Below are 64,068 nucleotides of genomic sequence, written 5' to 3' on the forward strand. Positions count from 1 at the left end.
ATTGTAATGCTGTCACTTTGGGCACTGATATCTCAAAACCTACCGTAAAGATTCGCTCAATTTTTTAACCTTAGCTCGGGGGGAGTGCATATCGACCGCTGATAAACATGAGGAGCCTGTTGGTCACTATAATGGTCGAAAAATACTGTAAAAATTTTTCACGCCATATGGCGAGAAATATGAGTCGCATGATCAGATTATGTTAGTTTCAGTCCAAGTTTAATATATTGCTAATAGCAGACGCGCTCTCTCGTAGTAAAATTGTTAATTTCAATTCGCCATAATGTCTAATGCCTAAGGAGATTTATCTATGAACTAGGCCTACTAGCAATTCATTTTAAACACACCATTTTCATCTTGCGCCACTCATTCAAAAGGTGATTTTTGTAAGAACAAGTCTCGAAAGCTAGTCAGTAGGTTGAAAAAGTGGGGAAAATCCGAGAAATTCCCGAAGAAATTTCAATTTTTTGTCATTGCTACTAGATTCATTTGTAAAATAGATAATGATCTTACAAGAAGCACAATAAACCAGAATGTGCTGTCAGGCAGTAAATGACACACAGTTCTGTAAGGTAGGTTGTAGGGCACCGTCTAGTAAACAGATGTGGTATGAAACTCTCATCAATTGGTCTGACCGGCTCATCTCATTGACGTAATAAACATTCCCATCACAGTCATTCAAAGATAATCTTCCAACGAGATGCATGCTAAGTTGCTTCAGCGCTGCCGTGCGCTTATCGGTGTTGTCAGCAAAGCTATTGACATACTTAGAAGTACCATAATCATCAAAGAAGCACCACTTTATTATGCTAAGCGCTGCTTTGTAAAACTGACGTTGGTAAAAACCTTTCATTGATTGTTGACATTGGCAAGGTCTTTGCACATGCATAATTATTTTATGCAGTTTCACAATGTTTTGACAAAGGTTTGCTAAAAACAGGAAAGTCAGTTCTATGCTCTTTTGCTTATGTCATCAAATGTCACTTGTCATCACATGTCACTCTTTACAAGGCGAGGGTGGTTTGTAAATATTGAATGTGGTGGCACAAAGTGCCATAGCTTTGGAACCAGGCAAAGTCAGTGGTCAAAATGGAGTGCAGTTCCTTAACCTAAATCAATGTCAGAAATTATCGTACACCCATTTGATGACAAATATTGTTATACGTCCTCCTTGGCAAGGATACTTATAGGAAATTCTGGTAAGCAGCTAAACCATAAAAAAACCGGTTAAACTATGATTTACATAATCCTGCCATAAACTATGCCCAGAATATCGGTAATTATCCTTTCATACATGAAAAACTTAGTGTTCTATTCTGTGACACCAACGTGCTACATCTACCATTGTGTGTTTCAGTTTATAAACTTTTTGTTACTACAACCTTTAATTCACTATTCCGACTCTTCCACAATACTATTAGATTTCCAAATGTTAAAACAATTTTGTTCAACTCGCTCAATAACTTCTGATTATTGTCTTCTCACCTTTTTTGTATGTAACGAAAAAACATAATTTTGTTGTTGATTACCAGTGCCAATAGAAAGTTAAACCTTGACTTACGATTACCTCTGCATACAAGTTTTCTATGCAAAGTGTGGTATGGTGTGCTGTATTTCCTTAAAGGTTGACTTGCAACAAAATTCACATTACAGTTATTTGATATCAAAAGATTCACCATGTCTTACTCTGTTGTGTTGTAGGTGCAAAATATGTGGGAATGTGATCACAAGCTCTTAAAAGCTAAAAAACAAACAGTTAATCGCAGCCACACGAGACCGCCATAGTTTGAAATCTCTTTCCAAAACGGCTCAAATGGACGTAGTTGTTACAGGATGGTTTCTGTTTACAATTTCATGCAACCTCATTCGTCGAAATATTTTCATAAATAATTATACTTCATGCATTCAATAAAACCATGTCTATTGTTCTTACGCGTCTGTTTTATCGTCATTGTAATGCTGTCACTTTTAGCAGTGATATCTTATAACTTACCGTAAAAACTCATTTAATTTTTTAACCTTATCTCGAAGGAGTGCATATCATTGTCTGATAATCATGACGAGCCTGTTGGTCACCTGTGATAATAAAAAAGTGCTGCAAAAATTATTTTCGAAGTATTGGGTCACATGATAAGATTACGACTTGACTATTAGTTGAAGCGGAAACAAAACTGTAAAGTAGCGAGCATCTATATTTGATACAGGGTTTTCGGTAAAACCCGAAGTGTTTGTCATAAACTAGTGCTACGATAAGTTTATATTGAGCTTTTTATTGGCTTTTCAATTCACGTGAGAACATCACGTGACAAGACAATAACCAAACTGTCTTGACTACGTCAGAGAAATAAACGGATTCCAATCTACGGCGGCTTTTCGTTTTTGAGCTTTTAAGAGCTTGTAATCACATTTCCACATATTTGGCACCTACAACACAACAGAGTAAGACATGGTGAATCTTTTGATACCAAATAACTGTAATGTGAATTTTGTTGCAAGTCAACCTTTAATTAATAAAAATATAAAATATAACGTTAAGCATAAGATGAATATAGTTAAAATATTGATTAAATGTAAAATTACATAAATGAAGGCTTAACTCTTACATATTATATGTAGTGTGAAGATGCCAACATGAGCAGTAGCGCTGCAGTTAGTCAGGCGCTCGGTCCAAAGAAGTTGGCATAACTCAGCAATGAAGACAATATTCACCATTTCATCAGAATTTAAATAGTAGGTCAGTTTTGGTTCATTTAGGCTTAACAAGTGGCTCTTTCAAAGATACTACATGTAAGTGTTGAAATTTTTTGTAAATTTATTGGAAAATTGTTCCATTGTGATGGAGCTCTATAATCAATTATTTTTCAATTGTAAGCAGTATAAAAAATTAGAGCAAACTTGTAAAATGTGTGCAATGTTTGCTCAACGTGCGAAGTAATTTAGAACAATGTCCAAAAGTTCGCAAAACATTGGGGCTTTGTAAACAAAAACTAAAAAGTGGTAGAAATTAAAACATAATAAATAAAATTAATAAAGAAGTATGTACATGTAGGCTATAAAACTATAAAGACTTTATCTACTCTAAGCTGAGTAAGTCATTCCATCTAATTCTCTCACCAAACTTATGCAAAAAAGATCCTATACTTTCATTCATGTACCGTGTCAAACACTTACTGTAAAACCTCTATTTGAACGTCACCTTTATTTAAACATCACCTCTAATAGAAAGCCACTATAGAAGAAGGGTTGAAAAATCCTCTTTAATTGAATGCCACCTTTATTTGCCCACCACTTTGACATTTTTTGACCTTTACGAACCTATAATATCAACTGATCAGTAGAGAAGTGTTCACAAAATACTACTAATAATGACTTGGTTACATCAATAAGAATTTTTTTTCTTTGTTGCTGTAGTGATTGCTATAATTTTAGTGGCGGTATAACTATGAGTATAACTACGGTGTACCTGAAAAGATCGCTCGGCACAATCATCAGACCTACAATCTGATTCGAAGCCAATAAAGTCTAAATAATATTCATTGTTTTTAGACTCGTCTATAATGTAGTTCACAATCTGACCTGAAGACTTTAAAGCGTTTTGATAAACGATGAGAATACTTTTCAGGAAAATCAATTGAGATAATATCAGCCATTATTATAGCGTATTCTAACTGTAAAATGTTAAAAATGTTTTTAAAAAGGAACAATGTTATGTCCATTTTCTAATACCAAGCAATTACAGTTTTTTGTTTAAAACTTAGAAAGTGACACTATCAAAACAATAACAACAACCACACTAATATTTTATAATCAAGGTGCAATGTACATGTAGTTCCTTGTTTGAATCAGTCTGATACTTCAGCAAATACTGCAACCTCCTTCGGGACGGTGTACTCTCCTGCAGAAGAATGCAAAATATAGGCGTCATTAGCATCGCTTCACCCGCAAAAGGATTAAACTTATCGTCTTAAAATTCTGGCAGGCTAGTCGAAAAATACAGCGCTATCCTTTATTTGAACGCCACCTTTAATTAAACGCCTTAGTAGAAAGATTGTAAAATAGAGCGCCATGTCGTTCAAATAGAGGTTTTACAATATGCCTATATATGAATATCGGCTCTCTGTCAAAAAACATATAACAAATACTTTGAACCCAAAATGCTCCATAAAGCAAATAAAAAAATTCAAACCGTAATAAATTGTATTATCTAATCCTAGTCAAGTTGTGCAGCAATGCCTGAGATAAGCATTGTGCATCATTTTCTTTTTGCTCAGCTGTCAGTTGTTATGGCTTCTTGGAGTTGTGTTCACATGTAGTTTGCTTTTGTCAGCTCTGAGGTTTGTTGATGTAACCCACAACTTACATATATTATTGCTTTATTATTATTATTATTATTACATAACTAAAGAAATAAAACCAGTGGTTTGCTAAAGATACAAAAAGGAAAGCTTTTTTTAAAATATTCACCTGACAAGTTCAATTTTTAAAATTTCAGTTAATTTGTAATTTATGCTAAAAAGAATAAATTGTTAAGTAGACGGTAAAGATGAACATAATGATTTTATAAAAAGTAGCAATAAAGGCTGGTTAACACCTTATCACCACCGTAAATCGATGTTAACCACATTACTTCGGTGATCGTCTGTGATAACAATGCTAACACTATCACAAAGTCATCCGTATTTATATCAGCGAATGGTCCGTGGTATAGTGTAGTCATTATACAATACAGTCCCTGAGACGATGAAATACTAGACCTACATCAACTATCGTGAAAGAAAATGTAGAAGCCATCCGCGATGGCTAATTGACATGGTCGTAGTGATGCACACTGCACAGGCTGTGGTGAATGCTCGCCGAACTGTCTCGAAAGTTTGACAGCCGCCATGTTTCCCAATGTATCCTCGATGCCTCGATGATGCCATCCGTTTATGGTGCACATAGTTGATGATTATGCGGCGATAAGACATACTGAAATATGGTCCTATAGAGTGAACCAGCTTTAAAGATGAATTTATACAACATTTTTAGTAGATTTTGTCAAAAGTATCGGATTTTCCAATCATTTGCGATTATTGTTGATGTCTGAGGTGATCTTATTGCAAGGATGCTTCATGATTAAAATCTACAAAACTTGATCGCTGTTAAAATGGTAAGAAGCAAAATATGTATAAAATGATGTCACTAATTGCTATCATTGCTATAGTTGATGTGGGCTAGTGAGTTCAAGTTGCAGTGTTACAAGTCTCCAATCTGTCAGCCTTTTTCTAACTATAAACGTCATAATAGCACTTTCGCTTAACCTGATCGTTGTAACTGCGATCAAGTTTTGTCGATCTTAATCGATAAACGTCCTGACAATCAGATCAGCTCAAACATCAAAAAGAATCAGAAATGATAGAAGAATACTTTCTGATAAAATCTACTAACATTTTGCATATATTCATCATTAAGGAAAAATTGTTTGACATGAAGTTTTAGTTATAAAATGAGGCAGCATTTTAAGTAGCAGCCGCTATTCTCATGAAGGGAATACGTAGGCAGCAATGCTTGCTTTCCGGCACAAAAAGCAGGATACATCTAAAGTATATCCTACTAGAAGCGTACTAGTAAAAGCAGGATACATCTAAAGTATATCCTACTAGAAGCGTACTAGTAAAAGCAGGATACATCTAAAGTACATCCTACTAGATGCGTACTAGTAAAAGCAGGATACATCTAAAGTACATCCTACTAGATGCGTACTAGTAAAAGCAGGATACATCTAAAGTACATCCTACTAGATGCGTACTAGTAAAAGCAGGATACATCTAAAGTACATCCTACTAGATGCGTACTAGTAAAACAAGCAGATTTCAATTTAAAGAACTGATTACATCGCTGAATAAAATTCACTTTTTTTTCTTGGAAAATTTTTGAAATTTTTTATTTTTTTGTTTGCTAACAACAGAGTTTCATTATAAGGTTTGATGTTGAACTAACAAAGTTAACCCCTTGTTTGCTACGCCCTTTCATTTGGCAGCATGCCTTAGATCCTGTGCTGTACTAAAGCCATTTTGACCTATATTTTCAACCTAGTCAGATGATGCTGCGCTGGTTTTCCAGTAAATGACAGCTCAATTTTTACAGCTATTTTACAGAATTTCAACATATATACAAATAATAGCACATATCTTTCTATAAAGTGCAAGCAATAAGATGAACATGTCGACATTTAAAAAAATAAAAATCAGTAAATGGGTATTTTAAACATGACTATTTTTCTCTACTTTTTCAAACAGAAAAAGCTTGAAATAACTTCAACATATATGTGATCTTTTTGAATTTATGCGAGCCAAGGTAGAGAAATCTAAATTTATGCAAATGGCTGGTGTTGGCAGTCATTTAGTTAACATTATTTTAAAATTATTTAAATTACATTGCAATTACATTTAAATAATGGTAGACTAAATTTTGCTATATATGAAATATATATATATGAAATTAGTTTACTTTAAAAGTTAAAGGAGTTGAGTGTCTTGTATATTTATTATGAGTAAGCTTCCTTGTTAACGTATGTGCAGCAAGTCCATTGGCTGATTATTGTACAGGTAACCAATACTAGCCCTCAGCAGTGCTTTGACGCAAACATAATTTTCCAGCAGTTAGTCAAAGGTTCAATTAGTCAACAAACATTTACACTGGAACGAACATTTACATGCTAACTGGAACATCCACACAAACATTCCGAGAATGTAAGAGCTCGTGAAATAAATGATGGTTGATCTGGAAAAACTAACTGAAATTGACAGCCTCGAGAAAAAAAACAAACAAATTTGAGCTTACATAATACCAGATGCTTATGTAAACGCTGCTGAAAGTTGATCTGTACCTTATTAGGCCAAACTCACCTGCTGGACTTCTGCTGTCTGTTTTTCGGTACATGCTGAATCATTTTGTCAACAAATCAAGATGGCAGCTCCCTGCAGTTATTTTGTGTTTATTTTGTCTGTTTGTCTTTGTTTATTTATTGGCAGACCAGTTTATTTGTTCAAGTTTATGTTGGCTAATGGAGTTTCAAATTTTTTCTAGAGTGCATTTGACATAATGTCAAAAAGTAACTGTCACGGAATGGGATAGAAAATAAGCATTTGTTAATTCCAAAAGCTCAATATTATCATCAACGTGTTGCTTTTAGCAATACTTGGTGACACAGTAACTATTTTACCCATGAACAAAAGCAATATAACGTCTGTAATAAAACAAATGCGTAATTATCATGGCCTAAAAACATTAAAATATTTATAAAGCTCTTAAGGTACAGCTTTTGCCGATACATTGCCATACTTGTCTTTATCCGCTATCAACAAGCCCTAATCGACTTTTTTCTTATGTACCCCCTGCACTTCAATCAAGGCAAAACCTACTATGTCTGTTTTAAGAATGTGAAGAGCTTGCATTTAAAAATTGAGTACCAAATTGTGTACCACCTACGCGTAGGGGGTACAAAGGCGCCCAACATTCTTGCATCCCATGTTGCATCATAAAAAGAATCACGCGATGACCTGCTAACCTCTGAAACAAACTACCAAGCTCAAATAATAGCCAATCATAACAAATGGTTGTTGGTATCACAGTCCAAGTGTAACGAACGTTCAGCTTAATTTCAGTAGATTTCATTCCGATACCAATAATATTAGTATCGGAATGAAATCTGCTGAAATTAGGCTCAATGGCATGAAATATATTATATTTCATCCAGTTGTATTCATCCAGGTCACCAAATATTTTGTCTGTATGTTTTATAAGCTTGCGAGCCTAAGTTTCTGGGTCTTTCGGATCTAGACCATAACTTGGAGGCTCTGTGAACAACACTGACATCGTGGGCACGTTAAAGATCCACCTCTGTTCTTCGCACATCAGGCAAGTGAAATGGCTACCTGGCTCCGTTAAACTGGATGCGTTGCACTGGCATCCCTTCAGGTTAATCTGACAGATCCGGAAGTGGTAGATACTGAGAACTGGGTCACCTCTACTCTACCAAACTGCTCAACCCAAGCATGCATCGCTAAGATGCAAGTCATTGTTTATTTCCGACAGACAGCAAGCCACATGTTTAATATGGAAAATATATAATCAAAAGTGGACCACAATGAATATATAAGCTATTTATTCATAGAACACTGGTTATATGCTCATAGAGCCTAGGCCATAGTAGAATTTAATAGATTGTTTAGTAGAAATGCAATATGGAAATTGTGTGCATTTGAGATAGAGAAAGAGCGTTTGCATGCATACATTGAGTAAATACTATTTAATAGGGCTGACAACTTCTCATTCAAACATCTTCTATAAATGAAATGTTCACAGACACTCTAACCAAGTGTCATAAGCATTGTTATAGTGCTGCAAGTAGTAATAGAATGGTGCACAAGCTAACCTGCTCCTTCAATAATATATACGCTACATCATAAAAGAGTGTGTGGTCAAACTAAGGGTGATGCTCCCATCAAACTCTTTTTTATCTAGCACATGATCTGAAAGTTGTCTCACCCTATATCTCCGTATGTCGGTGCTAATCACACAATAATTTGGTGATCACAATGTTTGTCACAAAGTTTGTAATAACAATGTTTGCACTATCACAAACCCATCTGCATTCACATCAGCATGGCCTTCTCAATCACCGTTTCCATGATTCGGAGAGAGCGCAACTCCGAAGTACTGCGCATCATGGAAACATAGTGATTATGCGATGTGGCCACTGCAATAATAAAATACTAGTCTGAAGACAATGTAGAAGCAATGCATCACGGCTAATCACCATTGATGTAGTTGTGCACTTGGCACAGGCTACTGTGGATGTTCGATGAACCATCATGAAAGTTTGACAGCTGCAACCTTTTCTCACGTATCCGCATTGCCTCAATGATGCCATCCCTGTATGGTGCACATCATCAACCAATAATCCTCGATAGGACACTGCCAACATACCACAATATAGTGTGAACCAGCCCTAAGGCTACATTCCCCTATGTTATTATAATCCATAGCCTTAGTTGCAGATAGACATTTGGAATACTTCTTTTTAATTATTAGCGCCTTCTTACGATTCGTTATGTTTTAGAAAATAACAAAATTAGTGCATTTTAAGATTGTTTTGAGAAAATAACAAAATACACTATACTGTGTTGTATTTTGTGCAGACCTTTTGAAGGCTGGGACATAAAAACCCCAACAGTTTCAACCAGATAAAGCTTTATGTAATCTGTTTTATGTCAAAACTAAATTTAGAGATGCCCGCAACAATACTTTCAAATGCTGCCAGCTACACACCTTTTCCACTGCTACTCAAAATCTCATTTCTGGTAGAATAATTGAGCAGTGATAAACTTTGCTGCCTTTCAAAATGCTGTAATAGGTATATAATATGGCTTGTGGTAATAGGCGGCTGATCATAGCAGACTAGGTTTCTAGCAATACAAAACAAATAAAATTAGGTTGGAAAAGAAACCACCCTCAATCATATCATTGGTAGGACTGGTTTTCTTTTTTAATATAAGATTGTCTGGAACAAACTTTTGCACAACCTTCGATATAAAGCAACGCTGCCATAATAACACTTCTAACTAGCTGAGTGTGATAGTCTCCTACATGTGGCAATAACAAAAATAATCTATCATTAATGTTATTATTCTACTCAAAATACACCTTGTATGTTTTTCACACCGTTAGCCAGGGTTTTTCTTGGCGTGCTTTTGAAATCCATGCTGTAGTTCAAGGAATAAAAAACGCTTAAAAAAATCTATTGTTGACTAGGGGTATATGCTATGCATTGGTTTAGGGAAAAGCATATCTATAAACGTGCCAACTTCAGCGATATGCCATTGTCATGGTAATTACGCTGCAGATTAACAGATGACTTGCGATTGAATCAAACAAAAAAATTTCACTATGCATTCAACTTGTGTGCCATACAGCAAGCAGTCAATTATCCTAATCTAAAAGTATTAACTATTTATAACAATTTTGAAAAATGGTATTTACTCATCAGGGTTTCACAAAGAGCTATGTTTCACTTTCTGTCACTGTTTTGCTAAAGTTTATATATAAAAAGAGAATTAATATCACGGACTAAGAAAATTTTTTAATATAATGAATGTGACACTGCTTAGGAAAATCTGCAAACTCTTTGATCACTTTGTGTGAATGACGGAGAGCTATACTTGTCACTAAGGTGCCATATTGCTAGTCAATACAACTTTTATCACATTGCCATCAATTTAACATTGTTATTATTACTACGAGTTCAAGTCCTGAATGATGCAATCTTTTTTCCAACTACCAACTATGGTTTCGGCCATACAGATGGACGAACAAACAGACAAACAGACAGACAAACAGATGCGGCTCTTATTATAGTACAGATTAGTTTGTCTACTAAAGTTCTAGTATTTCGATTGTTATTACGAACCAATATGGTTGATGTCAGCAATTAAACTTCCTTCAAAACAAAAGAGCAATGGCTCACACTTTTCCTTCTCTCAAAACGCGGGTAGAAGCAGTAGAGGTACTACTATGCTGATGCATGCGCTTCAAAAACATTTTATAGAAATTTTATTTTCATATGGCATCATAGAGCAGGCCATCATGTAACAGCAGTGTAAGCCCTCCAGTCACTCAATTAGACTACCAGGGAGACAATATCTCATGAGTAGTAGTGCAAGTTCAGTTATAGTCTATGGAAAACAATAAAGGAAACACTGTATAAGAATAACATTTAGAGTCATAACACATGGTTGCTACGGTTACCACTTCCTGTACCACTTAAGAAGTAAAGACTTTCTCGTGGCATTTCTCAGCTCACGTATCTGCAGTTTACATAATTACATAAATATAATTCATGTGGTTGAATCTCTCTTCCAGCACAGGTATTCTTTCATTTCACTCATGTTATTAATACTGGTATCCCATAAGAGGCCATCAGGTGTGCAATGAAAGCATAGCTATCTCCACAGATATTCTAAAAAGATAAGGGGTGGTCAATTGGTGCAAGTGTTAGAATATTGGACTATGATGCTAATAGGCATGAGTTTGAGTTCCGCACAATATAATCCTTTTTTCGCTGCCTAACCGAGCTGATTTGGGATGGATCGCCATGGGCAGTCTTACCATGGACAAATACACAGACAAATGCATATAGTATTATTAAGTATACATTGTATATAATTATTTTGGTAGTTAATATACTGTATTATACAGTATATTATATTATAGGGAATCATGCGATTGCATACACAGAGTACCATAGTAAATCATCGATCTTTTAAGTTTTTCGACTAATCTCACTGAGCGAGCTATAGTACATGAAGCATGTTTTGACCTATTGGCTCATTTCCATACGGCAATGAGCCAGAGGTCCAGTGTACTGTCTGGCCTCGTAATAACTTTGTGATGACAGGATTTTTCGAGTCAAAAAGACAACATGCAAATTCTAAGAATTTTCTAAAAAAAAAGGCTTCCTTTGATCAAGCTGAAATATTGCCAGGAATATCCATTGTTAAGTCAAGTTTGTCAGTTATTAAAGGAAATAAATGTCTGCAATGCAATATAGCATTTACTTAGTTCTTGGCAACGCTTTCCTAATGTTACTGTAAGCCAATAGCAACAATATCAGGTGATTGTCAAGAGCCTACAATTCTAGGTGTTTCATAAGGCTCAAGTCGCTGGGATGCGTAAAGAAAGCACCAAACTTAAAGTTGAGCTTGGGCTTTTCTCTAACTTGGTACATCTATGTTCAAAGCTGTTTGATGCTTGGTACATCTATGTTCTATGCTCTAACTTGGTACATCTATGTTCTATGCTCTAACTTGGTACATCTATGTTCTATGCTCTAACTTGGTACATCTATGTTCAAAGCTGTTTGATGCTTGCAAGTAGCATAACAAATGAAAATAGATAATCAAGATATATTTGCAGATAATTTTTTATGCCTGAAGTTTTGTAAAATACTGCAAATTTTTTAACAACAGTCAAACCTACGATCACCTCAACATGTGAATTTTTAATACTTGTTTCAAAAGTTAAGAAAATATTTGATTGTACACCTTAAGAGACTTGTAGCATACAATGTTCAAATTTTTTTGAAACAGAAGAACAGATTGAGAGCTACACTACTAACCTGCGATACGTGGTAGGAAATTTCAAATAGTGTGAGGCCACGAATATATATTGTATATAGGTATACAATATATATAATATATAAATTAGTAAAGAATTAGATAGAGTACTTATCTTGGTTAGCTACTGTCAGTTTTCATACTTGGCCAGTCATCAGGCTGTAGAGCTCAAACTCAACTCCGGGGGGGGGGGGGCTGTGTGGGGAAATGTGTGGGCTGTATATCATTGGTTTAATAAAGTATTCTTCTGGCAGTTTAATAAAACTGACCTGCCATTTTACTCTCATACACATGCACTTTCAATTACCAGTCTACATGTATCTTAGCGGTTTAGGTTTGATTACAAACAATCACACTATCAGTCTATTCTGAAAAAAATTATTTTATAGCCTTATAGGCCCTCAACAAGTAATAATCTCATTCTCCAGTTACATAAGAAGTGACAGAAGACACACTCAGAGTAATGAAATTGCTGCATCGTTGTGCACCCCCATTGTTATAATCATTTTTACGTTGCATTGTAGAACGACAGGAATTGTTTCACTTGGTTAGTTTATTAGAAACTATTAGTTATGAATGCACGGTCAATTTTATTTGGAGTTATCACGTATTGGTAATAGGATAAGTTAGGATCTCAAACTCGATAGCTGTGTTTCGTCCAATAGCGTTCACATTTGTTCGCTTTATTATAACTTGTGCGCTGTTTTCGCTTCACAACAATAGATCTTAAGCAGTCAACGGAAAGTTATAGAATACAATACATTGCCATACGATTTAGTTAACTGATATCAGCTGTATTTCATGTTTGAACATGAATGGTCGATTGCTTGTGCAATGTGACTGGGATCAAAGCTATCGGTAAGCTGGTGATTTTGCGATGGGATACTTCTTGCTAAGAGATCACCTTCTGCTCACGATACTTTGTAACATATGTTAGTGAAAGCTCAAGAGACATGTTTATGTTTTATGCAACGATATCATTTATTTTTAGTATTATTACTATTTTTATTGTGGCTTAACTCAATAATAAAGTTACTTTATTAAACAGTAAATTAATTAAAAGGTCTACTTTTAAGATGCATCGTTAGCTGTTGAATGCTGAAATGAAAAGTCGTTTCATCATCGAGGTATGAAGTACTGTTGACATCATTTCATTGACAATTTATTTTAAGAGTCATGAAGTACATAGTTTCACAATTTTTGTATCTCACGTAGAGATGTTCATCTCACCTGGAGGTGCTGCAGACTTGCGAGGTGACAGTTCATAAAATTCTAGTCGCATAGATTAAACATTAATTCTAATACATAACTTGCATAATTCACTGTTTTTGTAACGCTATCTATTGATTAAAAATCGAATATCCTCATTTTCTGAATTATCTGCATGTTTTAGAGCTAATAACTAGTATTGGGTAAAGCAGTTACTGTCGTTGTTTCTTGACTTGCTCCGTTGAGGTAAGATAAAGCGTGAATTTTTTGGCTACTTTTGCTGTTTTTGTTTCGGTTGTCAACTGAATAAATCTATAGTTTTTTATGGTTTTAATCATGGTTATGGATATCAGCTTTATATGCGCATAAAGCTCTACTTCGAATCTATTTGGCATAAACATTTCCAAAGGTTTTTTTTCATTAATATTTAACAACTAATCAATGAATTAATAAAGTACTAAGTCATAACAAACTTGAGCCTAACTTCCATCTTAGGCAATATTCTTCATTTCATTTTGTACATTTAATTATCTAAAAGTTTAATACGAGACATTTTTACTTCGATAAATAAATGTCATTGCAAGATATTTATTATAATAAAATTTAAACAGTGTGGTTAGCTTGTACTCCTGTATTTTAATAAGAAGTAGTTATGAATTTAAAAAAGAAAAAAATCTAAAGTTAGCGCCAAAGTTTTTGCATATGTTTCACAATAAGTTTGTAGCAAGCAATACTTGAATGTATCATTTGCTAAACAGATACACAAAGGAAGATTATACATAGTTTGCTCACAAACAAAAAAATTATGAACCACGATTATGTGTTGGTAATTCAGCTCCATTTTCAAAGCACATTTTGATAATGTACGAAGGAAGCTATATGTAGACTAGAACAGCATGCAATATTCCTCGATTCGATAATTGTCTATTCAGAAAAAAGAGCAACAGGTCTAATTTATTGAGCTTTGTGATGCTGCATACCTTGTGATGCTGTCTAAAGAATGTAAAAATAAATCCATATTTCCTATCGTAAGACCAACGTCTGTTCATTTTCTAAAGCCAGAGTAGAGGTTAGGACAAAGGATTGACTTTATAAGACTTTATAAGACTCTAATTCGAGACAGTCAGATTTGTAGAACAACACTCTAACACCTGCAACTGTGAAATGGTTGCATTTGTGTTTATACATATGCCGTAAAACCTCTATTTGATCGCCGTGACGCTCTACTTTTCAACCCTTTTTCTATATTGGCATTTAATTAGGGGGGCATTGAAATAAAGGGTGGCACTGTATTTTTTGACTAACTCGGCAGAATTTTGTGAAGGTTAATTTAACCCTTTCACGGAAAAAGCGATGTTGCCTATATTTTACACTCTCCTTTAGGCAAATCGACATTAATACCATCGGCCTTAGCATTTTTGCTAAACTGTTTTTCATACCGATCGAAGTATCAGATCGAGTTAAATAAGGAACTACCTTGATTATAAAATGTCAGTGTGGTGCTGTTATTAAAGATATGATTGCATCAAGTTTTAGTTGATTTTAGCTAAAAGTGTCAATTTTTTTCTATCAGTTAAGACGTTGTTTTAGGTGATCTCATTGTCAAGATATTTGAAGGTTAAAATCAACCAAAATTAATCGCGATAATAACGCTCAGAAAAAAAGATGTGCATAAACTTGCCCAAAATGATGTATATAGCGAAACAATCTGTTTCTATCGCTCGTATTCACATGGGCTACTGCGATAAAAGTCTAGTCCTACGCGGCTCTATTGGCATATATTTTATTTTGTATTTGCTCATGATCTCTAGAATAAAATTTTTAATCTAGTTACAGATACATTATTATAAATTTCTCCAACGCCTCAAATAAGAGAAATTAAAAATTTATCGAATTATTTTCCTTCAAGTGCTGTGTAAACATCTGAGTACCGACTACGATTCTGCCAATCTGCGGTAGTTAGGTTGTCAAGTTAACATTTTTCATTGCGGCCTTTGTATCAGTGAAGTTCTCAGTAGCTACTCACACCGGAAACTAGTTACCAAATAAAATAAGCAAGCCGCATCCTTGAAAAGAATATGTTCGAATGTATGGCGGAACCATCCGCATCCGTAAAAAAGTCATGTATAGTCAACATTATTTAGTCATCAGAATCAATTTGTAAAAAAGTTTTCTGGTCATGTTTTATTAGTTGATTCAAGTACAAAACAAATGGTTTTATGAGTTGACCGAAATAGTGAACGCAAAACAATGTCAATTTCTTTTAAGTCAATTAGCCCACTGATTCCAGCAAAGGGTTAATAAAGCCATTCTTGCACCTGGTTGGCTTTTTGTGGACTCACCTATTTTTACTAAGTAACGTAGCGCATAAAACTTTTTGAGCTTTTAACACAAGTGCCTATCAATACAGCTCTGATTACGCTTCATAAATCAATCTATCAGCCAAGATTTCAGCACAGGTGGCAACAGGGCTATGATGTATTCAATATGTTCTGCAAATCATGTTTTGCATTATCTTCAACAATATTATTTTATTATATAATTTTTACAAACCAAAATTTTTTTATCTTAGTATAAAGTTTTTATTAAAAACATCCATCCAAGTTGTGGTCACTCACATAGTTTCAGCTCATTAAATAGGACAAATCACTCTACTGCAGTAAACTCAAGCAAAACATGTATTGGTTTGTGCAGCACACATTCATGCCTCTTTTTTCATGTGTGACAGTTTCCACACTGACACAACTACTCTGCTAGTGACGCCACATAAACATCCTGTAATTAATAAAACAAATGAAATGAATATATGTCATTCATAAATATGTCATTCTAACGCATATCTACTTAACGTTTTTAATTTGGGAGTTAGATTGAGGGTGTAAAATTACAAAATGAACAAATGTTTAACAAAAGCATAAGTACGCCAAGCCAACAGTTCGAAGCTTTGTTTCTGGAAGTTAAAAAATGTGAGCATTGATCAATCTATTTTTCTCACTTTCTACGATAAGAAGTGAACATAAATTCTAATCATAAATCTAATTTATTAGCTTAAACTGCCAAAGGAATTTGAAGCAAATCTTATAGCTAGATGAAATGATGGAAAAGGTATGAAACGATGATTCGTGATAGCAAAAGGTTATGTAAATGTGTTCATGAGTACTAAAATTATTTCCTTTAGTTTAGTATATATATATATATACATATATATATATATATATATATACTAAACTATGGTTAGAGCTGACAGGTGTCAGCAGTGTTATGCTGCAGAGAAACATAGGAGAATGAAGGTAAATTCATCTTCAACTTTGAGTCTCTAAGTTGAAGATATTCTTTGATAACTATATATATATATATATATATATATATATATATATATCGGAGACTCAAAGTTGAAGATGAATTTACCTTCATTCTCCTATCTTGCTCTGCAGCATAACACTGCTGACACCTGTCAGCTCTAACCATAAGCTATTTGCCCAAACTTTAAACCACTTGATGCTCAGAAAGCTCTTGAGTCACCTACGCTGGAACTGGAAGTATTGTTACAATTCTGTTGTTCGTCAATAAAACATGTCGATGCAGTAATTCAGTAAATTAACAATGTCAATTAATTCAGTAAATTGAATAACGATGTCGATGCGCGAACTAGTAATTGAGTGAAATCCATACCAACGAAAATCTTCGAGATCACCGACAATGCGTTTTATTAGTGATTACATTTATTGTGACCTATATAAAAATTTCGTGCTGATTGGCTAAAGAAAAGATCTTATAATTATCGCTTGTAGACTTTTTCATATACGTTCACTATACACGTCACGAATAAAGCACCTGCTCGAATCTGAACGTTTCAAAAGTTGATCTCCTTTAAACGCTTATATCTCTGAACAGGGTTAGTCTACAAATACAAAATGGCATCAAATTGTAGCTGATGTTTTAGCTTTTTATTGGTCTTAATTTCATTTGATCGACTTTTTTGACGCAATCACATATCTAAGTAGTTGGATGGTGTCGCTTTCAAAGCTTTAAAGTTAAAACTGTCAAGCTTTGGAATTAGAAAATTGACATAACGTTTTTAAAGGTGTTTTTAACATTTTAAAGTTAGAATATGTCATAATAAGCTCTAACAATGGCTGCCATTACGCTGTACGGTGTCCTGATAAGTATTATCATCGTTCATCAAAACACTTTCAAGTCTTCAGGTAAGATTGTAAACCACATTATAGACGAATTTGAAAACAATAGTTATGATTGAGACTTTAGTGACTTTGAATCAGAATAGAGTTCTGATGATTGTTACGATTGATCCTCTCAGTTACACCATCACTAAAATCATGGCAACTACTACAGCGACAATGAAAAGATTAATTGTTATTCATGCAACTGAGTCATTATTAGTATCATTTTGTGGACAGTTCTTTACTGATAACTCTTTCTATGTGTTTGTAAAGATCAAATAATGTGAAAGTGGTGGACAAATAGGGGTCGCATTTAATTAGTGAGTGGCGTTGGATTCGTCAACCCTTCTTGCGTTTTATTCGAGCTGACATTCAAATCAAAGTGGCATTTCAATAGAGGTTTTATATATACACCGTAAAACCTCTAATTAAAAGCCATGGTGCTCTATTTTTTAACCTTTTCTTTATAGTGGCAGTCAGTTGGAGGCGGCGTTCAAATAGAGGCTGACGGTCCATTTTTCAAATGGCTCGTCAGAATTTTGGGAAGATAAATTTAGCCCAATTACAGGCAAAGCGATTGTCACCTATATTTTGTCCTCTTTTCCGGTGGAGCGATATTATTATATATTATTATTATATTATATTAGTTATTAAATAACATCTACAAAAAAACAATAAATAAATAACAATAACAAAAATCTAATCATTTTAGTCAAACCTCCCTTGAGGAGTGCACCGCACGAAACCTCCCTTGAGGAGTGCACCGCACGAAACCTCCCTTGAGGAGTGCACCGCACGAAACCTCCCTTGAGGAGTGCACCGCACGAAACCTCCCTTGAGGAGTGCACCGCACGAAACCTCCCTTGAGGAGTGCACCGCACGAAACCTCCCTTGAGGAGTGCACCGCACGAAACCTCCCTTGAGGAGTGCACCGCACGAAACAAATTTGAAGCAAAGCGAAACAAAGCGCTTTTACTAAAAATTTACTTTCTTCCGGGTATTGTTTTCTACTATTTTATACTCCACTGATAATCTTTTGGGTTTTTAGTGTAGTTTTTTATATGCTTTTGCACCTGCTTCTAGTTACTACATATGTGTGTATATATATATATATGTGTATATGTATACGTATATGTGTGTGTATATATAACTCAGTCACCTTTAAAATGCAAATGTGTTATTTATATTTTAGGGATGGGACCGGAAGCTTCTGGATTTCATATAAGAATGCTGGTAAGGCAGCATATGTAGCATGATGCAGCTGTAGCCGATCTACATAATTATATAAAATGAATATGCCTGTTTTTTTTGTCTGTGTGAGTGTCCAGTAAATAGCGATTGGTTAAAATAAGTTAGCCGCGAAAATACTATTGGTTACTAGCACACTTGCATCTAGTGCGTTGTGAGCATAGACCTATTAACTATATAGTATAGTTAATAGGTCTATGGTTGTCCAGTGCCCTGTGAGAGATCAGGATGTATAATGATTATATGCACAATTATTCCAAAATGTGACAAGGTGACTGCCTGGTTTAGTAGTAGTGCGCTTAGCTTCAAATACATGCACGCAAATATCTGTGTTCAAAACCTGTGTGGTGCAATCTGTTTCTTAAAGGTTGTCTTGCAACAAAATTCACACTACAGTTATTTGGTATCATAAGATTCACCATGTCTTACTCTGTTGTGTTGTAGGTGCAAAATATATGGGAATGTGATTACAAGCTCTTAAAAACTAAAAAATGAACAGTTAATCGCAGCCACACGAGACCGCCGTTGTTTGGATTCGCTTTCCAAAACGGCTCAAATGGGACGTAGCTGTTACAGGATGGTTTCTGTTTACACTTTCATGCAACGTCATTCATCAAAATATTTTCACAAATATACTTCACGCATTCAATAAAACCATGTCTATTGTTCTTACGCGTCTATTTTATCGTCATTGTAATGCTGTCACTTTTAACACTGATATCTTATAACTTACCGTAAAAAATCATTAAACTTTTTAACCTTACCTCAAAGGAGTACATATCATTGTCTGATAATCATGACGAGCCTGTTGGTTACCTGTGATAATCGAGAAGTGCTGCAAAAATTATTTTCGAAGTATTAGGTCACGTGATCAGATTACGACTTGACGATTGAATAATGCCGAAACAAAACTGTAAAGTAGCGAGCATCTATATTTAATACGGGGACTTCGGTAAAACCCGAAGTGTTTGTCATAAACTAGTGCTACGATATGTTTTATAGTGAGCTTTTTATTGGCTTTTCAATACACGTGAGAACATCACGTGACAAGACGATAACCAAACTGTAATGACTACGTCAGATAAATAAACAGATTCCAATCTACAGCGGCTTTTCGTTTTTGAGCTTTTATGGGCTTGTAATCACATTTCCACGTATTTGGCACCTACAACACAGAGTAAGACATGGTAAATCTTTTGATACCAAATAACTGTAATGTGAATTTTGTTGCAAGTCAACCTTTAACGCTTTTAGCTGGCTTCAGACGGCGAGCACGGCTCTTATCATGGTAAAGATTATAGTAAATATTAGCATATCGTAGTTGTATTACCTCCTTTTGTAAGGCAAAAGTTATTTCCTTACAAGTTTATTCTAGCCGTGATTGTAAGATATAAACTAAGTGTGTACTTTTTATTACTAATTAATATGGCCTTCTGCGATTGATTTTCTTTTGCGTTTCAGTTTAAACGCCTTTAATTTTCTGTTCGCCTTTCATTTGCATTAAATATCAACAAATCCCAAGGTCGATCACTAAAAACTGTCGGTATTCATTTCCTAACACCTTGCTTTTCACGTGGACATTTACATGTTGCCTTATGTCGAGTAGGCAGTAGATATGGTCTATGCATTCTTGCTCCACTCGGTCAGACCAAGAGCATTGTTTATCCTCGTGCGCTTAGTGATGTATTCAATTCCGATATGTGCGCTTAGTGATGTATTCAATTCCGATATCTCCTTTTTACATTTGTACCAGCATAGTTGTATTCAAAGTTTTGATGAATAACTTTTTCCCGGACAGTAACCTGTTTTATAGGCACACTTCTATGTACTCATTGTTATTATTAATTCAACATATTCATTCTATTTTGTTTTCTCAGTTTGTATTAATTGTATCAGTATCAAATCACTTTTATAGTAAGCATTGTAGTATAACAGACTTTATTCAGCCACTGCTCATTATTTCACGTTTAGAACGCCTTTACTGTTGTTTTATTTTTTTCTCTAAATTTATTTGAACTGCACAAAACACTTTTCCTGACATGAAGTTTTAGAGGATTTTTACTCTCATTTTCCCATAATGAACTTTGTGTGCAACAATCAAATTCTTGAAATATTACACATTGTATAACATTTCGGTGGTTGATATACCTACTGACGAGCCACAACTATAAGAATGAGCAATGCACCATTTGTTTACCTCCTAGTTGGTGTGAAAATGACAAAGGTAGGTTTCAGCCAGCTCAAACATGCAGGCCAAATATCAAATGTGTAAATGAAAAACTGCAAATGACAAACCGTTTATTATGTAGATTTAGACTAGCTTATGTTACTAGCTTGAGTTGTTAAAATTTATTGGGTAAAAAACCTAGCCAATGGCAACTATTTTACCTGCCACTGTTTATAGGCTGTTTTAAATCTTGAGCTAATGTGTAGCATAAATAGTAAAAATACTTTGCTACATTCTGTTTTAACTATGCTTCGATTGTTCAAACGTTTGAAGTACGCATTGGCTGGACACACACATAAAAATTAACATTCACCTTCATTTAAAAGTCGGAATGGTAAGTGTTGAATATTTTAAATAAAAATGCATTTGTTGCGCAAAAACCTTTTCATTTCTCGTGCAACTCCGGACATTCAGCCGGTAAAGTTGTAAAGTAACTTTAGTTTGTTTTTAGTTCAAACAGCCACTATGTCATATCCCCAAAACTGTTACTGCCAGATATTGTATCTAGTTCTGTTGAATTTATCTGTAAAGCATTGTTATTGGGTTTTTATGGTAGCATGAGCCTATATCAGTCTCTACTAAATTCTTTATCCTGCTGTTAGGTATTTCAGATCACCATTGTGTAAAAATGCATCGCTTCTAATATATTGTCTGTTCTTGTGGTCGCATCAGCTAACCTTGCTTGTTGCAGACTTGGTGTTACAGGTAATCACAAATATATAACAATATTATTTATATAGCATTTGAAAGATGAACTTTGTTCAGAGTTAATACATATTTGCAGAACAGCCCGCTGTGCACAGCCATGTTCGAGTCACTAAACGAAATGATGGAAAGATTATACTAACCGCGGATCTCCCTGCATTTAACATATCTCAACATACCTCTGTGAGTCTATGTAGAATTGAAGTCTAACTTCATTTAGCATTTCTATTTGCGTCTTTGGGATCACTTTTCTTTGTATTTTCTTCAAATTTGTTTTTTACACAGTTGCTTCAGAATATACTGTTTTTTGTTTAGGATTATTCCATTACTAATCATTGAAAGTGGACACAAATGTTTTCATAGCTAAATGCCGTCCAACACTCAATTACCTGCCATTATAGGTCAATTGAATTTAATGGCTGTTAATAGTTATATAAAAGTATTAAACATGGAAAAATGAATTTTCAGCATTCTTTATGCTTTTAAAACCTTATCGTTTTTATAAAATTTCCAATATGTAAAATTTGATGAATTGAGGATAGTGAAAACAACGATGTTTACATGCAGACATACATATGGTGTTTTCAAGGTCCTTTGTTCCAGGGCCAAACTACACTGATTCACCGGTGTGTCAGAATTATTGCTAAGATAAGTCTTCCATCACTTTCTCTTCATTAATGTAGGCCTAAAGATACACTAAGCCTAGCATTGTCACCTACAGTGTTTCTAAGATTTAAAGGTCTCTCAGCGTTTCTGTGTCTTTCCAATAATAGTTATTGTACACAGTAGGGAGAGACTTCGTAGAGACTCTGTTAGATGATAAAGACTCTGTTTTCTTAATATTAATTCTAAGACCGAGTTGTCTCGTAATACAGATATTTGGTGGCGAATTTTCACAAATTCGTCACAAAATATTCGTATTGCGAGGATTTGGATGTCACTGGTTTTGTAAGCTATTAGGGCAGTATCAACTGCACAAAACAAATCTTTTATTACATGTAGTTCAGTAGCTGTTTTACTGTTTGATTTAAATTTAGCCACATTAACCAGATTTTCAATTAAGTGGAATTTTCAAGAATAATTATAAAGTGATAATGTTAGAGACACGCAAATAGAACCTTAGGCTCGGTAGTTGAGTTTGAGTTGAGCTAAAGTTTAAACTGACTCAATTTATAGACAGTTTATTATTTTAGTTTTTCGCGTGTTACTGTTAGATTTCACCAGCCGAAGATTAAACAAATATTGTGATAATATTATGTTTTTATAGCATTAAATTGTTTTTAGTTATCTAAATAAGTAGTTGGCTACATACTGTAAGGACAATAATTTGTCAACCTCTCTAATAATTAGCTCTTTTGTTGTAGACATGATGTTACAAGTAATCACAAAGATATTATAATATTATATATATTGTATTTGAAAGATGAACCTTGTTCAGAATTAATACATGTTTGCAGAACAGCCCATTGTGCACAGCCATGTTCGAGTGCTTGTCATGTTCCCTCCTGTTTGGCAAGGGGAACATGACAAGCAATTATAGACTGTCCTATGGGTAAATTGTTCCTGGATAATATTCTGTTGTCTCTCCTACAATTATTTTTGCAAAGTTTGTAGGCCTCATCCTAGTCACTTTTTTTAAAACTTGTGTAAGGTGTCATAAATCAGATAGTGTTACTCATTTGAAGATACGAGATGAAATGTTTTTTATTCATTTGTAAAGCTTATTTTAAATAGTTTTCCTGTCTTGCTATTCAAGTCCAGCATCTCCGACAAAAAAGACATTTAGTTTGATCATGGTTGGAATTACTCTTATTGTGTGTTTCAACATTGTTTTGCTCAAGAATATTATAATTGGTGGTTGACAGTGTTTTTGATATTCTACTGTTGATGAATTTATCAGCTTTTAACTGGAGTTTTAGATATGACAAGACACACAGATAGGACAACTCCCAAGTTCATTGCTTCTTTGTTATTATTACTATAACAGTACTGATATCAATTTTGGTTGTTTTTAAATTTCAATAGACTTGATTATTTTTAAATTATGAAACAGAGGTTGGCTTCTGCATAAATTCTATTGTCCAAATTGCTTTTATACTGGCATTCCTAGGGTTTCACCATTTTGAATAATTCTGATTAAAATATCTTCAGCATTACATTATTATGAAAAGCATTTTAACTGTTTAAATGTTCTCTATAAAGGATTTATTAAGCTTCAAAAATTCTTTCTGGATTTTGACTTTTCATGAGCCTAAAAATTGTTTGCTATAAATATAGAGTTTTAGTTACAAAAGTTAAATGTGGCCATTGTCGCTTTTGGCACTCAAAAACTTTTGAGTAGTTCTAAAAAATCTAACTCTAGCAGTGAAACAGCAAAAATTGGAAGAATATAAATTATTATCCCTCGACCAAACAAGAGCGAAGCAATTGGTTGGGAGATTTATGATAAATGCACATGTGCACACAACTCCCGAAAATTATTCATCAACAATGAGACGAACCCTTGTATCAAAATTTCATCAACAAAATTAACCATCGTTTTGTAGATTAGTTAAAGTATAATAACGATACAAAACACATATAAGCCTATTTAAATATGTTACCAAGTCTTTGTAAATTATCGAAATTCTCTAAAAACTTACCCATCTGATCGGATTATACACAAATAGACAGATTTATTTAGACGAAAATCGTTATTAAAACTTGCTAAGCCTCACTTTTATAAAAGTTAAGACCCGAAATTGAAACGCCGAGCGACAGGGAATAGAATGATTAAGTCGAGCGCATTTCACAAAAAAAAAACTGCACATTTCACCAGTCTATAGCATTGTCGAATTGCCGAAGGTTTCTGTAATTAACGCATGAGTACTGAAATCGTTTCATTTTTGCCGATTTCAAAGTATCTGACATTTTAGACACATTTGAGTACTTTGGTATTCTAACTGATGTCCAACGCAGTGTAAGTAAAGGAAATGACGATGGTATTTTTTTCTAACGATTCTTATGAGATTACGATATTTAATTATAAGTTTGGATATTTTTCTTGATATTGTTAGCTATGACATTTTGAAATGTAAACAAAATTGTGCATTGATTTCTATTATTACTGTATTACTATTACTAAGTTTGGATATTCTTTTTGATACTTCTTGATATTGTTAGCTATGACGTTTTTAAATGTAAACAAAATTGTTCATTGGTTTTCTATTATTACTGTATTACTATATTAATAATATTGGTTATTCTAATAATACCAGTGCACTTTACTTCTAATATTGCATTTCTCCTATTGCAGGAGGAGAGATATAAACATATAATCTTTTCCTTTCATTATTGCTATTTGTCATGACCAAACACTTTTAATTAAATAGATTTTCTAACAAGAAATTCCACTGTCATACAGCCCACGACCAAGGTGATATTGGAAAAAAGAAAGGGTACTGATGGTTGAGAAATGCAATATTAGCAGTCAAATGGCACTGCAGTGCAATAGGATAACTGCAATGGTAGCTGTAATGTACTGGGTGTGGGTGTTATTATATACAACAAACAGCAATAATGAAAGGAAAAGATTATATGTTTATATCTCTCCCCTGCAATACGAGAAATGCAATATTGGCCAATATTAGAAGTAAAATGCACTGACACTATTAGCATATCACTTCTTGATATTGTTAGCTATGACGTTTTGAAATGTAAAAAAATGTGCATTGGTTTTATATTATTACTATATTAATAATTAATATTGGTTATTCTAATAATATCAGTGCATTTTACTTCTAATATTGGCCAATATTGCATTTCTCGTATTGCAGGGGGAGAGATATAATCTTTTCCTTTCATAATTGCTGTTTGTTGTATATAATAACACCCACACCCAGTACATTACAGCTACCATTGCAGTTATCCTATTGCATTGCAGTGCCATTTGACTGCTAATATTGCATTTCTCAACCATTAGTACCCTTTCTTTTTTCCAATATCACTTTGGTCGTGGGCTGTATGACAGTGGAATTTCTAGTACTTTTTGTTAGTAAATTAGTTTTTCTGTTATAGATAATATTTTCATGTGTCAAAAAGCTAGTAGTAACAATTATTATAGTAAAATAGTATTTATTTGATCACTGCATGCTTGGCAAGCTTATGTTTTACTAGTTTAGCGAGCAGTTTGGTAAATGTGTCAAACTGTAAACGCTTACATTTATCTCACAAACATTTGTCCAAAGCTATTCGTTAAAATAAATTAATAATTGTCTTCTTTCTCTCAAAAGAGAAGACAACTTGTGTTGTAGGCGTTTGAACCAATAATTATTGTAAATAGTATATGGTTCAAGGTCAATAATTCTTTATTATCACAGTATCATTGTCCTGTTATCGCAATACAGGTATCATTGTCATAAAATAATGGTACTTCATTCTTACAATGTTGTTACCTTTTTAGTAAATAATACTACCTTATTTTTACAATGTTGCCACCTCATTACCGAAATAATGTTACCTTATTCTTACACTATTGTTACCTTTTTCACAAAATAATTTTACTTTATTTTTACAATGTTGCTACCTCATTAGCAAAATAATATTGTTCTCAAAATGTTATTACCTTACTATCGCAATGATATCACCCTAATATCACAGTATTATTACCGTATTATTACAAAATTGTTACTCTTTTTTTGCAATACTGTGAATTTTCATTATAATTATGCGAATTTATTTTCATCAAATTTTTATTGCACTTATTTTCATCGCTAAATGTTTTGTGAATGAGGCATTTAATGCATATTCTTAGAATGAAAAACACCCCTATAATCATTTTACTGTTGTTATTTTAGAGCCAGCTCAGTGTAGGCTATTATGAGAATGGTGTAGTTCAAGCTTCAACCACCTTCAGAGCTCCTACAAATGAATTTCACTTTCATGGGAAAAACAAAAAGGTATGCTTGTAAGAAATAAAATGAGACTACATTTTGTTTAGTGGAGTTGCTCTACCTTTAAGCAGGAGTAAACAACTTTGAAATGTTGATTTTCTGGTCAAAGCATGTTCTATTGCCCTTTAGGCTATACAGCATAATTATTGCCTCCTCTATTATGTTAACCATTCGCTGAGTTGTCTTGTTAATACTGAACCAAAGCTTGGTGAAAAAATTAGACAATATTTTTTGCTGTTGCATTTATGCGTTGGAAGCTCCTTAAACAAGTTCATTGAAATTTGAAAACCAATTAATAAAATAATTATCCTATATGTAAAGATTTTACCATAAAATCGGAATAATCACAAATTGGTTTTAAAATCCATTTTGAACAGATATTTTTTTCAAAGTTGAGGAATGAGAGAATGATAAACAGTAAAATATGAAAGATTTGTCCCTTTTCCAAGTTGCACAAAAAACCTTTGAACCTAGATAACTTCACGTCTATTAAACATTTTAATTTTCATTCAAAATGTGTTGTCAGGAAGATCAGCTAATCTTTAAGTTAGTCTGTTAATTTTAGTTGCTTTTGTTAAAATAGACAGTATTTCCAATTCTGGTATCATTTGCAAGTTCAGCTTTAATAGAATTTATTTTGGATAGTTGATTTTTTAGTGCTTTTTTGGCCTAACATCATAGTTTAAAATTAGCCAATTATTTTACATCATCTCTCTTTTATAAAGAGCTAGTATGCCTGCCTGTCTCGTGCACTGTGAGAGATCGTCATGAGTAATCAGTACATGCATCTAATGAAGTGGCAAGGTGACTGAGTGGTGTAGTGCTTGCGTTTGAATCTGACCCCCAGGGTTCAATACAATGGCTTGGAGTAAGTAGTTTGTGGGTAACATGTAAAAGCAAAATAAATTGTTTTGCTAGAGGTTTTCAAATGGACTTGAGGCAAGCGTGTCGAAGAATCTTCAAAGTAGGCCAATGTAGTTAGATGTTCATGTCTATGAACTATTTTATATGTTATTTACTTCATCAAGTAATATCAGAAATACAAGCAAAGTGAAATTCATCATCGTTTGCTGAAAGTGATTAGCAGGCAGCAGTTACCGCTGACAGAGCAAAAAGGTTAAAAACATTGTTTTAATCTCATTGTATTTTCCAGCTTTCATATTCAGTAATTCCTTATGATCATGAGTCTGCTCTGCTTAATATGTTCAATAAAGTTAGGTATTTACATATACTGTGTAATATCTACTTACCAAAGACTATATATACAAAATTTTTGAGTTTCAACACGTTTTTTGGTAGAAATTTTGCTTCAACTTACGAAAGATGTTTTTAGATACGAAAGGCCTTTAGCCCATTTATTAGTTTTATGTTTTGGCCCATTTGCTTACTGTAGGTACGACTTAGAATGCATCTCACGCAGTTTATTTTGCTAACGAAAGTCAGTAAACAAGTGTTTTGTTTTCATTCGTTGTGTATTTTGGAGTTATCATGTAACGCATTCAGGGTAGGACAACCTTTGTTTCTAGCACTTCAATCTTGAAATGTTAGAAACAAAAATTGAGGATTACAGATGATATAGAAAACACATGTTTATGTGTTCTCTATATGATTGTTTGTTAGTTCATGCTGATGTAAATAGATTATTCTACTAACATTCCTAAACACGTTTATTCTGAGCAATACAACACCCATATTTCCTAACTACCATCTAGCATCATATCCTATGATCACCATACCACCGTATCCCGTGGTCACCATATCCCATGGTCTTTTCTTAGCCTCCCCTAGACAGCCAACACCAAAGTCAAAAGGTGAACAAACTTACCTTTCATAGTTTTTAATCATTCTTTTTCCATTTTTTATTTTTTCAATGTGGATTTTCTGTTTATTATGTATTAATATAATTCTAACATGTATTCGTTACGAGTTTTAGTCATTATGTGTATTTATAATTTATACAAATTTACTGAGTTTTATGGCAACTTCAAACAGATTAGGGCATTTATATAATAAAATTGGTTTCCACTTACGAAATTTTCTATGTACGAAAAGGCTTCCAGAGCGAATTACTTCCATAAGTAGAGGTTTCATCGTACTTATTACATCGTTGGCGATTTGGTTTTATTTAAAGAATAACTTTAAAAATTCACTTTTATGAAAGATAGCAATTTCCTTTGAATTTATATTATTAATTATTATTAATGAATATTCTTACTTTTTTTAATTTTAAAATTCTGTCAATTGTAGGTAATTATTTACCTGCAGTTCTGAATCTGATGTCATCTGATGAATCTGAATCAGTTCTGCCTTCTAATGTTCTGAATTTCATTCAGAACATTACATGTAGTATGTTCTGAATTTCATTCAGAACATTACCAGGCAACTTACAGTTATATATTCTTGACCAGTGTAATTAATCAATTATATCAGATATCAATTAACTTGTAGATTTAGAAATAAAAGAAGAGAGTTATCTTGGCGCCACCCTTAATAACTTATTGCGAGGTAGTCATGGTTCAACACACAATATATCGAGCGTATTAAACATCACATAAATTAGGTAGAACATTAGTAAATGACATAATTCGGTCAGCTATTTTTAGCATTAATTTCTTGGATGAATAAGAGACCATGAAGTTCTCTCTATTTCAAGAACTAGTGTTTATAGTCACTGAGTTCAACAAAGAAATCAAACAGTCTAAAATAATATTGTTGTACCATTGTGAAGGCACATTCAACACTTTCATTTTGTTTTTTTACACTTATCTGTTTTTTCAGGTTAGCAAATAGCATAAACAGCAATAATTCTACAATCTTATGTTAACACTTTGGTCTAACAAATTGTTAGTGTTATCTAATAGAGCATGTGTATCAGCATTTTGAGTTGTGGCTATGTGAGACGCCCTCAACATTACTTCTTTTCTCATTTAGTTTCATAAGCTATTGCCAATCTCCTATCAAACTATGTATTGTTGTTATGTTTGTTTTATGTAGAGGAGCTTATTTTAATGCGTTCTTGTAAACTGTTGTCTTTAAATCAGATTTAATGCCTTTTTTTTTAAATTTGGTTTTGCTTGATTTACCGAATCTATAGCGTGTTCATACCTTTATTTACAACTCATCGAAAAATTTCTCTCAATTTCATCTGATGGAGAAAATTGAAAGAATCATTTTCATCTCAATTCCATCTGAGAGAGGAGCCTAATCTAATTTTTTGCTGTCTATTTGTTCTTCATCGCTAATTAAACCAGAGTCATATTGAGTAATTATATTATTGAGAAAGAATTTTTAAAATAAACCTAGTAAGATTCAACATAAGTTCAGCCAACCACACAATGTTTAATGTATCGAATTCGATCAACTTGTCAAAGAAGCGTTCACTTTTGCAATCACTCTATAGTCTATAGTATGCTACAAGTCTTACCTAGTAATCATGAAAAGGTTATTGCAACTTGTGGTACTATAAATAACATGTCTTATAGAGGTTATAGTCTCTCAGTTTAGGCAATGCGCACAAAGTACACACTAGCATACGTAAGTGTATAATCAGATGTCGGTGTGTGGAGATGTTTTCGGTATTTGAGGGTTTTGGAGTCATAATCTTCAGTAGTTTTAAAGAGGTTTCTAGTAATTATTTTGTATCTCCAGATAACAACAGGCGAATGGGTTCTCGACACATTAATATAGCGAATGTTTCAAACCATGTAGTCACACACTGCGGAATGCTGATCTATCAGCCTCATGAAATAAGGAAACTTAAATTTTGTCATTTTGGTAACGTTATTCTTTTTACTAGGTGACATGCCTGGATATTAGTGAAGGAGGTCTGGGTCTATCCTGTGCTGAAAATAGCAGCATTGTGAAAGTCTGGGAGACACAATCGGGTACTGTGAGGGTAAGTTATACATTGCCGTGACTCTCTCGAGTCATGTCAGGATAAGTTGTACATTTATGGGACACGATGGGGTGATGCAAGAGAGAGTTATTCATACCAGGATAATTGATGTGAGTTATAACACATTCGTGGAACACACTGGATGATGAAGGGGTAAGTTAAACATTCTTGTGATGCACCTGAGCAGTCCCAACACAATTTTGAGATTTGTGCTTGCTTTTCATGTAATATTTTAAATAATCGCTTGATCCAAAAAAAATATATTTTGTTTCACAAAGCCATATGAAGGCTCAGCTGCTAAGAAAGGGTTGATTATTTTGGAGAAATCTTCTTTTGACAAACACCTGCAGTTGGTGTGATGGCGCAGCAGTGGTATGTGTTGTGACGGCGCAGCAGTCGGATGTGTTGTGATGGCGTAGCAGTCGTATGTGTTGTGATGGTGCAGCAGTCGTATGTGTTGTGATGGCGCAGCAGTCGTATGTGTTGTGATGGCGCAGCAGTCGTATGTGGTTGTGATGGCGCAGCAGTCGTATGTGTTTGACTCATAAAAAGGAAGTACACTCTCGTTCCATTGATACGATGCTATGTCAAAGTTTCTATACTCACCAAAGCCGCAGCATAATTAATCATTGATGCTGTGGCAGTTGTAGTGTCAAGGTTGTATCGTAGAGCTCAGCCTATTTCATGAGAGAAAACAGATATCGATAAATTTAATTATTTTATGTTTCCCCTCCTTATAACAAAGAGATTGCTGGAACAATGTGATTATATCCAGCCTATTATGCATCTGCATTAATCAATCAAGATCTTTGACTGACTTTAGTTAAACAGCTAGAGCTCATTGATTGACTATGCCTCCTATGGAATCGTCTCCTTCCGCCAATTAACCTTATTTTGGTATAACATCATCTCAGGTCAACTGAGTGATTTATAAGTTAATATATTTTATTGATAAAGTCTTATCAGTTGAGATGTATGACTCGTGATGGTTGGTCACGATCAAGCGGAGCCTCGCTTGTATAACTCTCTAAGCTATTAATGTCTAGCTGTGATTAATATAGGTGATTAACTAGTTAATGTCCCTGCAAGTATCTGATTATCTATATAGCTAGCGACTAACCCTCGTGTGGGCAGCTGAACTGAATAATCAGCAAAAGCTTTGATAGACTAATAGTGGGCAGACAACTCTTCAAAGATAGGTTTCACCTGTTTTTAAAATGAATGATAAATTTTGTGCCAAGTTGTGAGTGAATGATTCGAGTCATATGACTGGCATACCACATAAATATAAAGATTAGTTATAGTTGGTGATGATGATAAATTATATAATAAAGATATATATAGTCCAGAGGCTATACGAATAATAGTGAAGTATGTACAACATTAATCAAGATTGACCTTGAATATAGTTATTCTAATTAAGAGAGAAGACAACTATGACATTAATTATAATATCCTGTGATACTATCAGTCAGAGCAATAGTTGACCTGTAATAAGTCATGTGTAGTTATGTACTTTGTTATTGCTTTCTCTTCCATATATCATTCACTGTTTGACATGGATTTGAGTTGGAGCTATATAAATTACTAGTGAATACCCGGCATTGCACGGGTAATAAAAATATTTTGCACAGAAAGTTAATTTTTATTTAACATACCACATTTATTATTCTAAATTTTAAATGATGGCATTTATCTTTTGTTTTTTTTGCTGTCATCCCGGTGTCCAGTCGCAGCGGTAAAAATCTAATAATGAAAAATTCACTTGGTGAGGGAATTTTCCTGGCACCTCCAGTTCTGCAGACAGGTATTTATTCAATACGCTACGCTGTCTACTAGCTATACTACGAAATAAATTGTGCGTATACTCATTACACAAGCCAATATTTTATGGTTTAACGCTAAACATTTCAGCTAGCATTAAGCTAGAATTGTTGGCCTGAAGAAAAATGCTTAAACTCACATGGGCAGCAAGACTATTGCGATCAGTATAGAACTGTAGTAGGAACTGCAGCTGGTACAGTATGGATTACACAGGAATAAACACAATACACAGAATAAACACAGTACACACAAATAAACACAGTACACAGAAATAAACACAGTACACAGAAATAAACACAGTACACAAAATAAACACAGTTCACAGAAATAAACACAGTACACAGAAATAAACACAGTACACAGAAATAAACACAGTACACACAAATAAACACAGTACACAGAAATAAACAAATGCCTTCATTTAAAAGTTAGAATGGTAAATGTTGATATGTTGATAAAGAAAAAGTACATTTTCTGTGCAAAAATTTTGATAACCCGTACAATGCCGGGCATTCGTGTAGTTTGTTTATATATTTGATTATTTTTATACTTGGCCTGTGTGTTTGAGCTGGCTGACACCTACTTTTTAATTCCCACCCCACAAGGAGGTAGACAAATGGCGTATTATCCCTTTTTTAAGGTGCCGGGTTTTCCAGTGAGCATATCTACCACCAAAATTTTATACAATTTGTAACATCTAAAGAATTTTATTGTTGCACACAAAGTTTATTATATGAAAATGAGAGTAGAAATCCTCTGAAAGTTAATATTGTGAGAAACCTGTTTTGCACAGTTCAAAAAAATTTCCTAAAAAAATATGACAACAGTAAAGGTGTTTAAATGTGTAATAATTAGTAAATAATGGCTAGATAAAATCTTGTATACTACAATGATTGCGGTAAAAATATTTGATACTGATACAATTAATATAAACTGAGAAAACCAAATAAAAGTCATGAACATGCTATATTAATATTAACAGTTAGTGTATAGAAGTGTGTGTATAAAAAGATTACTATTGCTGTAGAAGCTATCCATCCAAAATTTGAACGCAACGATGCTGGTACAAACGTAAAAGTGAGGTACCGTAATTAAATACAACTCTGAAGCACAAAAGAGTAAACAAGGTTCTTTGTCTGGCCGAGTGGAGAGAGAATGTGAATCACGCATTTGGGAAATCTGAAGGAAAATATGTAAAATAATACACAACAAATACTGTAATGATCAAAATGAATGTGTAATGAACTCTACACTTCTCAGTTGATGAAAACAAATTCTGCATGTTGATTTGTATAACATGCATATAAACGGAATATGCATACAAACAAGAATGTTGTAAATTTAATTTATTAAAGATAGTTGGTTATAAAAATAACTAGCTCTAATTAAAATAATCAAATAAACAGCCTAAAAACTACAAATAAACAGGCAAAGATCTGTTCCTGTTCAATGATTGTGGCACGCAGCTGTTTAGAGAAGCACTCGTTTTAAAAACAGCCTTTTTAGAACCGGATGCAGCTCGCAGAAAAACTCACGTCACTAAAAAAACTCGACTATCTCGTCCCTAAAACGTTGAAAGAAAAGATTGCTCATCCCAGCAATTGAACTTGGTGCTTTCAGATGCGCGCACGGTTGCGAGGTCAAACGCACTTTGATTGGGAGCTGCAATAAGTATGACTGCTATGCCACAGCAGGGCAAGGTAGCCGTGTGGGGAGTGGTTGGTTGATGGTTAAAACGCGAACGCTTCTGGTTTCTCGAACGCGTCTGGTTTTTGAGTTCAATACCATTACCAAGCGAATTTCTCATTGCTAGATTTGGCTATAACTGGACATAGGGTGTACAAAAAGGCAAAAAGACAAATCACAAACCCTGAGATTTATATATATATATATAAATTAATTAATAGATTAATGGTTCAAAATTACAGTAACCTGTTTTATGATTTTGTGGGTCATCTATCCCGTGCCTTTAGATGTGTACATTGCAAGGAGAGCTCGCTGCCTCGTTACTAATGAAAGATTTTTTTTATTTTGGTCAGCGTGTTTATCATCAGATGATGAGGTAATATAATTGCATCCGTTGATTGGCTGTATATAGGTTGTTAGCATGTTTACAGTTTACAACCCATTAAAGTAAAATATTTTACGATATATAATATGAACAATAAATTGTTAATTTATTTGATAATCGTTCTGTCTTTGGATGGTATTGCTTGATTCTTTAGGGCACATAGAAGGATGGTATGACAATTCCAGTCTAAAACGGCACGAATATACTGTCATTTGTTGTTAGACTTCTTCAACAGAAAATTGGAAGTTATTATCACTTGCCATATATTCAATATCTTTTGAATTAGCTTATCTGTATGCAAACGTGTTTATTAATAAATTAGACTTTATCAGTTAGGAAAAATTAATGAGATCAGTTGCAATGCCTGTTCACGACACAGAAATGGGAGTGAGAATTTATTTTTCGGCTGCTGCAAGATGAGTTTATGGAGGTTTTCGCTAGTAGTAATTGACCTTAAGCGTCGGAGTCATCTTCTCTGGTACAATTCTCAAAGACTTACTAGACTTGATGCAAGCAATAATCCTATTTGCTTCCAATGGTTGTGCATCGAAGACAGCAACAACCAAGCAGGAAGCTGTGGTTTATAGTGCTTAACATGTGTCTAGGAGGTTGGGGTTCGATGCCCAATCAATGCTACTGTTGGTTACAGAAATGGCATCCAGTGTTAAATTGCTCTCCTCAACTTGGCGTGTCCCCAGTAGTTGAGGTTTTTTACCATTGGGTTCAGACATGTCCAGCCAAGATCACTGAGCCAACAGTTGTTCAGCATTGCTCATAAAAACTGCCTCCGTTTACAGCAAACGATGCAAAATCATACTCCGTTTTAGAGGATTATCCACACACATATTCTATCAAAAGTAAATAGAATGATGATAAAATGTTACTTGGTATATGTTCAAAACTAAACAAATTTGTCACGATTAAATTTTCACATTGCTATATAATCTTAATTTATATCTATATTTCTCAAAGTATGTCTGTATGTCGTATATCTGTCTGCATTCCGGCTATAGCTATTATTAGAATAGCCTAGCTGGGCAACAATGCTGACACAATGTCATTGCTTACGGGCATTTGAAGCTTACTAACTAGCTTAGTGGAATTTTCCATTGGCAATGTGCCAGGCCACTTGCTAGAGAGTTGCCTGCCAATGGTAAGCAAATCTCATCACTTCTCATTGTTTATAAGCTGATTTTTAATACCGGGCAACGCCGGGAGGCACAGCTAGTACAGTGAAACTTGGCTAACTCGACCTTCACGGGACCGAGAGAAAGTGTTTGAGTTATTAGAGCGTTCAAGTTATGAGAACACTGTCACAAGTGCATGTATTATTGTATTTATCAGTACATATACAAACTATATATAAATGAAAAGCATTGATTGTTTGTTGCAAGTTAAGCGACCTCTCATGTAATATTTCAACAATTTTTATCAGAAAGTATAAATAGTTTCCTTTTATTACTTGAGATTCGTTTGTTTGTTTTAGGTGATGTGACTGCCAGGGCGTTTTCAAATTAAAATAGGCAAAACCTGATCACGGTTGAAACTCTAAAAAAGGACATTTTTCTTTTGAGCGTTTTAACAAAAACCAGTTTTGCCGATTTTTCTTAAAGTTTATCTGAAGGTTACTTCGCTTCTCCTTGCTTGCGGAAGGCTATCCCCAAGCGGATGTTTGGTAAAATTTGATTTTTGCAAACCTTTAGAAAAGCCGTTAAAGAAAATATTTGGCCGATATTGGTAATAATGACGCCTAAGAACTACTAAAAGTTGTCGTTTATCTCTATGGCTTGGAATAAAGTGATATGCTAAAGCGATAACAACCGTCTCGGTAGCTGTTAAGCAAAAAAACTGTTCGAGTTAGCGGAGTTAAGGTCGAGTTATCTAAAGCAATTTATCATTGCGTGGGAGCGGACCAAACAAATCCGTTCGAGTTACCCATGTGTTCGAGATATCCGAGGGCGCATTATCCGAGTTTCACTGTATATATATGTATTTCTCAAAGTATGTCATCTGTCGTCTGTCTGCATTCCGGCTATAGATCTTAAAATCTTGATATTTAAATTCCGTGTACCGAAGGTTTTGAACTCACGATGAATGCATCAACAAGTTTCTAATATGGACGCTCTACCACTGAGCTAAAATCGCATAGTAATCATTTTTTTCATATAATGGATACCCCATGCGCATGCTAATTATTTTAGCCTTGCGTCCATGAGTTACGATGCTCCTGCTCAGAAATATTTTGGGACCTAAGTATATGCAACGGATGCTTATTCGTCTTTTTTCGTTAAAGCCAATAATTTATCTCGGAACTTAAAATTTGGCAATTTTTGTAAGTACTGATTATATACGTTACCAAAATATCCACGTTGAATCGACGTTTCGTAGTTTACATACTTGCTATTTATTTCACATCTACATTTAGTTCGCTACTGATTTATTCCAGCTACTCAGAAGACTTTCTCAGCTACATTATGGTTTCTGAATTCTGATTTAGTACCTTGAGTTCCACAATCATTAAATACGAACAAAATCTTTGTTCGTTTAAAAACTCTTTTACGTTATTTCTTTTAGTTAAAATTAAAACATCTTTGTTTGTATGATTATTTTTCAATTTGTTAATTAACATTTATTTTAATAGCGATATAGGATATTAAAGTCTGGTAACGAGTGCAATTTTCTTTCCTCAACAGACGGATAAGGCAAAGTTCACTAAACATGTGTTTCACAAAAGTTCCTATCAACGCGTTTCACAAAAGTTCCTATCAGTGCTTGCTTTGAGTAATATATATCTAGATTTACATTCTCTTATTACATTCACAAACTTCTTATAACTTTTGAAGTTTATAGTATAAGTTTTTAAAGCTTGTTTCATTATCATTTTATTTTAACTTGCATTTTTTAAACATAATTTCACTATCGTGTTCGAAGTTTAAGCATTATTCATTGTCCTATCACTGTTATTATTACTTAGTTAGTTTCCAATCTTTATTATTAATATTAAGTTTTCATTCAACCATTTTTGGCAGACATTGTTCTAATAAAGTATCAACTACAAAATACTACCATATTCTGTCATATCTGTTAAATACATGTATTCTCAGAAGTTACACATTGTCTAATGCCTCCAAAATACTACCATATTCTGTCATATCTGTTAAATACATGTATTCTCAGAAGTTACACATTGTCTAATGCCTCCAAAATACTACCATATTCTGTCATATCTGTTAAATACATGTATTCTCAGAAGTTACACATTGTCTAATGCCTCCAAAATACTACCATATTCTGTCATATCTGTTAAATACATGTATTCCAAGAAGTTACACATTGTCTAATGCCTCCAAAATACTACCATATTCTGTCATATCTGTTAAATACATGTATTCTCAGAAGTTACACATTGTCTAATGCCTCCAAAATACTACCATATTCTGTCATATCTGTTAAATACATGTATTCTCAGAAGTTACACATTGTCTAATGCCTCCAAAATACTACCATATTCTGTCATATCTGTTAAATACATGTATTCTCAGAAGTTACACATTGTCTAATGCCTCCAAAGAAAAGAGCTTGTCCTGCACAAAATTATTTCCTCATGATATGAAGTTTGAAAGTTACGTTGTTTGACAAAGTTTGAAGCCGTTACAGTTGTTTTTATTTTTCTCTTAATTTATTTCAGCTACACAAAACATTTCTCTCATGATATGTAGTTAGAATGTTTCAAAGTTAGAAAGGGAAATGTTGTTATATGTTAAATACAAATCAATTTTCTGTCCAAAGACCTTTTTATTACCCGGGCAACGCCGGGTAGCTCAGCTAGTATATGTATATTATATGAATTTTATTGTTGTATTCCAATGCGTTAAAGGATGGTCATTCACAGCAGCCTTTGGTGTATGGAAAGTTGGAAAACTACAAATATTTAACATTTTGTGTAAAAAAAATTATCGCATTTATTTTTCACCCAACAGAAAATGGGGAGGGTGTTTTAATGAGTGAAAACTTTAATTTTTCAAGATTTTAACTACTGCAATCAATATGCAGTTTATATTGAAGGTTGCCTGTTATCATTTTTCTTGTGGGCATTTGCATCAGCTTTTTTGTCATTTTATTACATTTAAATTGATGTTAAAACAAAAAACTGATAAATTTATTACCGCTAAGCTTTTAAACGTAACTCGAAAAAGATTCGCTGACAGTGTAAACAACTACAGCAGTTTACCGACTGTTCCTATTTGCTTGGGCAACCAATTAGTTCGTGTACATATTTTGGTTCTAACATGATAATTGACTCAAATTTATAGACTTTTAGCTACATATTTCTTGGAAAACAGGATAAAAACCTGACCACCAAGTATTTTTGAAGGAGCTATTACAAAGGATGTATTCAAATTATCAAATTACAGTATACTCGTGGCCACGAGTAATGGCACGATAGCTGTAAGTGATTGTGTCTATGATGGGGTGTTTTAACTACATTTGAGAAATATATCATTCTAATGGCACATCTATTAATTCTACCAAACATTCTGTTGATTCATGCCAATTGGATGTCTTTTAATATTTATGTGTGTCGGCTTTTCGCTAATTAAAGGTTATGATACTTGTCATTCCAAATTATTCGTCTAACAATTCTACCTTTTTGTTTTTCTGCAGAGAGAGCTGAGAGGTCATGTAGGTGATGTGTACAGAGCAAAGTTCTTTCCTTCTGGTTTAGTCGTGCTGAGCGGGGGAGCAGACACTCAACTTAAAATCTGGTCAGTTGAGACGGGAGATTGCGCTGCGACCTTGCTAGGACACAAAGCAGGTAACAGTGAACATCTGTCTTTGTCTTTTTAAAAAAAGCATAAAATTTTTGGGAATGCGTGTTTAGTAAGAGACAATATGCCAATATGCTTAAGCGAAGACAGATATGCCGTTCAATAAAAATAACAATAATTGCAGTTAAAATAATATTACTGTGAGGAGCCTCAGTGAAGATTATTATTAGAGTTAAAATTTTGTTCATGATAAGTAAAATCATTATCTATCATCAGGGTTTTACTGAGAATATTAGAATATTAGTTGGTTTGAGTGATTTGTAATTCACATTTACAATACTATTGTTTTATACATCTGTATGACTGTCTGAAGCTGATGGGTGTAGGGAAGTGTATGCTACAACTCGGAGTTGTTCTATCATGATGGTCATGCTTGACCAGTTTCATATAGCAGAAAACAAAACATTTTAAAACTGTGAAGGCTGTTTAAAAAAGAAACAAGAACTCATTTATGCAAGAAGGGTGCAAAAATCTTTCATCAATGCTTTGCAACCCATTCGAATGTATTCTTGAGTATTTTTGGTCGTACGTCATGAAAGTCTAGTGTTGCAGGGAGGTTTTGGGCAAGCGCCAGCTAGATTGTCCGAGAGTGGGTGTATCACTAGGTGGCGCTTCAAGTAAGAATAAAGCGAGGCACACTGCAGTTGTCAATTTTATTAGGTATTTTTGCCTTCCATCTGATGGTCTCCTTTTTTCAATGTTTAATTTTATTTAGCTACAAATTCAACAGTTTTTAAATTATCGGTGATGCCAAACACCTAGCTTTTGCTAAAAACTCACCATGCAAAGCTATTGTGATATGTGGCTATTTGATTGGAGCTTTCTACTGATTTCCATGTGTGGAAGGAATGTTTTATTGAAATGCTGGCTTGATCAACCGTGAGTAGAAGCTCCCTCTAGCGCAGGGATGGCCAAATGATTTTGGCCATGATCCGTTACAGCCAAATCTGACAAATTAAAGATCCACAACGAGTTAAAGACGTGCATTTTTCTTTTTTACCATATATAAACATACAATTATTTGTGGACACCTTAAAACAAAGCTTCAAATACGATTTTTAAAAATTTGTTTTATATAAATAATTTGACGAAAAACAACTGAATGATTGTGGTGAAATAAATGTCTGATATCAGTAAGAAATATGATGAATGAGCTTTGACTTCACAATACTATCGAAACGCTGTTTCCTGCTACTTACAGCGACGCTTAAAGTTTATGAAGAGGAGTATTTGGAGTCGTGTACTATGATTGTTTTTCACAAAATTCATTGCTGAAAACTATGAATTTACAAAAATTCTAAGAAAAGTTTACAAAAATCTTTTTTAAACCAAATTTTTAAAAAAATACTTCAAAGATATTTTTTGACAGTCAACTTGGAAGATCCACAAAAAAACTACAGAGATCCGCATCCGGATCAAGATCCGCCATTTGGCCATAGCTGCTCTAGCATGTCGCCTCATGTGTGAAAAGAAAGTGGTGTGTGCTGCTTGCTACCTTTACCGCCTTTTGGTTGCAAAGGCAGCGATTTGTGATCAATGTACAACTCAACATCCCCTCTTTTTAATGCGCGACTAATGCAGCATGTTTTAACTGAGTGGTAATGCTACACAGCCAACTTTGCTGAAAATTCACCATGAATAGCTGTTGGCGTTTACAAAGTCTTTGCCATTATTGAACTGAAATAAAACAAGAGGTAACCCAGTGCCAACCTACTCCTGTTATTGTTTAAGATATTTTAGCAGCACTCTATGTAGATGTAGATGTCACCATTAAATTCTGTTTATTAGCTTCTGGGCCATGTAAAGAAATTCTTAAAATTTTATCATTGTACATTTAAGCTCTGGAATGTATCAAACAGAATGCAAAACATTCTTATAACAATACTCATTGCAACACGTGATGGTTTCAACATGCAAAGCAAATTTCAAAACTGATTAGCTTCGTATGTCAAGGTTAGTAGCTAAAATAGCGCTTCTGTTTTTCTTGTCAATTCATAAACATTTTTAGTGAGGTTTGATACTCTGCTCAACATCAAGTGTCATAGAGCGCCGACTTTTGCAGTCGAACATCTCAAGTCGATCAGCTGAGTGTTTCATTCGTTTGCACAATCGACTTTTAGTACGCGATTAGTTTACTTTCAGTTTTGGATAGTAGAATTAATTTTTAATCGAGTATCGGTATTGTCCAGTGTATCCATTTCATTTCCTTGTAAAAAATTACATGAGCCTGTATAGTTGCAGGATCACACGAATATTGATAATCACTCGCTATTGGTCAATGGCTTATGATGAACAATTTCACAGATACATTTTTGGCAATTATCGCAGCTGCAGTAGAATGTGTTAGACTTTAGTAGAAGGTTATTGGAGATTAAAAAAGTTCTTACCAACTCAGTGTAGGGATGCATGGGGCTTCCCTATATGTGAGAAATATACATAATTATGATACATATGGGGTATGGTATAGCATATGGATTCTAATCACAATTTTTGTACAAGCCTAGAACTATCATGGTAGCTTTAGAAATGGTTGCAGTATAAGGTGCTACATAACAACAGTCATGAAGCCTTCACATTGCCAATGAATAGGCATATGCCTCTCCATGCTTCATCAGAAGACGTAGCCTGAGATCCTTGTTTATTGTTGATGTTTTTAGGCTATAATAACCTACCAGATGTGTTCTGTAAATGCTAAGGCTTTTTTATTGGATTCATTCACAAGTTAACCTTTAGTTGATGGAGTAGTTGCCATGTCAGTGGTTTATCATTAAAAGTCGTGTGTAGAGGATAACTTCGCTTTCATAGTTACAATTGCTCATCAACTTTTTGATGAGTGCTTTTCGACTTCACTTATGTGTACCCTATAAGAGTACCATGAGGTGTCCTGAGGCATGTCAGCTGAGACTTTCGGAGTAACCTACCAGACATAGTCGGTCATGTGACTCACACAATGAAATGATCAATCACAGCACAGCTTTTCAATATCTAGTGAATTCTGGTCAACCCCATGCGGTGCTGTTGCATGTTAAGGTTGTCCTGCGAGTACAGGTGGTGTCACGTTTGCAGCATAGAGAGCAGCCTTTGGTTCCACTTGATATTTCGTTTTAAGGGGAATCAATGCTGCTCAATCAACCACGACTCTGGTCTCTCAAAAGAGCACAAAATCTATAGACTGAGAGCCATCAGTGTAGCTGTAACTATAAACATTCTCATAGATACTAACTGTAGCTAGTATATTGTTCAAATCCACCACTTAATTTTTATCTTATTGTTTTGTTTAGATAGTGTTGTTTGACCAACAAATTCTGGTAATCATTTTGGTTGTTGCAGGAGTTTTAGACTTTGAATTTGTTGAGAGAGGGCGCAATATTGTTTCCTGTTCACGTGATGGAACCATTCGACTGTGGGATGTTAGTGAACAGCATGTCATCCACTCGTATGGCTCCGATACGGGTCATGGCATCGTAAATGCTTGCACTCTTCGTCAAACAGAGGCCTTCGATTTACAGGAAGTGAATGGCTGCTCAGGTATATTTCTATTGGGTAATATTTCAGCTCTTTGTATCTCTTAGACAAATCTATATAATTTCAGCTATGAGATCATTTGTATGGTTATTGTTAGGATGAAAGTATGAGTTTCAATGTTTATGTATTTTTCCCTATCGTTAAATGTTCATTCAAACTTTAGCCGAAATACCTGTTTATGTGGTTGAGCTTAAATAAGCACTTATTTTTCCGAAATTAGCTAAGTATCCAAAGACTGGGCCTGAAATTACATACGGGTGATCTAGTTTTCTAACCTTCTTTGGAATTTTCTGCCTATGGGATTAAATATTATGAAAGGATAACTTCAACCATACATGCATGAACAGGTTTATAATATAAAAATAGCAGTTTTTAAATATTTATGGAAACGCGTTGTTTTTCGACCTTTTTCACACTTTTAACTCATCATGGTCATGGTTTTACTCTGTGATTCTATCCATTACTTTAGTTGTATGTTATATACTGTGCTATGTACTAAGTAGGTGTATGTCAGTAGTTATTTTGGTAAGAAAACTGTGCTTGTTATCATGTCCTTCAGAGGTGCAGGTGAGATGTCACATAGAGTACCTTTCCCTTATAGTTGTTCACTCGCTGAATTCATAGGCATCTTTATCTCAGTATATACTCAGCTACTTGCCACACTTTACTCAAGAATAACCAGTTGAATGCTTCTCCGTTGTATTATATAGTCATACCTTGACATACGATGCATATATACCTTGACATACGAGTTTAATGTGTTCTAGGACTGAGCTCATATCTCAATGCATTATTTCCTATATAAAATAACTAAATACAACTTAATCCGTTTCCGTGCCATGAAAAAAACCACCTAAAACAGGATATTACGGTGAGAAAATGTGCTTTTAATTGTTGTAATTCAGAGCTTACGCTCACAAAGAAAATAATTACCTATTTAGTGGTTATGACCTGCAATAAAATGTAACGTTACTATGTACAGTACTGTATGGAGTTCTTACCTTCAAGACAGATGTAGAGGCTAACAGCAGTATGAGAGAGACTCGACAGCAACGCGTGTGGCACGCTAGACTTCGGTGACACTACATAACATAAACTTTGAATTTAAATTAAATGAATCTAGCTTACTAAACACACACAAAATGGCAAATTGTAACTTTTACTAAACTCAACTTTAATTGGGTCATTGTTTTAACTTTTATTATCCGTTTTCAGCTTGGCGCTTTTTGCCTCGCTTTTACTATAACCTCTAGCCGACCTTGTTAAAACTTGTTTCAAACTGATTCGACGAAAAAGAACAAGCGATGCTGTTCTCGAAAGCAGTCTCTCGCATACTTAGCTATTTAATGGTCATTTGATTTCCATTGAGAACAGGCTCGTATGCTCGTATCTAAAAGTTGACCCGTATCTCACTCAGAATTTAGCTCATATCTCGACTTTTTTGTTTGTCGAGGTATGACTATTTTCATTTTTTTGGTATCATTCATGATTTTAAATGGCGCAGAGAACACCTGATTGATTATTTTTTGCCCTTCATCATCGAACTTGAAAGCATTTTATCCGTAGGTTGGTACTGACCAGGGTATGACCTATGACCATTCCACCATTGTTGTATCTGCCGAGCTTTTTCCACTCGTATGTGTCTCTGAAGAGATGATTAGATTAGTTACTAAAGGTTTTTATGTCCACTAAAATCTCTTTACGGGCTATTACAATGTTGGTTAATAGATCAGCAGTGGTTATTTATAGCCCGTATTTAAATATTAATAGCTCTTTCATGATTTATTGCTGAAAATATTGCTTTTGTTGAAAAATATTTAGGTTTTTTTGGACTTCCTATGTATTGCAAGCTGTGTTAGATTGAGATTGTTAGTTGCAAGAAAGGTTATTGTTTGGTTTGCTAGTGTCAAAATGGTAGAGGAGAGGCCTGTTTAATTAAAAGGCTTCATTGTTTGCTGTTTAGGTAAATATGGAGTTGTCTGCTCTAGCATGTTCAGTTCACATCTGGCAAGCCTACCGTTGCTTTCTAAATTGGTGATTTGCAGCAATCAGTTGAGATTTTAGCTGAGTGCTTAATGTGTTGAAGGGGCCCTATGTAGATAACCCCTTCAACAAGGGGCTAGATAACCTATTTTTTACTTAATTTTATTGCTAGCTGATGCGTGACACACATTATTGGCAGAAATCCCATCCCAATCGCCGTTTCTCAATTGAATGCATTATATTTTAATATTCGAATTTGGAACTTTTGAATATTAACGTATATCAACGTAAAACTTGCGTGATTTGCAAAAATACAGCTAGCTAACTTGTTCAGATCAGGTAAACAAGGACTTGGTTTCCATGTGGGCGTGATGATGGCAAACTTCACAATTCGCCATCATCACATTTAACAATACAGCAAAACCTTTACTTGTGAAAGCTTTACTATGCAAATTTTCTGACCTATAGTGTCACAGGCAGGCGAGTATTGAGCTGCATACCTAAAGTAACTTCTAGCATATCATGGTCAGGCTACTTGAATCATCAGCGTTTCGTAAATAAGAGTGAAGACACTAAGAGTGAAAGTTTTAAAAATGTTCAAAACTATAGGCATCAAAAATAAACTGATTAGCTAGATGAACTTGAAGTTCACTTAGATTAGCTCTCTACTTCTATTTTTACACTGTCTTATCCTATGGTACTAAGGCTACGCTTCAGTACACTTGTCCTCAATGTGGCGGTAAAAAAATTTTAAGAAGTTGTCATATCTTTGTAGGGCTGTAGAACAAATAAAACGAGTCATAGTGTGTTATTATAGAAGTACAAGTTCCCTGGGAGTCTCAAGTGCTCTGAGAGATCGTAAGGTGTACCAATTTAGTGTAGGGAATAACTAAATTCGCAATAATTACAAAACGCTGCAAGGCAATTGATTGGTGTCCTGTAGGTGGGCAGCTGTGCTGAATGTCACGGGTTCAAATCCTGTATAAAGCAGTCTTTTTTAACCACGGCTTCGTATAGACGAACAGGTGGACAAGGTTCTTACTATGGTCAAAATTTGATCAAACATTTGATGACTTCAACATACAAAGCTTCAACATACAAAGCTTCAACATGCGAAGCTTCGACATGCGAAGCTTCGACATGCGAAGCTTCGACATGCAAAGCTTCGACATGCAAAGCTTCGACATGCAAAGCTTCGACATGCAAAGCTTCGACATGCAAAGCTTCGACATGCAAAGCTCCAACATGCAAAGCTTCAACATGCAAAGCTTCAACATGCAAAGCTTCAACATGCAAAGCTTCAACATGCAAAGCTTCAACATGCAAAGCTTCAACATACAAAGCTTCAACATACAAAGCTTCAACATAGAAAACAAATATTAGATTGAATTAGCTTCATGTGTTAAGGTTTAACTGTACTTGGTGTGACAAGCTATGCCTAGTTCTTGTGTATAAATATTGTTGTAACTGATGTGCAGGTGATGGCAGGTGTATGACCTTGAGTTATGCGTTTAGGTGATTCTGGAGAGGTTGGAACAGAGAAAAAGTTACTTTTAGCAGCCTTAGAGCTAGGAAAGATTGTGGGCTATGGGTTGGCCTCAAAACAAAAGGTAGGATTTCAAGCTGTAGATTTTCGATTTCGTGGCGCATAAATGTTGACTTTTTTGTTGCATAACAGGCATCCATTTAGAGAGAGAAGAAAAAGTCATTCAGTGCATACAGTGTGTCATTATTTTCTGCAATTTTACGTCATTGAGGCTTGTGTAAATGCTATTTTTATTACGTTTTGTGGCTATAAATATTATGACAGTCTTTTGGTTTAATACAGTCACCCAGCTGTATAATCCCGCAATTACATAGTCTTTAGGCTTCTCCCTGTCTTATTCCTCTTTGAAGTCTTCAGTTGTCTTTTGGTCAGTTTAAAAGATAAGTTCGTGTCACAGCTGATGATGTTCTATTGTAAGCTTAATTTGTATTAGATATTCTCAGATAGAACAACCGCAATACCATAATTTCGGTTAGTCGTACCCGACGCTGATTTGTCATTAATGACAAATTCTCAAGGAAGCCTTGCTAGGTTTTGATTGGATAGTTGCGACTCGCAAAGGGAATTTTTATCGCAGGAAGTGAAGATTAATCCTCTAATTAGGGAGGAATGCTTTAAGAGGTCTTAAAGGGAGGCAGAGAATGAGAGTTTTAAAATTGTTAAGAAGCTGGAGCGTCTTTTATCTTCTGATTCATTTCAAAACTAGACATAGATTTGCTTGTCAGTGTCCACGCTTCTGGCTTTAGTCTTTTTTAAACTGATGACTGTGCATTTTTTAATTCAACTCATGCAATAATTCATGTGAGCTTTAAAGACGAATTTACTCAAAGTTTTACTAGATTTTATCAGAAAGTATCGGTATTTTTCTATCATTTGTGTTGGTTTGTGATGTTTGAGGTGATTTGACTGCCAGGATGTTTCAAGTTTCAAGTGGATGTTCATAAGATGAAAATCCACACAACTTAATCACATAAAACACTTGAAAGTAAAATACATGCCGTCACTAGTCGCGCAGCTGCTTGTCTCTCTTGTTATTGATATCAGGTTTTGCATTCAAGTGGCAGCATTACCCGTATCTATTCTGTCAGTCTCTCTGTCGAAGTGCTACTAATAGACGTCATAATCACACTTTTGCTTGAATCTCAGCATTTTAACCACAATCAAGTTTTGTCAAGATTTTTATCTTGAAACATCCTGACAGTTAGATCACCTCAAACATCAAAAACAATCGCAAATGATGGAGAAATATCCATACTTTCCAATAAAATCTACTAAAATGTTGTAGAAATTCATCTTTAATTGCTGCTTTCATATCTTTAGTATATTTTTATCATGTTTGTTTTCATGGTATCCAAGTTAATAAAGTGTAAATTAGAAATTGAGTAGCGATATGTTTTGCGAAGTTGAAACATGTGATATAATTCGTATAGTTTTCAGCTTGCCAAGTTAAGGGTGGAGTTACATAGCGGTATCATTAACCATCCACATTTGTCATCGACTCGTGCTGGCATGATGAATGATTCAAAATTATGTCATTATGAAGTTACTTCAGCTTAAAATAAACTTTATGTTTTTGCAAAATCTGTAGACCTTGACGTGTCACACTCCGGGCAAAACAGTTTACTTCATCATTTGACCTTGACCTTGCTATCTCACAGCGAAGAATTAATTTGGCTGACCTTGAGTAGAAGAGTTACAGTACTTGTTATATCTGTTCTTTAGCTCATTTGTTCCTGTTGCTAATTTCAAATTTTTTTGTATGGAATAAATATATAATAACTAAGTTTATGAGTTTACCATAGCGCATTTGGGTATATTAATAGCAGTATGTTATGGTTACTATTAAATTTATTACAAAGGTATTATTATGATAGCTAAAATAACCTTCTCAAAAAATTATGTAATTTTGTTCAACTATAGAGTTGTTGAACAGATAAAAGATGTAATATTTGTTATTTTGTCTTGTCTGGTTTCATGTTCAGGTTTAGCAACAGCTAATGCTTAGTGAGATGACTTGCTGACTAAACATAAATATATAAATATATTTATATGTATAACTATATTTATATATATATAAAGTATTCAAGTATATATAAGGCTGACCTTCTGGGTTAGGTCATTCTAAGCAACTCAAATTGTAACTTAAAACTTATTTGTCTCTTGATGTTTGTCGCTCCCTCTCTCTCTTTCTAAGTGCCTCTCCTGTGAGAACATGGGCAATCATGGTTCTCCACCATTTGCTATCTCTTGTTCTTCTCAACAGTGCCTTCCCCGATACCTCTGTTCTCTCTATATTTGGTAATTGAGTCGCTATCTATTTGCTTAGGTTTCTCAAGTAGGTCAGCCGCTGTATGCCCCTGCTCCATTTTCCTTCAATTTTTCCAGTTGCCATCAAGTGTGCCCATAAAACTACAGCTGTTTTTTCCTGATTTTTTTAGTAAGTTTCTTTCAAAGATTAAGTCAATTTTTGTACTTAACTCAAATTTACTAACAGTTTTAATGCAAGCAAATCTATTATGGTTTATAGTATAATTGTATTGCTATGGTATTGCATTTTTATAAAAGTTTGCGCATTGTGACGGATTCATCAGGCACACTCTGTACCTTTCTGATATTTGTGCCACAAATTAGGTTACAGAGCAAACTGCCTCACGCAAAAACCAGCATTTTTCACAAGCGGTTTGCTGATTGGTTTTGCCACGGAAGCTGTATTTATTATATATATTATATTTATTATAGGCTAGTTATATCGTAAGAATCTGCTTTTGCAGCTTGTTGAAGTTGCTTCCCCTGATGCCAGCGCTGTCAACTGCGTCACTTTCTTAACGGATGAGAGTTTTGTGGCTGGTACTCAGGGAGGCTCAGTGACAGTTTATGACCTTAGAAACTTGAGGTGAGATTTGATCTTTCTACCCAGTTTACCTAGTTTCCTTTCGTTCTCTACCTTGCCTCTTTTTCTCCTTTGTCGTTCTAGTGACTTTCTGCTGTTTACCGAGTGTATTTATTTTGGCAGCATTATTTTTAGTACAGCGGCAAGTTGTGATCTTTCATCTTATGCTATGCATGGTTTGGCTTTTCACTTTTGTGCTTCTAAATATCGACAATTTAGACTGTCGTCTGCTAAGTTTTGCAATTACTAGAAGTGACTAAAAGTGGATGGGGTGAATGATTTTTGTTGACATTCAGTTTCACCAGAGTCTAGTTAGCTGTAAGTTTCTGGATAGTGAAGGGAACTTAGTAATCTCCGCCCTTTTTGGTATCGCTTAAACAAACATGACGGATTCAGATTAATTTTTTTAATTTTGCTGATTAGTGTTTAATCTAAGATAAAATCTCTTGTGGCACATTTTATTTTCTGCATGCTTATAAGCGTTGCCACTTTTACGAGCTGGTCCAATTTCCATATCATACGACTAGCGGATTAGTTTTGCTAATTTTTATCTTGTTTCTGATCTTTACTATTCTGAAACCTTAAGAGCAATTATTTTGACATTAACATTTAATTTTTTGATTAAATGTATCATCGTATGTTAATCCAATAAGAAGATAAAATTAGTATTTGCTGGGAATCAAGTTGTTATTCTGGTTATAATACTTCAGATTGCCATCCGACCAGCGTATCGTATCATACGGTTGTGATTATGCCGTGTATGCAGTCATCTTCTATATCTACTCCCTGGTCTCCACAGGGTCACGTGTTTCGGAATGCGTGTAATGGGCAAAAAACTATAGATTTATGGTTCATAACCCGTGCTAGTACACGTGAAAGGGAAGGATTTTAGGTTTGGGTTTGATAAGATCTTAAAGTTGTCATGTTTGCAGACAAAATGGCATATATCTGTAAACACCGGGGCTTTTGCGCTACAGGCTAGGAAGGTCACCTCGATTTCTCTTTAAATCTTCAAAAATCCGATTTGTACAGACTCAATTTGGTTGGTCGGTTATTGTAATTTTATTGCAAAAAAAAAGAAAATGTGGTGATGCAACACCAATTTCACTCATTTTTTGTTAGCATGACTGTTGCTTTCCCTCTAATCAATGAGGCACATGTCTACAATCAAACCTGTACATACGAAATTCACACATTCTAAGATCCATTTTGTATGTTGGATTAAACACTTTCATAAATATATATATATATATAAAATGCAATATATATATATATAATGCAATATATATGTATACATATATATATATAAAATGCAATTTATATATACATATATATAAAATACAATTTATATATACATATATATATAAAATGCAATATATATATTGCATTTTATTTAATTCGCTTCACATCAAAAAACTATGTCAATGTTTCAATAAATACTGCAGATAATTACACATAACATTACTACCAATGCGTTATATAGAGCCATTCGCATAGCTAAATGTAAAAACGAAATTATATATAAAAAACTAAGTTGATACAATAATAGTCAACGAAAAAAAATTATTTTATTCTACCTTGAAGGCATGAAAGCCGAGGCTCAGCGATATATAAGTTTAGAAGTCGAGGTGGTGAGAGACAAGCACAGTGTAACTTATCCAACTTACACGAGGGAAGTTTAAGCTAACCTAATTTATATACATTGTTATTTGTTTATTATTATTAGAGACGCCAGGTTCGTAAAGAATAATAAAAAAGCACTGAATAAACTATGCGCGGAGTGAATTATAGTATAATATATACATGTAATATAAAGAGCATTTAGCTGTTAGTTATTTGCTACAAATTTGTTTCAAGCAGTTGAAGGTCTGGTCTCGTTTGATAAAGGTCTGCACTCCTATAGCGGAGCAGACCTTTATATCTGCTTGAAAGAAATTTGTAGCAATTGATTAAAAGCTAAGAATTCTTTGTATTTTATATTAAGCTATATTTTTATTTTTATGTTTGGTTTATAATTTCTACTCTTGTTCCACTATCACTTGCAAAGCTGCAATGTTGCTCAAAACTTTCAACATCGTATGTCGGAAAATACTTCAAGATGTATCATCAAATATTTGCTAAAAGGTTATGTCATATATTTAAAAAATATGCTAAGGTGATCATTAGTGGAGGTTCGACTTTATTGCAGTATGTGGCGTTAACTGGATAGAAACAGATATGGCTCTTGGCTGACTAATTTTATTATAATCATCGGTATTTGTATAGTGATAGGTGATAACCCAGTAAATGGATTCCAGTAATATAGTTAGTTCTGAACTCCAGCATTTGGAAAAATTATATTTTACGCATTATATCACTTTTTTATTTTTAGTTCTGCGGTCAAATCTTGGTCGACTACTCGCTCAGCAGTTCTCAGTGTCACTCCATACAAACAAGGATTCCTCTATTCAACTGGTAGGAGACTCTCCGTTTTCTACCTTTAACTTTGCTTGTCTCAACCGTTGAAGTCGTCTACTCGTTTAACCAGTAAAATTCTTTTATTGAACAATATGGATTGGATTTACCATAGTATTCATTAGAGGATGGTTCATTAGAGTTAGTTGAAAAATAAAGAGTCGGGGTAAAAAAAGTTATCATATGTGCTTTTTGTTGCAACTTCATACTTTGATAGCTTAAAACTGTGATTACTAACATTGAGTATATTTGTTGATTTTGATCTTTGGTTTGATTTTAGTGAATCATTTTATCTTACATGGCGATCAAGCATATTGGAAACTTTAACATATTTGGAGTTATCTTCTGACAGGAGATTGATGGCTTGCATTTGTACAAATCAGTAATAAATGGCAAACTTCTATACTTTTCTTCGTTCATTTTTGTACTTATCCTGTACGTACATACATACGTACATACACCTCTACTTTATTAGTCTTCTCTGTTTTGATCTCTTACTCTTTGTACTTCCCTCTCTTCCTTCGCTTCTTCCTTTTCAGTATTACTTTCATTTTTATTTTCTTTACTTCCATCGGATTTCCTTCACATTTTAGTTCAGTCTCCCTCTTTTTCAATCCTCTGTCACTTTTGTCTTCCACCTTCTTTGTATTTTCAACTCTTCTTTTTTTACGTTTTAAATTTGCCCTATCATTCTATATCATCTCTCCTTATTTGTGTTTTCCCTTCCACTCTATGTTTTCTTTCTGTCATATTTCTCTCTTTTTATTCTATCCTATTCATCCTTATTTTTCACTGTCTTCTTTTTACTCCTACCTCAATCTTTTTCACGTCTTTGTCGTCCGTGCCCTCTCGTCCGTGCCCTCTCGTCAGTGCCCTCTCGTCAGTGCCCTCTCATCTCTGCCCTCTCGTCTCTGCCCTCTCGTCTCTGCCCTCTCGTCCCTGCCCTCTCGTCTCTGCCCTCTCGTCCCTGCCCTCTCGTCCCTGCCCTCTCATCCCTGCCATCTCGTCCCTGCCCTCTCGTCCCTGCCCTCTCGTCTCTGCCCTCTCGTCTCTGCCCTCTCGTCCCAGCCCTCTCGTCTCTGCCCTCTCGTCTCTGCCCTCTCGTCTCTGCCCTCTCGTCTCTACCCTCTCGTCCCTGCCCTCTCGTCCCTGCCCTCTCGTCTCTGCCCTTTCGTCCCTGCCCTCTCGTCTCTGCCCTCTCGTCTCTGCCCTCTCGTCCCAGCCTTCTCATCCCTGCCTTCTCGTCTCTGCCCTCTTATCCCTGCCCTCTCGTCTCTGCCCTCTCGTCCCTGTCTTCTCGTCCCTGTCCTCTCGTCGCTGCTCTCTCGTCCTTGCCTTCTCGTCTCTGCCCTCTCGTCTCTGCCCTCTCGTCCCTGCCCTCTCGTCCCTGTCCTCTCGTCCCTTCCCTCTCGTCCCTGCCCCCTCTTCCCTGCCCTCTCGTCCCTGCCCTCTCATCTCTGCCCTCTCGTCCCTGCCCTCTCGTCACTGCTCTCCCATCTCTGCCCTCTCATCACAGTCAGCTCCTGTGAACTCATAGCTTTGTGACAGCGTCTTATCAACACAAACAGCAGACCCGTCCCCTACAAAAAGGATTTACCAACTGAACACCTGTTCTACAACTGTTCTACCTTTCCTGTTGCTGCCTTTTGCTCCTCCGAACCTTATTTGACATTTTCTCTCTTTTTTCTGCTGGTTATTCCATCTCTCTCTTTTTACCTTTCACCTAATTTCCTCTCTTTTCCCTCCTGTTTTTTTTTCGGTTCCCTCTCGTGTCTCCTCCCTCGTCACTTCTCCATTCTTTATTCCTTCTTCTCATTACCCATCTTACCTTTTTCTTACTCATCTCCCTTTTCTTACAGTTCTTTTCACTTTTCTCCTGGCTGTATTGCTGTTTAGCTTCTATTGCTGCTGAGATCACAGGCTATGTCTGAGTGAACCCCATTATGCTGGCTAAAAGCTGGATTCAACTTAAATATCTTGGCACTGCAGGATATTCAACTTGTTGAAATGGAACATCTAAACTTGGGTATTTAGTTATAAAAAATATTCTGTTGTAAGAATTAGCTGAACGACTTGTTTGTAGTTGTAGAACATGTGTTCAGTTTGTAAATCCTTTTTGTAGGGGACGGGTCTGCTGTTTGTGTTGATGAGACGCTGTCACAAAGCTATGAGTTTACAGGAGCTGACTGTGACCCTATTTATCAGCTCCGACGTGGCAGCAACAGAGTATACAGTTGCTGCCGAGATGGTGCTGTCAGAGTCTATTTATAGCGGCTCAAGGATAGAGCACTTAGGTATTTTAGTTTCTCATATATCCGCTTCTCTGTTGTGAAAAGGTAACTCCTATACTTCGGTATCCATTTTCTAGCAGGTGTTCGCAACGAAGCCTTAACTACAGTATGTGTTGGAATGCTGGCATTGCTACAAGGTTTGGAAGGAGGAGGGTGTAGACAGCAGGATTGACAGTCAATGTGTTGGCTGTTCTGTTTTCAATCACCTTTGTAGTAGGGGTACTAACAGCGATATGTCACTCAGCTATGGTCAAATAACATCTCCCAGGCAATAATAGATGGTAAATATGCAACAGACACCATTAAAGCAACTCAATTTGTGTTAGATTTGATGAATAGGCAAACAAATTGTCAATAAATCTTCGTGATTCGCAATTCCAAAATTTTTACTTGGATAACATCAGCCGTGTGTGTCACACACATTTTATCACCACTTTGTTTGCAGTTGGCCTCGGTAGTCGAGTCTGTGTATTTGCTGTATTAGACTCGTGAGGAGTCCTAGTTAGTGCTAGCAGAGGTGGAGCATTCCGATCAACGCGTCGGGCATCACACATCTGGTTCAAGCTTCAATCTCAAATCTCCCTTTTTCAATTCGCCTTTGTTAAGCGAAGTTGTTTGGGTAAATCGACTCACAGCTAGTAACATCTACTGCTATGCATGTATATTCACACGCCTTAGTTTAGATTTCATAGATGTATGTATCTGTACGTGTCTAGACTCTCAAAATCTTGTTTGTTGTTTGCTATATATGTAAATTCTGCGTCTATGGCTCCTCAACCTTTCCTACTCATTTCACAGACTATCTTTGAAATCATGTGCGACAGCGACGAAATCTATCCATTTAGCAAAACTTTAAAATCTTTACCTAGTAAAACTATTTATAATAATTGGGCATATACTGTATTTACAAATACGTTGTTGTCATTATAGTTCTGTAGCTGTTGAAATAAACTTCACGTTATGGCAAACAGATTATTCTCACATCGTTTTTGTCTGAGGCTTTTGTAGAACTATGTTTGTAATAGTCTAAAAGGAACATGGCAACAAACATATGGTATGGGTGGGTGGTTAACAAATTTAATTTTTCAGGAACATATTGCTCATGAATCTAAGTCTAATTTGAGGGATTGTCTATCAATATGATCAATATTGTTACTATATAAAGTTTGTCAATTCTCGTTTCACGCCGTCTTTAATGCTGTCTGAATTGCGTGATAACAACCTTGGACAAACCGCTATCACAATGACAAGGATGTGGATTGATATCGCTCTAATAACTGGTATACTTCTTAGCGGTTGAAGGAGTTGTTTTTCTGTCAGCTCTCGTTGAGGATATTACTGCAATCTTGGACGGAGACGCTGAGTATTTATTGTTAAGCATACAGGAGGCTGGTAGCATCTGTCGTATCTTTATACGCTGTTTCCATTCTGCGGACGATGCAGATTTGGAATTGTGTGCACATGGAGTTACCATGCGTGAAAAATTATAACAGCGGACTTTCTCTTATTGTGGATTAATGCAGGCACTTTGTTGAAAAAGATAAGGAATTCTATGTCAGAGGCCATAGGGGTACATTTCTGTTTTACTTAGCAGCAGGCTTTAAAAGTAGGAACTACTGAAGTTTGGAAGCATTTGAAATGGAATAGCTTGCACGGCATTTATTGTGCATCATTTGCAAGTGCCGTTTTTTATTTGGCAAACATTAAACATTCGATACAACTTTGCGAGTAATAAAACTCACATCATTAGATGGTTATCGCTGTCTTCAGCTTGCGGGTGACACAAGCTTGCAGGTCAACCGTGTCAGGGAAGCGTATTCCATCATTTGATACCAGCTTGAACATACACTGGGTTTTAGCATTACTTGGCTGCTCAACATAAACTTTTTTCTAGCTCTTAAAGACCTTCTCTCAACAGTTGCTGCTCAGAGAGAATGCAATGTCAAAGGTCACGAGTAGACTGGTCTGCCGAAGGTCTCCTCATTCCGGTTCATGGTGTCATGAAGGTGAAATGTTATGCCTTTTTGAAAACATTCTGATCTTCTCCTACACTCGAGTCTACCGAACTGAGGATCTTTGTGGTCCTTGTGATCAAGAATACCTGACATGCAAACAACAGGTTAGCGTTCAGTTTCCAACAAGCGCCACTGATGGTGACAGGAATGATGTGCAGCCTTAAATTGCATTGTTCATGTCTCCAGTCGCTGAGGTTTCGTTGCCACTGGACTCAGACATGTCCAGCCGAGATCACAGAACCATTGTGTGTACAACAATGCTCCTGGAAAACACACAATTTTGAAGGGACTGCTCATACACTGGACTGAGAAGACTTATAACTGTTCCAATGCCACCCATGGGTTCCCCGTGGGTGACAGTTTTTTATCTTCCTCATCAGTGTCATTGGATAGGCATCTGAAGCAGGTCATCATGAAACATACAAACATTTTAGAGCGAGATGCGTAGAGATTGAGTGCAGGTGTGTCACTAATAGGGAATGTTATCTTAGAAGCACTATCGTGTTATAGAAAGAGCATGAGTAACTCCTAGGTATTATTATTATTGTTAGTCGTCTCTCTTTGGTAGTTTTTTGTTGCTCGCATCTCATCCGCACACCGGGCACTATTTATTCGGCTACTTTCAATTTGTCATCTTATAGTAACGGTCAAACAACAAGACAATGCCTTGTTTTTTATTGCCACCGTACTCGCGTATCAATGGCTTTTAGCTGGTGCAAATAAATAGACGCAGGCAATATAAAGCACAATGCTATCTATTATTCGTACTAAAATAGCTCTATTGATTTGTTTATTTTCTCTAACTAAGACGTGTGAGGCTAAATAGAGCTCGCAATTGAAGACAGCACGGAATCTTTGTCCTGTCACATTCCATACATATCAGGTATATCGACTGTTGCTTCTGCGGCCATTGATTCTTCATCCCTATCTGTCTTTCGTCTTCTTCGTTTCGTTCGTAGTCGTGCCCATATTTCCTTTACTTTGAATTATCTTTTTGGACATATGCACATTATATATTTAAAGAGTCGTTATACAGATTGTTTTTTTATGTCTGGGTGAGGATTCTTAGCTCTGCATTTCTTAGGCGGACAGTTGTTAAGTTGTCTACTTCCTATCTACCAAAATTGCATCGTCAGGGCTCCCCAGTTAATCTGGAAAAAGCAAGCAGTGGGAAAAAAGCGGCAGGTGTTTCAAGTCCAAATTATTCAACATTCAAAAACAAAAAATCTATTAGTTGTTCAAATTCCTAGCCAGAGTTCTCTATCCGATACAAGGAGGTCTAGAGCATTATATTCATCCATTGCTTTTTTAGATTACTAGTTGTAAAGTTAGACATCAAGTTACTATCATGTCTCATAAGTTACATGTTCTTTTGTATGTAACCTGTCAGTTGCTGATGCTGATCTCCTTGGAAATTTTGCTTTTAAAACTCGAGAGTTTTCTCTACACAATCATCAGGCTCAGCATACGTTAGTTGAGAGGCAGCATGTATTTAGCAGGGGCAGCTTTATGGTATCTAAAATTCTCTGAAGGATTCCTTCTAATATCTCAAGTCTGTAGAAAAATTGTAGTATAGCAGTTAAGGGTATGTGGTGCTCTGTCATGCATCATTCTTTAGTTGTGAGATCAAATTTCACTCTGAACAAAAATTTAAATGATTTGATTCTTAAATTTGCCTGTTGAAAAGCTTTAATTTATAATTTGACTTCGTTTTGTAATGTTTATTGTGAGGATGGTTGTCTAGATGTGCATGAGAAATGGATCATACGAAAAATATTTTTGTTGTTTGCAAAGTTAATGTAGCATTTCTTGCCGGAGCATCTCTTTTCTTCATGCATTTCTGTATTTGACAGCTATTCTGGTGTTAGAAATACATGTATCAGCTTAAATTGTCATGTAAAAGGACATCCATCTTTCGTAGGCTGGCAAATGCTGATCGTTACATAACCTTGTGTAGAATTGTGAAACGATGTTTAGAGATGCACTGACGAGAAAGATGAAATCTGCGATGTTATTCATGCTTGGGATCATATAGAACAAAAGTTATCAAATGAGTAATTGAATTTCTAGGGTTTGAGGCTCCATGGTTATTTAACCTTACAAATCGGTGTCTTCAGTCAATTCTTTGGGCTAAATATATATGTATGTTTAATTTATATGGCTTTTCTTTGATTCTCGAGTCTCTCACAGCTTCACTATGTTCGTACGTAAACATGGGGTGTAATAAACAACATCTTGCCTGGTTTCTATTTCTTAAAGAGTGAAAAATTTTGATTATAGAGCTTCGTATTATTTGGATTGGCTTCCATGTGACAGAGCGCGGATACAAGACAGCCAGAGCCAGACACCATTCTTATGTTACTACCTCTCGGCATGCTAGTTTTAATGGCTGGCTATTTACATCTCGACATTTGTGCCTGTATCTTTTCAATTTAATCGTTTTTAATCCACGACCTTTAGGTTATCAGTGCACTTCTGTCGGCGTCTGACAACTTTGTTCTTACGCGCCTCCTTTGAATGGAAAGGATGATGGTTTTATATTGCAAGACTTCTCTTCCAGATATTTCTCTTCAGCTTCATGTTTCACGGTTTCCTTAAAGAATTTAGCGTATTGAATGGATTTCATTTCTATGGTCGAAACTCTAAAAGCTTGTGCACAGATCTCTAAAAGCCTGAGTTCCAAATGCTTAAAAGTTCAACCCCTGAACTGTAAAAGCTTGTGCACAGAACTGCAAAGCCTGAGCTTTAAATACGTAAAGGAACCCAGAACTCTAAGAGTCTGAGTTCCAAACGCTAAATGGTTTGATCCCTGAATTCTAAAAGATTCTAAAAGCTTGTGCACAGATCTTTAAAAGCCTGAACTCAAAACACTAAAAAGTTTGAGCCCAGAACTCTAAAAGCCTGAGTTCCAAACGCTAAAATGTTTGAGCCCAGAAATCTAAGAGCCTGTGTTCCAAACGCTAAAAAGTTGGAACCCTGCACTCTAGAAGCCTGAGCTCCAAACCATAGAAAACTTGAGCTTCTAAGTTGAGTTGATGACTCACATGTTTAGAATGCTTCAGCTTTGGCTTTTCACAAAGTTATTTCCTAGTTTCACGGAAACTCTGGCATGATTCTCTGCTCATAGCCAGGTGATTCGCGCGAGTCGAGTGTTTTGAACTGAGAGATAGACTCAGTAGTAAAAACTGAGCATGTTTACAACTATGGCAAGCATTCGCAATAAATAACGCTGTGAATCAGTGAGCTGGGACGAGCTGAGAGTTCTTGGCCCCAGAATTGTAGCAATAGTCATATGATTCAACCGTCCTTCTCACTGACAGGGCTTGGGGAGAACATTTCAAAGTCTGTGTGTAGGCGCATATTGGTACGAGCTCAAAAAATACCTGAAATTATTTGGCTGTTCCTTTGGGTATGCTTCTTTCCATTGCCACGCATGCGAACTAGATTTATGAGCATGGTTATGGCTATTTTTCCAGTTTGGCACCAACTCTGTGGTATTTTAATCAACTTGAAATGTTCTGGAGTGTTGTACGTTCAAAGTATTGATCACCTAAGTAAAGTTTTATGTAGTCAGTCATGTTACCATCTATTGCGTGGGAGGAGTCTCTCCTAGGTCATTGAAAATGCTGTCGCCAATTAAGGCGTCATCACCAAATTGCATCTGGCAAAAAATTCGGAAATTTACCAGAAGGTTATGCTTAGTTCATACTTTTTGTATAAAGTATAAAAGGTGTCCAGAAATTAAAACTCGCTGTTTTTGATTATTTTTTTAATTTTTGCAAACTTCTGATTATTGTATCCACTCCTGTGTTTGTATGACAATTCTTTTTCAGCTTTCAAGGTTAAACTTTAATCTTGGTGATAAATCATGGGATCATCTCATCACTTGATGCTTTTATCTTGGGATTCTCTCTTTCCGCAGGCAACTAATCTACTTCGAATAACAGGACTCTGTACTCTATGGAATCCGCACTCTAAGGACATATTCATCTATGAATACATCATAAACTCATGACATCACAGGAAACATTACAGTTTGCTAATCGTACTATTTTTCAAGTCTACTGTGTGCAAGGCAATAGTTTGCAACAGAGTTGTTATATGTATTCCTTGTTAGTAAACAATATGACATATATAGTTTTTCTGATGCCCCAATTAGACCTATAATACACTAAAGCATCCCAGAAATGACAGTGCACTGGAAACACGAAGAGTAGCTCTTGATGCTCGTGAAGAGATACAATACGCTGATGTTTCATAACTCCTTAATACAAGAGAGCGTAAAAATGTCAACAGCTCTCGCGTGAGTTCTAACAGGTGTACTTGCCCTCTGCAGCTGCGTTTTATTACCCATTTGCATTGCTAACTAACTTTTATGTTCTTGTTTTGGTCTGGTTGCGCGAAAGTGTGCACTCTATTAAATGTCACTTGTGATACCTTTCTGCTCACTTAAATTTGGCAACCTTTACCTTTTCCTCTCATGATTGACTGTACAGTTGCTGCCCTGCGAAATACTTGACACTTTATGGCAGCGCATGGGCTAAAAATAGATTCTTTTTTGTATGTTGTTGGTTTGCTTCGTGATTTTTTTTAACTCTGACCTCACCTTCTATCACAGTTTATCACATCTACTAGTCTGTATGTTATGTATTATTTATTAAAGTTCAATGCAAAAGGTTTTTAAAAATCTCTCATTTATTATTTTAATATGCTAGAAATTCAATAAGCAGTTGTTTTGCGTAATTATCATCAAGCAGTGAATCCGTCATCTACAGGAGTACACTTTAGGCTCAACTGATACAGGTATATGAGGAAAGCTGCATATATTTGTGTTCCCATGACAGTAGTCCTACCACTAGTATGCGGTAAGTGTCACATGGCTAACTTGCGCTGAGCCAGATTGGTACGTCACTAAATGCACGATGAAAGACGAAAAATTTGTATGAGGACTCAGTAAACGAACCACCATCTAGTTCATCGCTTAGTGGTCCCACCGCCAGAGAGCGATGGGATATTTGAGAAAGACGAGGGATGTGCGCTGCTGTTCTTTGGTCAATAAGGCAGCGTCGTTTGAAGCCATGCACCATCTTCCTTCGTAATCAAGTTATCGAATTTTCAAAAAAAAGCAAAGGAAATAGTGAAAACATCGCGGCTATCTTACTAGGCCGGAAAACAAGCTCAAGTGTTTCAAACGGCCTACCCGCTTAATCTTCACAATCAGAATAGATCTATGCCTTTCATACTGCTCTTTGGACATGTATCGGGGCCACACCTTGTAAGATGTTCTTAATTAGTGCTTCTCCAGGGGCGGCTAGTTGGCATAGCCTCAAGAGAGCCTCGCAAAAACTGTAAAAGATATCTGCATGGTGCCAACCAAAAATAGAGTTTACCTCGGTCGACCAATGGCTGACTTTTGACAGCAGTTATTAGCTAAGGGAGTTGTGAATAGCTTTGTAATGTCCTGCTATTTATAATCGATAAATATTTCAAAGTGAGCTACAGAATTTTCTGTAAGCCACAAAAACAATGTCGTTTGGATTGCTTTTCACCTTTTACATAAATTCATGTCAAAGAGAGATGTCTCGGTAGATTTTTTAAAATAGTAATGTGAACATAAAAATGAAGCTTGCGGTTTGTTCTCATCCTCTATAGCTATGTCAAGTTAAATTCTTTTCGTGTAGTGAAACGACTGTTTTACATGCGTCTGTCGTTTTAATTAAAATTAAATTTACATGGCAATAAAATGCTCCGTTTAAATTCCTCAATTGATGAGAATCTTCTTCTTATAAAAGACATGAGATATTTATGTAGCTCTGTAATTGGTTCAGGTTTTATCTTGGTTCGTTGCTATTCAATAGGCCTTGACACAGCCCCAAATATTCATGCGACTCCTGATACACACATACAGACGTTCATCTAGTTCAATGCATCAATACGCCGTACCAAAGTGGTTTTAGAGGTTTGGGACGATTTATGATTGTTTACCAGTGCGTGGATTTATGGCACCCGCAGGTTGTCTCCATTTTGTGGTTCCTTATCTTTATGTCAGCGAGCTCATGCATATATGAACCGAAATTATTTATAAGTAGCAAATGCACCAACCGCAAAGATAAAAATAACATGGGTCTTTTTGAAGTTCAGCTCCATTAAATTATTTTCAAATGCTTTAAAGTGTCATTTATAATGCAAAGTATACATTCTTGGTTAGTGAAGTTTTGGGATCAGGTTTAACAGAGTAATTGCTGCAGTCCTAAAATGGCGAACTTTGGACCTTTGGCTTTTAATGATGTTGCAGCCTTCGACAGACTTTAATGAACTAATTAACAAACATTTCTTTTTATTGTTTTAAAGTGCTTAATACTTTGAAATAGAATAAAAAGTTTTAAAAATAGTTCTTTAAATTTGTTTTTAAAAAGAGATTTTGGAAGCAAGTATACTTGTCTCTCTTTTTTATTTTGAGCGATGATTGTCTGCGTAAGCAAACTGAAGTGTGCATGTCATAACGGAAGTTCGAAAGGCGTGTGTATAAATTTGTTCAACCCTACTCGGTAAATTAACATCTTACTAATCGACGTCCTGTCCTCATGTTGCAAGATTCCATTTGTTGCATTTTTAATTCCAGGTGAATCCGCAGTTTACACAAAAAGATAATCTTGCATTTGCTATTATTAAGTTGTCCAATCAAAAGCAAGGATTAGCACGATAATTCAACTATGTGGTGGAGAGGGTTGGATGAGAATGCGACATAGAAGGCAGAACGAATGAAATTTGAGATCTTTTCACTCAACAAACTCTGTAGGCCTAACCAATTTCAAGCACTGGTGATATTAAAGTTATTTCATGTAATGCTTACATTAGTTGTTGCAGCACTCTGTCTTAGTAATACCAACAGGTAACCATTCTCGTAACACTTCATGGTTAGCTGTAGATATGTTTGCCAACCACTCAAGTCGAAACTGGATGTCAGGTGTTGTTTAACAAGGAATGGTTGTTTTAAAGATTGAGAACAAAAGTTAATCCTTGCTAACACGTAGAATAATTGAATTCTAGAGTAGTGATATATTAGTTGTTACTATTTGTTACAAGGTAGTATATATATATTTGTATATATGTAATAAATATGTATTTATTATTTATTTTATTTATATAATAAATATTCTTTCAAACGTATACATATTTGTTATGTATTTACATATATGTATATTTATACATATATACATTTATACAAATTATGTATATTAAACATTTTTAAGACTATTGTATCATCTACAGTGTGTGCAGTTTGGACACTTCCCTTCAAGGAAGTGAGTATGTTTCCAACCAACCGTTAGTCTATAGTTCAGGGCGTCCTGATTAGAGGTCCAAGAACACCTAATCAAGATGCGAGCTGTTGTTCACAGGGCTGCAAGAATCCATTTTCACCTTTTCTATACATAAAAATTAAATATCATAATATCATCAATCTTGAAAATGATCTATGCATTCCGCTCACCCACCAGGAACCAAATTTCGATCAGATAATAGCAGAGGCAGGAAAACAGTCGTAGATCATAAAGTGAATCGTTTTATGTTGTTGTCGGTTTATGAAAATGTTAAACTTGTTTTAAAATGGCCTTCCAATAACAAATTATTTTCATATATTCCGACTATGTCAATTTTTTATTGTATTTGGAGTCTTTTTGTTTCATTCACAACAAGGGGTGTAAGAGTGCCATCGTCAGTCGTAGGGGGGGTGTTGGTGATGAAAATGAATATTGTACAGCTGCTGCAGTTGAAGAGACAGCGCTAGTAATGAGGGAGTGTTATTTGACCAAAAAGAAAGCCACTGATACTAGTCAATGTTATGCCGAGTATTTGAAAAGAGCCGTATCTCAACAGTTATACAGGGTCAGTCCTTTTTTCCTAAACCACATAATTGCAAGCTCATAGCTTGAATAGATTCTTCTTGTCGATTTACATAATAATATTCTCATTAAAATTATAAATAGCCACAAAGTAATTCGTGATCGGGCAGTAGTAATGGGCCACCCACTAATGTTGGTACTTTAGGCGCTGAGTCTACATCTTTGAGATTTCAGCTGGCTCACTT

At 35.2% G+C, this 64,068-nt stretch overlaps 1 protein-coding gene across 3 annotated transcripts; it reads left to right on the forward strand.

The window, feature by feature from the left end:
• The first annotated feature begins 12,872 nt into the window (after positions 1-12,872).
• LOC137404081 (proteasomal ATPase-associated factor 1-like) lies at positions 12,873-60,666 on the forward strand. 3 transcript variants are annotated; one of them, XM_068090236.1, is made up of 12 exons: positions 12,873-13,013; positions 18,738-18,778; positions 21,805-21,908; positions 26,561-26,662; positions 30,453-30,551; positions 39,112-39,262; positions 42,606-42,803; positions 46,299-46,393; positions 49,101-49,222; positions 51,591-51,673; positions 53,796-53,967; positions 59,813-60,666. In XM_068090236.1, exons 1-11 carry the CDS (start codon positions 12,967-12,969, stop codon positions 53,942-53,944), a joined length of 1,191 nt encoding a protein of 396 aa, XP_067946337.1. In that variant the 5' UTR covers positions 12,873-12,966; the 3' UTR covers positions 53,945-53,967; positions 59,813-60,666. The 3 variants fall into 3 exon arrangements, with proteins under 3 accessions (XP_067946337.1, XP_067946338.1, XP_067946339.1); XM_068090237.1 differs by having other exon boundaries at positions 59,902-60,666; XM_068090238.1 differs by having other exon boundaries at positions 59,927-60,666.
• The last annotated feature ends 3,402 nt before the right edge of the window (positions 60,667-64,068 follow it).

The sequence above is a fragment of the Watersipora subatra genome, chromosome 9, assembly GCF_963576615.1.
Source record: "Watersipora subatra chromosome 9, tzWatSuba1.1, whole genome shotgun sequence".
Taxonomy (NCBI): domain Eukaryota; kingdom Metazoa; phylum Bryozoa; class Gymnolaemata; order Cheilostomatida; family Watersiporidae; genus Watersipora; species Watersipora subatra.

What these genes read in the sequence shown, in the direction of transcription:
- LOC137404081 (XM_068090236.1), top strand. Translation starts at nt 12,967, where the DNA reads ATGAATGGTCGATTGCTTGTGCAATGTGACTGGGATCAAAGCTATCG. An exon ending in GATTTCATATAAGAATGCTG is followed by an intron (nt 18,779 to 21,804) that starts GTAAGGCAGCAT and finishes ACATATTTGCAG; the next exon opens with AACAGCCCGCTGTGCACAGC. An exon ending in CTTGCTAGGACACAAAGCAG is followed by an intron (nt 39,263 to 42,605) that starts GTAACAGTGAAC and finishes TGGTTGTTGCAG; the next exon opens with GAGTTTTAGACTTTGAATTT.